Raw genomic sequence first — 72089 nt, 5'->3', positions numbered from 1 at the left:
ATTGTTCCTCGTCACAGCAATGTGTGCGAGCTAAAAAAAACAACTGTACAGTCGTCAATACCTTTCTTTTTATAGAATTCCTGCAGTGTTGAAACAGGCCCTTCGACCCAACAAGTCCATACCAACCTTCCCAACTCATTTCCCTATTATTTGCCCCTGACTATTGCACATAACCTAGAAATCCCTGACCAATCCACCGAACCTACACAGTTTGTGGTAGGAAACTGGAGCACCTATTAGAAGCTCACACAGACAAGGGGAGAATGTGCAAACTCCACACAGACAGTCAGCCAAGGCTGGAATCGACCCCAAGTCGCTGGTGCTGTGAGGCAGCAGTGCTAACCACTGTGCTACCCTTTGGATGGTCCCTAACCAGAATTCACTGGAATCTACTCACTGCCTAAAGCAAAGGGAATTCAGCCAAATCCAAACTCTCCCAGGATGAAATCCCATTGTTAGCAGCTTGTGTGAGTACAATATCTTCAGAAGCAGAATAAACTTTTTGGACAATCTCACAATTTTTCCTTTGTCTTGAGTTCCAATAATATTTGAACCAAGTTCTTTCAAGTTAAAATTGCAGAAATTTTGTGTGTGTGTCAGCATTTTTAGAAAGAGAAATATTGATTAAATAATTGCAATAACCAAACACTTTTCCGTTCATCTTTCCATCATAGTTTGAGTACCATTGCTCTGGATCATAAACATGTTGTTTTAGCAGATTAAAAAACTAGCCTGACTTGTTCCTAAAACTGACCCTGACCCAGTCTGAGACCGATATGATCGGCCATATCACCAACCTGGTTACATTTAATATTTTTTGTTAGCAGTGGAGGAGTGGGAGTAGAAAAGGAAACAGTGACCCAAAAATCCGGGGAACTATAGACCGCTGAGCCTAATGTCAGTGGTGGGTAAGTTGTTGGAGGGGATTCTGAGGGACACAATTTACATACATTTGGGAAGGCAAGGACTGATCGGAGTAGGCAACGTAACTTTCTGCATGGGAAATCATGTCTCATTAATTTGCTTGAGTTTTTTGAAGAGGTGACAAAGAAGATTGATGAAGGCAGTTTGGTCGACATTGTCTATATGGACTTTAGCAAGGTGTTCATTTAAAGAACAAAGACCAAAGAAAAAGTACAGCCCAGGAACAGGCCCTTCGCCCTCCAAGCCTGAACCAATCCAAATGTACTGTCTAAACCTGTCGGTCAATTCCTAAGCATCTATCTTCCTCTGCTCCCCACCTACTCATGCATCTGTCCAGACGCATCTTAAATGAATCGCCCGTGCCTGCCTCTACCACCTCTGCTAGCAACGCGTTCCAAATGCCCACCACCCTCTGTGTGAAGTACTTACCCCGTGTATCCCCCTTAAACTTTCCACCTCTCACTTTGAAAGCACAACCTCTCGTTATTGAATCCTTCAACCTGGGAAAAAGCTTGTCTCTATCCCCACTGGCTATACCCTTCATGATTTTGCAAACCTTAATCAGGTCCTCCCTCAATCTCCTTTTATCTAGTGAAAATAAACCTAACCTACTCAGCCTGTCTTTAGAGCAAGTATTTCATTCTGATTGGTAGACACATTAGTAAGTTTCAGTCTCATCAGATACAGAAGAAGCTAGTCACAAATGGCTTGAAGGAAGAGAGATATTTTTCAGCCTGGAGGCTTGTGAGCAGCAGTGTGCTGCAAGAATCAGTACTGAGTTCACTGCATTTCATCATTTATGTCAAGGATTTAGATGTGAATATAGGGGCCATAGTTAGTAAGTATACAGATGACATCAGAAAGGTGGTGTGGTAGATTATCTCAGAGTACAACAAGACCGCAATTAGATGGGACAAATAGGCAAGGAGTAACAGATAAAGTTTAATTTAGATAAATATGAAGCGTTGCATTTTGGGAAGGCAAATCAGGGCAGACATTATATACTTCGTGGTCAGGTCCTGGGGCATGTTGAGAAACAAAGGGGCATAGGGCTGCAGGTGCATTGTTCCTTGAAAGTGGAGTCGCAGGTAGACAGTGTGGTGGAGAACACATTTGGCACATTTGCCTTAATCAGTCAGAGCATTTTGTATAGGAGTTGTGGTGGTATGTTGTATCTGTACAGGATTTTGGTGAGGCCACTTTAAGAATACTGCGTACAACTCGATTTTCTGCAGAAATGACTTACACGGATGTTCCAGGACTGGAAGTTTGAGCTTTAGGGAGAGGTTGATTAGATTGAGTTGTTTCCCCCTGGAGTGTCAGAGGCTGAAGGGTGACATTATAGAGGTTTATAAAACCATCAGGGGCATGGATATTCTGAACAGCCACGTTCTGCTCTCCAGGATAGGGGAGTCCAGAACAAGAGGGCATAGGTTGGAGGTGAGGGGGATTGATTCAGAAGGGACCTGAAGATAAATGTTTCACACAGAGAGTGGTGTGTGTACAGAAAGTGCTGTCAGAGGAAATGGTGAAGGCGGTTACAATCGCACATTTAAAAAGTATCTGAAAGAGGAGGGATATTTACCAAATGCTGGCAAATGGAACTGGATCAGATTTGATATCTGATCGGAGTGAACAGATTGGACTAACGGGTCTGCTTTTGTTCTGCATGACTCTCTGGTTCTATAAGAGGGATGATGAAAAATTCTGTAAGGTCATTTCACGTCGTACTTCTCTTCTCTGGAAGTTTATCGTGACTCTATGTTTACACTGATTGATAGCTGCATTAGTTAAACATTTGACAAAGAAGTGAGTCACGGATAATGGGACACAGGCAGGAAAGTGGGGCTGAGACCACAACCTAATCAGCCACAATCTTACTGCCTGGTGGAGAAGGCTCAAAGTATCTAATGACCCACTCCTGCTCCTCAGTCCCATGTTCCTGTGTTCCATTCAGCCCCTCATACCTGCTAGACAGGAACAGTTGGAGGCCACTTACTCCTATAACCAGGTGCACAGAAACAGAAGAGACCATTCAGTCCCTCAAGACTGTCACACACGCTTTGAGGTGATTTGGGAAATGTAATTGGAAAATCCAGGCTGGGTATGAAAGAGGCCCCTCATCTCTCTTTAGAAAGCTTCCCCTATCTGCAGCTTGTGCTCCATTTGTTGGTCATGTTGTAGATTCACTGTGAATGCAGCCCACATACCTCACCCAGAAATGGCTCACAAAATCATCTGGTCTCCCTGACTGCAATATGCAATACTAGAACATTCATAAAAATAACACCCACTAACTTTCCAATAACAGAATGTGAGAACATCAGAAACAGGGGCATGTCGTTCACTCCCCAAACCTGCCTTGCCCTTCACTAAGATCATGGCTGATCTGCTCCTGCCCTCAAATCCTCTTTCATACCCAATTCTTCATCGCCCTCAACTCTCTGACAGGTCAATATCCATCTATTTCCTCTTCAAATACTTTCAGTCATCTCTCTCTCCGAACACTCTTGAGAAGAGAAATCCTGACATTCAATACCAACTGTTTGAAGAAAACACTTGCTGCTCCTATAGCATGGCTTATTGATGCGAACAACAGAGGTTGAGACAAGGGTTCAGGTAAAAATGACTGGCCCTGATATCAAGGCAATGGTTGACTTCTGTTGACATCAAGGAGCTGGTCTTAATGGGAATCAGAGTAAACTCTCCAGTGTTTGGTGTCAAACATGGCACAAAGGAAGATGTTCATCATTCCGTCCTGGTTCACCTCTGTGCGAGATATTCAGGATAGTTTCCTCTTCACAAACATCGTTCGCTGCTTCATCAATGTCTCCCCACTCTCACCATAAGAACAGAAGTGGGGATGGTCATTGAAGATTCCACAATATTCAGAACGTTTTGTCCCCCGTCAGTTCCTGAACTGGTCTGCGTCCATGTGCAGCAAGACCAAGGCTCCATTCAGGCTTGTGCTGTTAAAGTATCAGTAACATTCATGTAACAGCACTGCCTGACACTGCGCATTGCTACAGTAAATTAAGAGTTCATTCAGCACCTAACGCTGGTTTCACAGGAATATGGGGATGCCATTCAGCCCATTGACATTATTGGAGAAGAACAGAGATAGCCCATTCAGTGCCTCCAGCCTATTACGCAGGAAGAGAAGGAGTCTAGTGTGATGGACCACACCAGAGCCTCTCGACAATATTTGACGGCAATAGCCTAGACTTTTATGTTTTCTTATTTTTAAGGAAATGTAAAGTTTCTGTTCCAGATGCAATGTGACCTGTCAAACTACTCGATCTTAAGCAAAATACCATCTATTTCAACACGAAAGAAGAAATAACACCACAGAAAGAGGAACTAATGAACTGTTCCAATCCAGGAAAATCCCATAAACACAGCTCTTGGCAAAAAGAAATATTCAGACACAGAATGTCACAAATATTTCTCCAATCCAGGAATTAAAAACAGCATCAAGAGAAAATTCAGAGAGAGTAGCAACCAGGAGACATCCACTGAAACTTCCAACTCTGTGGAGACCACAATAGTTTCTGTCGTTACTGAGAAACCAAAACCCAGTGATACTAATCTGTGAGAGCGGGCCACACCCATTCAGGCTGCATTAAAATTAACCTAAGGCCTCGCTAGCTGTTATTCAAGTGGTCTTAACTAGCCAGCTTGGTAACAATCGTTCAATCTCTCTCATAAAAGAAACCCGGACAAAATAACCTCTTAAACCTGCAGCACCATCATACTTGTCAGTACATCGAGCTGTCAAACTAGGTGTAACCCAGTCAGGCCTTTGGCCCTGTCCAATTGGACGAGGAAGAAGCCAGTCCGTCCCTTGAGTCACTTATACAGGAACAGTAGGAGGCCATTCCCACCTCAATGCGCTTACACGGGGCCAGAATGAGGTAATTCATGCTGATTCCTGATGAATGTCTTATGCCCAATAAGTCGATTCTCCTGCTTCATGGATGCTGCTTGACCTGCTGTGCTTTTCCAGCAATCGACTCTCTACTCTGATCTCCAGCAACAGCAGTCTTAAGTGTCTACTAAATGATGCTCTAACATAATGAACAAGTGGAGCAGAAGCTGCACAGACAGACTGTTCCACGTTGTTCCTCCTGGCTCCGTTGCTCATGATACACACGTGGGACTTTAACGTGGTTTTCCAATGGTGAGCAGGGAAGCCATATGTCTTGTGTGAAGTCTCAAGAAGGCATCTTTCATCTCTGAGAAGACAGTCTGGTGTTCTGTATGTAGGGTGGAAGCTGATGGGAATGGATAACTGTTTCAGATGGAAGGTATTGTAGCTGCTGTTGGGGATTGTGAATAACCTGACGTTCAGTACAGGGTTCACACGCAGACTGCACAATAACGTGGGGAGAGTTAAGTTAGGCCTTCCAAATAGTTTGGAAGGCCACGTTATATTGATGAATGGATGCTCTAATTTCAAATAATGCTCATCTTGTTCATGTTGATCTTGTCTAGTGCACGTCCTGTTCAGTGTAACCTGTATGCCTTACTCTGTCCAAGTCTATTTCCACCCCATGATCTGTCTGGCCATGCTTACTGTGATCTGCCTCCACTGCTCATAAATAAGGTGTTTCCCTGTACTGAGATACACGTGACAATGAATCAAACCAATCAATCCTGTGTAAAGTATGGAATTTCTCCCTGTCAATGTCTCTTTTGGAAATAAGTGATCGCTGCCACTCCTCGTGTTTCAGCATCACCATTTCTTTATCTCCCACCGCTCCACAGATTAAACACACATAATCACTCTATCCTCATGTTATCATCACCCGTGTCTGTGGTAAGGAGGTCATTCTTTACAAAGGAGAGCAAATCTGTAGAGAGTGTCCAAATGGTCTCTCAGCGAGGCTCTACAACAGCAGGAAGATGGCTTGACTTATGTACTCGAATCATCTTACAATGAAGCACAGCATACCATTGACTGCACCCATTACTTACACAGGGTTTGATTCAGACCGGTCAGCATTAAATTGTGATTGGGAGATCATGCTTGCCAAATTTTGTAGAATCCTTTGGTGAAGTGACCAAAAATGTTGATGAGGGCAGAGGGTAAACGTAGTCTCTCTGGATTTCAGTAAGCTCTTTGAAAAGGTTCCACATGGCAGGCTGCTCTGGAAGGTTCCATCACATAGAATACTGGGGGATCTGGCCAATTGGATACACAATTTGCTTGTTGATAGGAAGCAGAGGGTTTTGTGGAAGGTTGCTTGCCAGACTGGAGGCTGGGTCCATTGCTGTTTGTTATCTATGATTTGGTTGAGAATGTACAAGACAATGATTAGTAAGTTTGCAGATGACACTAAAATAATTGGGAGCATGATCAGTGAGGAAGTTTATCAGAAATTGCATCAGGACCTTAATCAGGTGGGCAAGTGGGCTGAGAAATGGCAAATGGAATTTAATATAGATGTGTGAGGTCTTGCAGTTTGGAATCTCAAATCAAGGTAGGAGTTTCATGGTGAATGGGAGGGTCTTAAGGGGTGTAGTGGGCAGAGAGACCTTGGAATTCAGGTGCACGGTTCCCTGAGAGTGGAGTCACAGGTAGGCAGGGCAGTGAAGAAGGCTTTGGCACACTGGCCTTCGTCAGGCAGGACATTGAGTATAGAAGTTGGGAATTTATGTTGCAGTTACACAGGACTTTGGTAAGGCCGCACTTGGAGTATTGCGTTCAGTTTTGTTAACTTGTTATAGGGAGGATGTTATTAAATTAGAAAGAGTGCAGAAGAAATTTACAAAGACATTGCCAAGACCCAATGGTCTGAGTTATAGGGAGAGGTTGGACAAGCTAGGACCTTTTCTTTAGAGTGTAGGACACTGAGGGGGGACCTTATAGAGCTGTATAAGATCATGAGGGATATGGATAGGGTTAATGCTCTCAGTCTTTTCCAAAGTTTAGAGAATCGAGGACGAGAGGGGATCAGTTTAAGGTTAAAGGGAAAGGAATAAAAGAGAACCTGAGGGACCACTTATTTACATAAATGGCTGGTACGTGTGTGAGCTGCCAGAAGATGTGGCTGACGGGGGTGTATTAACAACATTTTAAAAGCATTTGGATAAATATGGGGATAGGAAAGGACTAGAAGGATATGGGCCAACTGCAGGGAAATGGGGTTAGTGTGAATGGACATTTACAAGGTGCAGTCGAACCCCTTTGTTAATTAAAACCCAAACACCCAGAAAAGCTCGCCTCACATCATAATCTGTTAACATATGAGTGACACTGATCTCCTACATTCCACTACTTAAACAAAAATTAACAAGTTCGTTTCTTAACTTTAATAGTGAACACTAAACAAAACCTATTCGCAAATACAAGCCCCTCTTGTCTTAGCTACTTACTATCTGACTCCAACTCTGTAAAAAATATGCTGTTCCAACAAACCACATATTAAACGTTGCAATCTCAAGACCACACAGTCTCTATCTTCCCCTCTGTGTTCACTCTTTCAGCTGCTGATCTCCCTGGGTCATGTTTTTTTTTAATGCAAGTATGTTTTACATGAACATGTGTCTTTGATAGAGAGTGTTTGAGATGGCCCGTTAGCACTCCTGCTGTACAGCAGTTAATCTATTTTCAAAATGCTGGGTTTATTTACTTCCCATGATACAGTAATTCTCATAATTGGATTGATTTCCAGATGTACGAACAATAATATTCAAATTCCATTGGCTTCTGGTATTCTGAGCATTATTTAAAGTCTTTGATTACGTTTGAATTACTGTCAAAACAGCAACCAAAACTCAGGTTTCCATTTCCCAGCTAATTGTTACATTTGGAACAGTCTGACCTTTACTTGGCATTTGTGGCTCTACTTTCGATTCAGCAAAACCCGTTATGTCTTAAAGTGAACACACATTGATTAGATTCCAGGCAGTAACAAACCCCGGGCTATCTGTTATTCTGTTTACTAACCTTCTTGAACCCCTCGATTAGATTCCAGGCTGTAACTCACTCTGGGCTATCTGTTATTCTGTATATAACCCACCCTGAACCCCTCCATTACATTGCAGGCTGTAACTCAGTACGAGGTATCTGTTATTCTGCATATAAACCACCTTGAACCCCTCAATTAGGTTCCAGGCTGTAACACACCCCAGAATATCTGTTATTCTGTATATAAACCACCCTGAACCCCTCAATTAGATAGCAGGCTGTAACTCACTCCGGGGTGTCTGCTGTTCTGTATATAAACGACCCTGAACCCCACGATTAGAGTCCAGGCTGTAACTCATTTTGGGCTATCTGTTTTTCTGTATATAACCCACCCTGAACACCTCGATTCGATTCCAGGCTGTAAGTCACTGTGGGCTATCTGGTATTCTGTATATAAACCACCCTGAACCCCTCGATTCGATTCCAGGCTGTAACTCACTCCGGGCTATCTGCTATTCTGTATATAACCCACCCTGAACACCTCGTTTCGATTCCAGGCAGTAACTTCCTGTCAGGGTTGAAAGGGAAGGATGGTAGTTATAGGGAATGCTGACTGACTAATGAAATTGAGGGTTTAGTTCAGAAAAAGAAGGAAGCATGTGTCAGGTATAGACACGATAGATCGAGTGAATCCTTAGAATAGTATAAAGGAAGTTGGAGTACACTTAAGAGGGAAATAAGGAAGACAAAACGCGGACCTGAAATAGCTTTTGCAAATTGAATTAAGGAGAATCCAAATTGTTTTTCCAAATATATTAAGGACAAAGGGTAATTTGGGAGAGAATAGGACCCCTCAAAGATCAGCAAGGCGGCCTTTGTGTGGAGCCATAGAAATTGGGGGAGATATTAAATGAATATTTTGCATCCGTATTTACTGTGGAAAAGGATATGGAAGATATAGACTGCAGGGATATCGATGGTGACATCTTGCAAAATGTTGCAGATATACAGAGGAGGAAGTGCTGGATGTCTTGAAATGGTTAAAGGTGGATAAATCCCCAGCACCTGATCAGGTGTACCTGAGAACTCTGTGGGAAGCTAGAGAAGTGATTGCTGGGCTTCTTGCTGAGATATTTGTATAATCGATAGTCACAGGTGAGATTCTGGAAGACTGGAGGTTGGCAAACGTGGTGCCAACATTTAAGATGATCGGTAAAGACAAGCCAGGGAACTATAGACCGGTGAGCCTAACCTCGGCGGTGGACAAGTTGTTGGAGGGAATCCTGAGGGACAGGATGTACATGAAGTTGGAAAGGCAAGAACTGATTCGGAATAGTCAACATCGCTTTGTGCGTGGGAAATCATGTTTCAAAAACTTCATTGAGTTTTTTGAAGAAGTAACAAAGAAGATTGATGAGGGCAGAGCAGTAGATGTGATCCATATGAACTTCAGTAAGGCGTTCGACAAGGTTCCCCATGGGAGACTGATTAGCAGGTTAGATCTCATGGAATACAGGGAGAAGTAGCCATTTAGATACAGAACTGGCTCAAAGTTAGAAGACAGAGGGTAGTTGTTGAGGGTTGTTTTTCAGACTGGAGGCCTGTGACCAGTGGAGTGCCACAATGATCAGTGTTGGGCCCTCTACTTTTTGTCATTTATATAATTGATTTGAATGCGAGCATAAGAGGTACAGTTAGTAAGTTTGCAGATGACACTAGGAGAAAGTGAGGTCTGCAGATGCTGGAGATCAAAGTTGAAACTTGATTGCTGGAACAGCACAGCAGGTCAGGCGGCCCTTTCCTGAAGAAGGGCCTGTGCCCGAAACGTCGAATGTCCTGTTCCCTGGATGCTGCCTGACCTGCTGTGCTGTTCCAGCAATAAAGTTTCAACTGCAGATGACACTAAAATTGCAGGCGTAGTGGACAGCGAAGAAGAATTCCTCAGATTACAACAGGATCTGGACCAGATGGGCCAATGGGCTGAGAAGTGATAGATGGAGTTTAATTCAGATAAATGCGAGGTGCTGCATTTTGGGAAAGCAAATCTTAGCAGGACTTCTACATTTAATAGTAAGTTCCTAGGGTGTGTTGCTGAACAAAGAGACCTTGGAGCGCAGGTTCATTCTTCCTTGAAAGTGGAGTCGCGGGTAGATAGGATAGTGAAGAAGGCGTTTGGTATGCTTTCCTTTATTTGTCAGAGTACCGAGTACAGGAGGTGGGAGGTCATGTTGCCGCTAGACAGGACATTGGTTAGGTCACTCTTGGAATATTGCGTACAACTCTGTTCTCCTTCCTATCGGAAAGATGTTGTGAACCTTGAAAGGATTCAGAAAAGATTTACAAGGATGTTGCAAGGGTTGGAGAATTTGAGGTACAGGGAGAGGCTGAACAGTCTGGGGCTGTTTTCCCTGGAGTGTCGGAGGCTGATGGGGAACTTATCGAGGTTTACCCTGGGCTAAGGGAGTCCAGAACTAGAGGGCATAGGTTTAGTTTGAGAGGGGAAAGATATGAAAGAGACCTAAGGGACAACTTTTTCACGTAGAAGGTGGTGCGTATATGGAGTGAGCTACCAGAGGAAGTGGTGGAAGCTGGTACAATTGCAACATTTAAGAGGAATTTGGATGAGTATATAAATAGGAAGGGTTTGGATGGACATGGGCCAGGTGCTGTCAGGTGGAACTAGATTGGGTTGGGATATCTGGTCGGCATGGACGGGTTGGACCAAAGGGTCTGTTTCCATTCTGTACATCTCTATGATTCTATGACTCTGTAACTCACTTCGGGCTACCTATTATTCTGCATATAAACCACCCTGAAACCCTCGATTAGATTCCAGTCTGTAACTCAGTCTGGGGTATCTGTTATTGTACACATAATCGTCCCGAATCCTCTCGATAAAATTCCAATCTGTAACTGACTTCCAAATTTAAGGGACTCTGTACATTAGCCACTTCAATCGTTTGATTAGATTCCAGTCTGTATCGCACTCCTGGGTATCTGTTAGTCTGTATATTAACCATCCAATCCAAACCCTGTTAAAATTGTCCACAGTGTTCAGGGATGTGTATGTGAGGCGCATTAGTCAGGGGTAAATGTGGGAAAATGGGTCTGGATGGCTCATTCTTCTGAGGGTCAGTGTGGTCTTGTTGGGCTGAAGGGCTTGTTTCCTCACTGTCGGGATTATATGAATCACCCGGAACCCTCTCGATTACATTCCAACGTGTTACTCAATTCCATGTATGTGTGACTCGCATGTTTCAAAAACACCCCAAAACCTTCAATTCTATTCCACTTGATGAAGGTTAATTTAGATAAACATGAGGTGCTGCATTTTGGGAAAGCAAATTTGAGCAGGACTTATACCTTAATGGTCACGTCCGAGAGAGAGTTGTTGAACAAAGAGACTTTGAAGTGCAGTTTCGTAGCTGCCTGAAAGTAGAGTGGCAGGGGGATAAGATAATGAAGGCACCGTTTGGTATGCTTTCCTTTATTGGTCAGAGTTTTGAGTATAGGCATTGAGAGGTCATGTTGTGGCTGGACTGGACATGGGTTAAGCCACTGTTGGAATATGGCATGCAATTCTGGTCTCCTTCCTATCGGAAGGATGTTGTGAAACTTGGAAGGGTTCAGAAAAGATTTACAAAGAGGATGCCAGGGTTAGAGGATTTGAGCTACAGGGAGAGGCCGAATAGGCTAGGGTTGTTTTCCCTGGAGCATCAGAGGCTGAGGGGTGACCTTATCGAGGTTTATAAAATCATGACGGGCCTGGATAGGATAAATAGTCTATTTCCTTGGGGTGGGGATTCCAGAACGAGAGGGCATAGGTTTAGTGTGAGAGGTAATATGAAAGAGATCTAAGGGGCAACTTGTTCATTCAGAGGGTGGTACGTGAATGGAATGAACTGTCAGAGGAAGTGGTGGAGGCTGGTACAATTGCAACATTTAAAATGCAGCTCGATGGGTATATGAATGGGAAGATTTGGAAGGAGATGTGCCAAATGCTTGAAAAAGAACTAGAGTACGTTAGGATATCTGGTCGGCATGGGCAGGTTGGACCAAAGGGTCTGTTTCCATGCTGTACATCTCTATGACTGTATGACTCCGCGATTTTGTGACTCACTACTTGTTATCTGTTATTCTGTATGTAAACCACCTCAAACCTCTCGATTAGATTCCACTCTGTCCCTCACTCCTGGGTATCTCTTATATTGTATGTAAACCCTAAATCCTTCAATTAGATTCCAGTCTGGAACTCACTCCTGGGGATCTGCTATTGGATCTGTGAAGTGATCCTTGTTGGATGTTAGACTGAAGACAAGATAAACTAAATGGTCAAGTGTTACATTGGGAGCAAGAACACAGAAAGCTGCTGGTTCATTTCCGTCCTGTTACATATCTCCAAGTTTCAGATTGGGGCTGAATTTCAGTCACAATGGGGAAAGTCTCAAAAGCTGTTTGCTGTCCTGCATGAATGCATCACCATAACATGAATTCCCTTGCAAGATAGGAAATGGAGACAACTCCTGGAAGGTGTCTTTATCTGTGTGTGTGTGATTCGATGTGTCTGTGCATGTCTGTTTGTGTGTGATTCTGTGTGCGTGTTCAATGTTTCATATATTTTCGAACTGTATTGATGTTGCCGGTCTCTCTTGCTTTTCCTTATTTATAAACTCAATGTCATGGTTTTGTTGATATAAAATGGTGGCTGTGGACAAATCTAAAATGTCTGCCTGACTGATTTGTGTCAGGAATACTTTCAGCAAGGGACAGGGGGCAATGTGTCAAAAGCCATTTCCATTCATTTATGCTAGCAGAGATAGGAAATGGAGACAGCTCTTTGAAGGTGATTAAAATGCAAATCCCAGAACCTGTTTACAGTGAATGCGGAGAGTCAATTTGACATTCCAGTAAGGTCTGTCTCACTTTCCAAGCTCCTAATATATGAGAGAAACATAATATACAAAACCTGATAGAGCTCAGCCACTGAATTGTAGATTTGCAGCGTTGGATCAGAATGCTGCCTGGCTAGGCCTCATCCCAAATTGAAGGGTTTCTCAAATCCCACACTGACCTTATGTGGGTTCAAATTGTGTGTTGTCTACAAATAAAAGAAAATAATGCACCTGCAATTGAACAAAACTCTTACTGGAACTTTGTGCATTTGTTGGTTTAAGTATCTTTCAACGGGATTGAAGATAAATGAGACAGTGAGAGATAGGTAGCACTGTAACCAGAATGGCAGTGCAGTATACATGGTATATTAATACTTTCACTGAAAGGGGAAAACAGAGGAGGATAGTCCTCAAACTAGGAGAGTTGCGAGTCAGTAAAGTTGTGTAGTTTGTGACTGCATTATGTTTATGCGAGTCAAGATTTGAAACCAGTTGGCCAGTAGTACACTTCGTGATTCACTCCCAATTACAAGTTATTTCACATAAAAAGGTTTACATATCCCTCGATTAGATTGCAGGCTGTAACTCACTCCGGGCTATCTGTTATTCTGTATCTAAAATTCCCTGAACCCCTCGATTAGATTCCAGGCTGTAACTAACACCAGGGTATATGTTATTCTGTACATAAACCATCCTAAAATCCTCGATTAGGTTCCAACCTGTAACACATTTCAGGCTATCTGTTATTCTATAAATAAACCACCCTGAACACCTCGATTGGATTCCAGGCTGTAACTCACTGCGGGCTAACTGTTATTCTGTATATAAACCACCCTGAACCCCTTGATTAGATTCCAGATTGTAACTCACTCCGGGGTATCTGGTATTCTGTATATTAACCACCCTGAACCCATTGATTTGATTTCACTTCCTGACATGTTAAGCTCAGGTTCCCAACACAATCTAATCTCAATAATGATCAATGTATCACTGGTCCTCCTATCTGCTGGCACTACCATCATGTTAACTTTCTGATGTTTATGTACATGATTACCTGTAGCAGCGAGTCGCAGGTAGACAGAGTGGTGCAGAACACATTTGGCACATTTGCCTTAATCAGTCAGAGCATTGAGTATAGGAGTTGTGGTGGCATGTTGCCTCTGTACAGGATGTTGGTGAGGACACTTCAAGAATACTGCGTACAACTCGGTTTTCTGCAGAAATGACTTACACGTATGTTCCAGGACTGGAGGCTTGAGCTATAGGGAGAGGCTGATTACGTTGAAGTGTTTCCCCCTGGAGTGTCAGAGGTTGAGAGGCAACATTATAGAGGTTTATAAAATCATCAGGGGCATGGATATTCTGAACAGCCATGTTCTGCTCCCAAGCATAGGGGAGTCCAGAACAAGACAGCATAGTTTTAAGGGGAGAGGGCAAATGATTGAGAAGGGACCTGAAGGTAAATATTTCACACAGAGAGTGGTGTGTGTACAGAAAGTGCAGTCAGAGGAAGTGGTCAAGGCGGGTACAATCACAGGAGGAATATTGGCCAAATGCTGGCAAATGGGACTAAATCAGATTTGATATCTGATCGGAGTGAACAGATTGGACTAATGGGTCTGTTTCCATTCTGCATGACTCTCTGATTCTATAAGAGGGATGACGAATAATTCTGAAAGGACTTTTCAAGTCGGAATTCTCTTCAGTGGAAAGTTATCGTGTCTCTATGTTCACATTGATTGAAAGCTGCGTTAGTTAAATATTTGACAAAGAAGTGAGTCATGCAGTATGGGACGCAGACAGGAAAGTGGGGCTGAGACCACAACCTGATCAGCTACAATTTTAGTGCCTGGTGGAGAAGGCTCAAAGTATCTAACGACACACTCCTGCTCCTCAGTCCCATGTTCCTGTGTTCAATTCAGCCACTCAAACCTGGTAGACAGGAGCAGTTGGAGGCTACTTACTCCTATAACCTGTTGCATAGAAACACAGGAGACCATTCAGCACCTCAGTACTGTCCCACACGGTTTGAAGTGAATTGGAAAATGTAATTGGAAAACCCATGCTGGGTACGAAAGAGGCCCCTCATCTCTCTTCACAGACCTTCCCCTCTCTGCAACTTGTGCTTCATTTGTTGGTCATGTTGTACACCCAGATTCTGTGTGAATACAGCCCCTATACCTCACTCAGGGATGGCTCACAAAATCCTGTGGTCTCCCTGTCTGCAACATTCAATAACAGAACATGCATGAAAATAACACCCAGTAACTTTCTAATAACAGAATGTGAGAACATCAGAAACAGGGGCATGTTGTTCACCCCCCAAGCCTGTCTTGCCCTTCTTTAAGATCATGACTGATCTGCTCTTCGTCTCAAATCCTCTTTCATATCCAAATCTTCATAGCCCTCAACCCTCTGACAGGTCACTTTCCATCTACCTCCTTTTCAAATACGTTCAGTCATCCAGCTCCCCGAACACCCTTGACGAGAGAAATCCTGACATTCAATACTACCTGTTTGAAAAAAAAAAAACACTTGCTGCTCCTATATCATGGCCTATTGATGTGAACAAAAGAGGTTGTCACAAGGATTCAGATAAAAATGACTGGCCCCGATATCAAGGCAGTGGTTGACTTCTATTGCCATAAAGGAGCTTAACAAAACTGAACTTAATGGGAATCAGAGTAACCTCTCCAGTGTTTGGGGTCAAACATGGCACAAAGGAAGATGTTCATCATCTCAGTCCTGGGTCACCTCTGTGCGAGATCTTCAGGGTAGCTTTCCCTTCACAAACATCTTCAGCTGCTTCATCAATGTCTCCCTGCCCGCACCCTCCCCGCCATAAGATCAGAAGTGGGGATAGTCGCTGAAGATTCCACAATGTTCAGAACATTTTGTCCCCCCGTCAGCTCCTGAACTGGTCTTTTTCCGTGTGTAGCAGGGCCCAGGCTCCATTGAGACTTGTGCTGTTAAAGTGTCCGTAACATTCATGTAACAGCACTGCCTGACACTGCACATTGCCACAGTAAAACAAGAGTTCATTCAGCACCTCACGCTGGTTTCACAGGAATATGAGGAAGTCGTTCAGCCCATTGACACTATTTGAGAAGAACAATGACAGCCCATCCAGTGCCTCCAGCCTATTACTCAGGAAGAGAGGGAGTCTAGTGTGATGGGCCACACCAGAGACCCTCGAAAATATTGAAGGCGGTAGCGTAGATTCTAATGTTTTCTTAATTTAAAGGAAATGTAAGGTGTCTGTTCCAGATGCAATGTGACTGGTCAAATTACTCTGTGTGAAGCAAAACACCATCTACTTAAACACGAAGGAGAAAATGAAACCAAAGAAAGAGGACTTGTTATTAACTTGTTCTATTGGACAAGTTAACAGAATAATAGATCTAGAAACTATTACTAATGAACTGTTCCAATCCAGGAAAATCCCATAAACACAGCCCTTGGCAAAAATAAATATTGCGACACGGATTGTCACAAACATTTCTCCAATCTAGGAATTAAAAACAGCATCAAGAGAAATTTCAGAGGGTAGCAACCAGGAAACATTCACTGAAGCTTCCAACTCTGTGGAGACCACAACAGTTCCTGATGTTGCCGAGAAACCAAAACCTAGAGATCCTAATCTGTGAGAGCTGGTCACACCCATTCAGGCTGCATTAACATAAACCCAAGGCCTCCCTAGCAGTTACTCAAGTGGTCTTAATTAGCCAGCTTTGTAACGATCGTTCAATCTCTCTCTTAAAAGAAACCAGGACAAAATAACCTCTTAAAGCGTTGTCACACTAGTCAGTACAATGAGCTGTCAAACAGGAACCAGGGGTAACCAGTCAGGCCCTTGGCCCTGTCCAATCGGACGAGGTTGAAGCCAATCACTCCCTTGAGTCACTTACACAGGAACAGCAGGAGGCCAATCCCACCTCAATGCACTTGCACGGGGGAAGAATGAGGTAATTTTTGCTGATTCCTGTTGAATGTCTTATGCCCAAAACGTCGATTCTCCTGGTCCTCCGATGCTGCCTGACCCGCTGTGCTTTTCCAGCGATTGATGCTCTACTCTGTTCTCCAGCATCGGCAGTCTGAAGTATCTCCTAATTCATGCTCTAACATGATGAACAAGTGGGGCAGAGGCTGCACAGACAGACTGTTCCACGTTGTTCCTCTTGGCTCTGTTGCTTATGATACACATGTGGGACTTTAACGTGGTTTTCTAGTGGTGAGCAGGGAAGCCATATGTCTTGTGTGAAGTCTCAAGAAGGCATCTTCCATCTCCAAGAAGACAGCCTAGTGTTCTCTATGCAGGGCGGAAGCTGGTGCGAATGGCTACCTGTTTCAGATGGAAGGTATTGTGGCTGCTGTTGGGGATTGTGAGCAACCTGACGTTCAGTGCAGGGTTCACTCGCCGACTGCACAATAACATGGGGATAGTTAATTTAGGCATATAAACTATTAGGAAAGTCACGTTAGACTGATGAATGGACTGTCTAAGTTCAAATAATGGTGATCTTGTTCATGTTGATCTTGTCTAGTGCATGCCCTGTGCAGTGTAACCCGTATGCCTTACCCTGTCCAAGTCTATTTCCACCCTATGATCTGTCTTACTATGATCTTCTTCCACTGCTCATAAACAAAGTGTTTCCCTGTACTGAGATACACGTGACAATAAATCAAACCAATCAATCCTGGGTAAAGTATGGAATTTCTCTCCCTCTTAATGTCTGTTTTGGAAAAAAGAGATCGCTGCCACTCCTCGTCTTTCAGCATTACCATTTCTTCGTCTCTCACAGCTCTACAGATTAAACACTCAGTTTATTCACTCTATCCTCATGTTACCATCACTGGTGTCTGTGGTAAGCGAATCATTCCTTACAAAGGGCATCAAATCTTTACAGAGTGACCCAAATGCTCTCTCAGCAAGGCTCTACAACAGCAGGAAGATGGCTTTACTTATGTACTCGAATCATCTTACAATGAAGCACAGCATACCATTGACTGCACCTATTACGTACACGGGTTTGATTCAGAGCAGTCAGCATAGACTTGTGAGTGGGAGATCATGCTTCCCAAATTTCTTAGAGTCCTTTGATGAAGTTACCAGGCCGTTTGATGAGGGCAGTGTGATAGATATAGTCTCTATGGATTTCAGTAAGGCCTTTGATAAGGTTCCACATAGCAGGCTGCTCAGGAAGGTTACATCTCGTAGAATGCGGGGGGATTTGGCAAATTGGATACACAGTTGGCTTGATGGTAGGAAGCAGAGGGTTGAGTGGAAGGATGTTTGTCAGACGGGAGGCTTGGTACATTGCAGATTGTAATCTATGATTTGGTTGAGAATGTACAAGGTATGATTAGTAAGTTTGCAGATGACACTAAAGTAATTGGGAGCATGATCAGTGAGGAAGTTTATCAGAAATTGCAGCAGGACCTTAACATGGTGGGCAGGTGGGCCGAGAAATGGCAAATGGAATTTAATATAGAAGCGTGAGGTCTTGCATTTTGGAAACTCAAATCAAGGCAGGAGTTTCATGGTGAATGGGAGGGTCTTAAGGGGTGCAGTGGGCAGAGAGACCTTGGTGTTCAGGTGCACGGTTCTCTAAGAGTGGAGTCACAGGTAGACAGGGCAGTGAAGAAGGCTTTTGGTACATTAGCCTTCATCAGGCAGGATATTGAGTATAGAAGTTGGGAACTTATGTTGCAGTTACACAGGACTTTGGTAAGACCGCACTTGGAGTATTGGGTTCACTTTTGTCACCTTGTTATGGGGGGGATGTTATTAAATTAGAAAGAGTGCAGAAGAAATTTACAAAGACGTTGCCAGGTCCCAATGGTCTGAGTTATGGGGAGAGGTTTGACAAGCTAGGACCTTTTCTTTAGCGTGTAAGATACTGAGGGAGTCCTTATAGAGCTGTATAAAATCACAAGGGGTATGGATAGGGTTAATGCTCTCAGTCTTTTTCCAAAGTGTAGAGAATCGAGGATTAGAGGGGATCAGTTTAAGGTTAAATGTGAAGGAATAAAAGGGAACCTGAGGGGCCACTACTTTATAGAGAGGTCTGATACCTGGATGAGTTGCCAGCAGATGTGGTTGAGGGGGGTACATTAACAACATTTCAAAAACATTTGGATAAATATGTGGATTGGAATGGACTGGAAGCATATGGGCCAACTGCAGGGTAATGGGGTTAGCGTAGATGGACATTTACAAGGTGGACTCGAACCCATCTGTTAATTAAACCCAAACACCCAGAAAAGCTCGCCTCACCTTGTAATCTGTTAAAATATGAACGACACAGATCTCCTACTTTCCACTATTTAAACAAAAATTATCAAGTTAGTGTTTCAACTTTAATAGTGAACACGAAACAACAACTATTCACAAATACAAGCTTCTCTTTTCTTAGCGACTTACTATCTGACTCCAAATCTGTAAAAAATATGCTGTTCCAACAACCCACATATGAAACATTAAAATCTCAAGACCATACAGTCTCTATCTTCCCTGCTGTGTTCACTCTTTCAGCTGCTGATCTCTCTGGGTCATTTTTTTTATTGCAAGTAGGTTAACATGAACATGCGTCTTTGATGGAGAGTGTTTGAGATGGCCAGTTAGCACCCCTGCTTTACAGCAGTTGCTCTACTGTTGGATGGCAGCAGCTCTCCCTCCAGTGTTCAAAATGCTGTGTTTATATACTCCCCATGATATAATAATTCTCATAATTTGATTGCTGTCCAGGTGTCCAAACAATAATATTCAAATTCTGTTGGTTTCTGTTATCCTGAGCGTTATTTCAACTCATTGGTTGCATTTGAATGGCTATCAAAACAGCAACCAAAACTCAGGTATCCATTTCTCAGCTAATGGTGACATGTGGAACAGTGTGACCTTTAGCTGGCATCTGTGGTTTTAATTTCTATTCAACAAATCCCGATCTGTCTTAAAGTGCCCTTCATGGTTTTAGCTTCATAACATCTTCCCGCTTCAGAAAATAAAATGAACCAGCAGAATGAAAAGATGGCTACATTTCTTTTCCTCTAATTCTTAATCCCAATTATATGAAATACAAAAGTATTAATCTCAGTTATATCATTCATATTAGTTCTGCACACCAATACAACACTGGAATAAGGTAAATCTTATCTACACTGCTTTCCTTTAAATCCGCAAAAACACATTTGCTCACACATTGTAGGAGCCACAGCATGTACATTTTGTGAGTTTAAAGTCGGTAAGGTAAGACTCCAGTTAAATAGTCTCATATTCTGGTCTTTAAATATTCCAAAAAATGCGAGAGATTTGTCGTTGTCCACAACCATCTCAGACAATTTGTTTTTCATTTACACATTAAAATATTGTCAGGCCAGTGTGAAACATAATCATTCTTGTTCAATAATGGAGACTTTATATTTTTTTTCTGGTGGATATTGAGTTTTTTCGACAAGTAGCCAATTAGCCATTCAATTCCATCATCCTCTTTCTGTATCAATACATCTCCGACCCCTATATCCCGAGCATCAAACACAGTTTTCAAAAGGTTTCAGAATATTTGGTGCAGCTAAAGCTGGTGTGGTGATTAACCCTGCTTTAACATTCTCAAATGCCTCCTGGCATTGTTCTGTCTACCACACTTCTGTGTTTTTCTTTAATAAATCCATCAGTGGTGCCAATACGCTGCTGAAGTTTGTAACAAACTTCCGATAGAATCCACTCAGTTCCAAAAATCGAAGTACTTCTTTCTTCGAGGATGTTCGTGGAAATTCCTCAAAGCCCTTCGTTTGTATGTTCCATGGGATCAACCTTCCATGGCCAATGTAATGTCCCAAAAACGTTAGCTCTGCCTTCGCGAATTCTGTTTTCTTTAAGTTTATTACCAAGTTTGCTTCTTTTAATCATTCAACATGCTCTGTCAACTGTAACATGTGAGCTTTCAATCACTTGCTAAAGATCACTACATCATACAGATAAGCTGCACAATTTGTTCATATGGCCACAACTCTGTTTCTGAGTCTTAAATGTGGCTGGTGCATTATTCATCCATATGAAATACTCGATAAAGTTTATTGTCATCTCTGGTATTTTTACTAGATAGTTTAACTGACTCCACATTTTTTTTTAGTTTGAAAGGGGCCACTAAACCTGGCTTTGAAGAGATTTCTTCCCACTGGTGGCAATACTAATTCGTCATCCCCACGGGAAATCTTCAAAGTTTCAGTGTTTTTATCTGCCACCTGCTTCCCTATATGCTGTGCCCTTCAGATACTGTTTAGCAAACTTACCTACTCCATCTACTCTCTCCTTCACCTCATACACATAATCCAGGTGTGAGATTTCCGACTTCGGTCCTGTCAATTTATATTTAATTAATTTCAAAGGAGCTCTCACTTCATGCACGAATATTAACTCAAAGGAAGTAAAGTGAGTCAATTTATTTGGGGCATCTACAATGGCAAACAATTTAATGGGGCACCTTTATCCCAATCATTTGGCCAACCCTGACAGTACGCTGTTAACATAGTCTTCAGCGTCTGATACTAACTTTCCAAGGCTCCCTGGGATTCAGAATGGGACGCCCTTGATTTGAAGTGCTGTATGCCTAAGCCATCCATGACTTCCTTAAACAGCTGAGCGGTAAAATGAGACCCTTGGTCTGACTGAATCTCTCTGGGCAGTCCACAGTGTGTAAAGAAAGCGACCAACTCCTCCACCTCCCTTTTTGCCTTGACACTCCAATAATGGAATTGCCTCCGGAAATCTGGTAGACACATCCATTATGGTCAGCAAATATTGGTTTCTACTTTTACTTTAGAAAGGGGAGCTACACAATTAATCATAACCCACGTGCAAGGTTCTTCAAATGCAGGAATTGGCAAGAAAGGTGCTGGTGTTATTACTGCCCGTTACGTACCTACCATTTGGTATGTATGTCACGTACAACAAAAATTAACAGCGTCCTTGTGCATTCCAGCCCACGAGAAATGCTTCTGTACCTTAGCCTGAGTCTTCTGTACACCTAAGTGACCGCCTGCAGTTAATTTATGAGCTACCCGGAACACTGTACGTTACTGCTAACACAATCTGGTGCACTTCGGCCCAGTTCCCTTCTGCAGTAACCTATCGGGGTCTCCATTTTAATTTTATGATTCCATCTTTAAGTTAATGACGTTCAACAATATATTCTGATTCCTTTTCTGTGTGTGTGTGCAGGTGTATGTGCGTGTGAATGTGTGTGTGTATCTCTGTTGTAAGTCCATTAGCCTTTCTGGACTAAACACCTCTGCCTGATCCTCTGCCTGTTCAGGTTTTCCTGCACCGTTACATCAAACAAGGTGTCAGTTCACTGAGCATCAACCCATTTGTCTTTTTCGTTCGTTTTTCCTTCCTGCTGTAACTTATGACAGTGGGATCTTGTTACTACACAGTCTGGAAAAATTCTTGGGTAATTTTCTTTTAACTCACCAATACCCTAGTCTTCCTTTGGCTTCTCCACCACAATGGGTGCGTCTCCCACCTCGCCTCCTGCTAAATCGTTCCCAAGAACAAACTGTATTCCTGGAACTGACACTCTGTTACTCACTGTCACTGTTACTTCCCTAATCTTGATTTGGCATTCTATCCTGATGTTACACAAGGGACTGCTTAATTTCTCTCCCCATTCCATAAGTTAACACGCTCTTGATTAACATGGCAGAAAGACTGAAAAAAAATTTCATCTCTTACTATTAGAAGGTGAGAGAAAGTGAGGGCTGCAGATGCTGGAGGTGAGAGTTGAAAAGTGTGGGGCTGGAAAAGCACAGCCTCCGAGGGGCAGGAGCGTTGACGTTTCAGGCATAAATGCTTCATCAGTAAAGTGGGAGGTAAGGGAGGGGGATTGAGGTTGAGAATTAAATGGGAGGGTTGGGTGGAGCTGGGTGGCAGGGAGCTTGGAAGGCGACAGGTAAATGCAAGTGGGGTGTGATGGTGGTAGGTCGGAGAGGAGGGTGATATGACACCTATCGGTGATAGGACAGCTGGAACCCTCAAACTGTATAGCATCAACGTTGACTTCACCAAATTCCAAATGTCCCCTCCACCATCTTCTCCCAGATCCAACCGTTCAACCTTGCACTGCACTCTTGGACTGCCCCAACTAGCTATCTTCCTTTCCACCTATCGACTCCATCCTACCCTCCGACATATCACTATCACTCCCACCTACATCTTCTTATTGTCTTCCCAGTGACCGTCTCACCAGCTCAGCTACTACCCTCGTATTTATCTTTCAGCCCCCTTGTCCCCCCACCATGTTCCTAACGATGGGTTTCTGCCTGATATTCGATTGTCCTGCTGTTTGGATGCTGCCTGACCTGTTGTGCTTTTCCGGAGCCTCACTTCTCAACTATTAGAGACTGACCAGATCCCATATCTCACAAAATTATAACTACTTGTCCTTCTCCCCCTGTTCTTTCTGAGTAAACTTTATCTACAGAGGTGAATTCTTTAGAGAGATCAGGCACTGCCTCCATACCCAGCCCTTGCCTAGGCTGTGTAATTTCCTGCAGCTCCTCGGCTCCACTTGGTGTCTCCTTTACCAGTTTCACTAATGCCACTTGGCTTAGCCTCTTCTACTGCATCTTTCCCCAAAGTGTCTTCCTTGAACGCCCAGCACGGTGTGTCCCAGCTTACTGCAGTGAAAACAACTTTTTCCCTGTGCCCTTCTTGAACTACCAGCACTATAATTTTATGTGTTCCACTCTCTTATAGTGAGAGCACCTGAGGCATTTCACCACCTTTCAACCCCCTTCGGCTTCTTTCTTCACCTGTGGTAAACTATTGTGAGCCACTGTTCGCTTTGTAATGTGTGATCGTCCCTTCTCCCAATGTCTATCCCTCACAGTATGAAATTCCTGCCAGAAGCTAAATTTCATCACATGCCACAATACATATTTACCTGCCTCAAATCTCACTTCTTGAACTTTCAATTCATTCACATGAATTCTTACTATCTCCGGAAGTAAGTCTTTTAACTTCTCCAGCAGAATAATCTCCCTTCAATCCTCACAGCTCTTATCCATTTTTAAGGCCAGCACCCACCTATCAAAATGACTGTGGTTAATTCTTTCAAACTCAATATAAGTCTGACCTGGTCCCGTCGCTATTTTTCTGAACTTCTGTCTATATGCTTCTAGTACCAATTCATAACCAATCAAAATAGCCAATTTGACATCTTGATAATCTCTTTATCCCTCATCTGACAGCGCTGCACATACCTCACAAGCTGTGCCCACCAGCTTAGTCTGAACTACATTACCCACAAGTTCACTGGACACATCATCTGCCGAGCCATTTTTTTCAAATGAAATAAAAAAGGTTTTTACATTTTTCTCACCGAAATATGGCAAGTTACTAACTTAGTTGTATACATCCCTGCATTCTCCCTTCATTTCCATCCTGTTAATTTAACTTTCTTGTCTAATTCCCAAATTCTGAATTTCAAATCCCCTCTCTCTTTCTTTTTCCTCTCTTTCTCTTTCGTCTCTCTCTGTTTCCATCCCTTTATTTATCTTCTAACTCCAGTTGCCACATTTGCAATTTAAGTTTTCATAACTCTACTGCAGTTGCCTATTTCTCTGATACATCAAAGTGCTTGACCAACTCCATTACAATTTCAACTTCTCTTTTATCCCTGGTTAAACACAATTCCAACCTATTTGCTAATTCTAAAAAATGTCCTCCTTCTGTCTTTCTAAACTTTTTGGAAAATTTGGGAACCTCTTTAGTAATGTTAAAAGCCATTTCCCTCACTTTTCATTTAACCAACCACAAGTAACAAAATTAAACGAATTTTCCCACTGGTCTTATTTGAAGATCAAAGTCATTAATTGCAACGAGTTGGAATTTGCTGGGGCCTGTTGCATCTCAAATCTGGTCAAGTCGGTCCAAGTGCCACATGGCAAGGCCCCAAACTGTTATGACATCAATATCGAACTGCTCTGTTAATAAAACCACACACCTAGAAAGGTTCACCTCACATCATAATCTGATAAAACGTGAGCGACAGAGAACTCCTAAATTCCACTAATAAACAAAAAATAACAATTTATATGTGTGCAAGTTAGCTCGCTGACTTTGAAGTTTCGTCACCATAACTAGGTGACATCATCAGTGAGAGTATCTGCTGAAGTGCTGGTGGTATGTCCCGCTTCTCTATTTATAGGTCTTGGTTTCTTAAAGTGGGTGATGTCATTTTCGGTTATTTTAACAAGACAATGTAGACAGGATCTAAAGTGATGCGTTTATTGATGGACTTCTGTTTAGAATACCATTCCTCTAAGAAGGACCTTGCGTGTCTTAGTATGTGTGTGTGCTTTGTCCCAGTCTTAGTATGTGTGTGTGCTTTGTCTGTATGTATGGAACATAGTGATAGTGCGTCATGTCTTTTGGTGGCTAGTTGGTGTTCGTGTATCCTCGTAACATGACAACAGGATAGTTTCAATGATGGAAAAATGATATACACTGCTTAATCAATGTGTATGTGCAGATAAGTCGCATTTTTCATATGTGCACAATACATTGTAAATGAACAACAGAGACACAGTTAATGAAAAAATTATGCATATGATGTATAAAATTGATAAAACATTAAAACATGATTTGATCCTCTCAACATTCCCTCCTTTTCTGGGATTCCCAACTCTTATCTCTCATTCTTACCAGGATGTGTGCTCCAAATTCTTGATTTTGGTGTCCCAACTTATTTCAGTTAATCCCCTTTCTACTGGGACGTCAATATGTTGGCCTGCTGGTTCTTTCCAAAGCTAGTGTCAGTCACCTTATTGGAGATAAATATTCTGTCATCATACTCAGCATTTGAACGTATTACTCTGTTGTACATGCACTGTACAAAGGACTACAGCACACAGGCATTGCTAAAACATTGGAGGATGTTCATCTACTTCTTTCAATAATGTAGTTTTCTCATTTTCCACATCTCCATATCTATATCCTCTCTCTCGTTCTCCCTTTGTATCTAGTTAAGAAATCCACTAATTATTCTTAGTGTCCCATCTCCCAAAACCCCTTCTTTCAGTTTATATCTAACGCTCTCTTCAACATGTAATGTGGTTATAATTAAGCAATGTAACTTCAAAGGCATGCGGGCGTCACAGGCCAGAGTTAATTGGAAGGGGAGCTGAGCAGGAAAGACCATGGAGCAGCAACGGGAGGATTCTGTGGGGATAATTCGGAAGATAATACCAGAAATGCAACCCCAATTTGCATACTCATTGGAGAACAAGGCAGCCATGAGTGATAAGGCATCAAACCAAAAGAGAAAATATACAATGTAGTGAAGGTGGTTAGGAATCCAGAGAATTCATTGGCTCTGAAACTACATAACGCTGACATCACTGACACTACAGAGCTCTTAATCATGGTCAGGAAAAGAAACAGAGGAAAAACATTCACTTTAAACACAGAAGATGGTATTTCTCAAGGAAAAAGATTCAGGTGAATTAAACATTTGCATTAAGATCAATTAAATTCTGTGCAAGACCCGGGGAGAGAGACCCTCAGCAGAATGAAAGTATGAAAATGGAAGTATTTCCACATCAGAAACCAAGTTAGGTCACTGAGTGCAGGGCTGATGGGTGAATTGGTCTCAGTGAGAATTGGGAACAGGCAGCAGAATTGCATTGCAGATATTGCAGCTCGAAACTGCGAATTTATGTAGTGCTGTAGACCACAGCAGTAGGAGAAGCAGACCTGCATTCAACCACAACCTGTAACTTTTTGCCAGGGTAACACCTCAGTCTGTCATTACCATCAACACCATTTATGGCTCAGTGACGAGTGCAAGTGAACTTTTCAGAGTCAGAATCACATGAACTTTAACCTGATGCTAACTCATTAAAGCTACCGTACTTGACCAACAGATCTGATCGAAGCACTGCAGTCCTGTCACATTCAGTCATAAATGATGATGGACGATTAAACAATTGACTGGAGGACAGGGCTCCACAAACATCCCCATCCTAATTAATGGAACAGATCTGCACATCAGTGTAAAAGAGAAGGATGTTTTATCTGCACCATCCTCTGCCAGAAGTGTTGAGTCGATGATACACCTCACCCTCATCATGATGCCCACAGAATCACAGATGCCAGTCTTCAACCAATTTGATTCGCTGCACGTGACATGAAGAAACAGCTGAACACAGCAGATATCATAAAGGCAATGGGCCCTGACCCAATTCCTGCAATAGGACTGAAGACTTGTGCTGTACAACAAGCCGTGTCACTGGGGAAGCTGTTTCATTTCAGCTCCAACTCTGACATCTCCCTGGCAATGTGCAAAATTACTCAGCTAAGTCCAGTCCCCTAAAACGGGAATAATTACAATCTGACCAATTACCACCTTCTCAGTCCCATCATGACAGTCAAATTGGTGGGAGTTCTTTTTGGCAGAGCTGTCAAGCACCACAGAAATAACCTGCTCAGTGTGGTTTTTGACAGGTCCCCATGTGGAGATGGTGCTGTTGTGGAAATGTCATTGGATTACTAATCGAGACCAGGCTAATGATCTGGCAGCGGCTGGAAGTTAAATACAATTAATAAAATATCGAGATCTAAAATCTGGGGTCAGTAACAGTGACCTTGGAGCCAATATCGATTGTAAACAGAATTTCCTTCTCCAATGTACTTTTAGGAAGTGAATCTCCCATGATTTCCTGGGCTAGCCTAAAAGTGACTCCAAAGACGCTAACATGTGATAAACATTTCAATGGTCTCTGAAATTGCCAAGCAAGGGCACTCATTTGTATCAAACTCCTCCGAGGTCCGAAAGGATGAAACCGGACAGAACACCCGGCCTCAGCATCAGTGTCGGAAAAGGGAATGGGAACACAGTCCTGTCGACCCTGCAGAGACCTCCTTCCTAACATCTGAGAGCTTGTGACAGCATTTACAGAGCTTTCCCACAGACTGCACAGAAACATCAGGAATGGAAAACACATTTAGCCTCCCCATTCTAGTTCATGGAAAAAATCTCCTCAATGCACTTATCCCACACGATATACATATCCGTTAATGTGAGTAACCTTGGGAAGCTACAAAATAGGAAATGCAGTAGTACGTTTGGTCCATCGAGTTTGCTAACAAATTCAATATAATGATGGTTGGCCCTTCATTTCCACACCGTACTCCTGCTCTCCCACCATCCCTTTACTGTCTCTAAATCCTTATTTATAATCAGTGTCCCGGTTTCCAGGTTCCGCAGTCAGTGAGAGCAGACGTTTATTATCATCTCAATGCAGAGTGACTGCCTGTACCTTATACTGTGACCCCTTGTTTTAGAAGTCTCAGCCAGGGGAATTATCATCTCTGCTTCCAATCTGTCTCACCCTGTCAGAGTTTTGTATATTTCACTTGGATCTCCACTTATTTTCCTAAACCCCATGGAATACAGGCCCAGTCACCCCAAACTCTGCTCCCACAACAAGCCCGTCATCCCAAAGATCAGTCTGGTGATCCTTCACTGCTCTCCATCAATGTCAGGTTTGTCCTTTATTAGGTAAGGAGACCAAACCTGCACACAACACTGCACAATGTTCGTGATGATATCTCACCAAGGCCCTGCACAGCTGCAGTAAGTTGCCTTTTCTCCTGGAATAACATCCCCCTGAAATGAAGGTCAACACACCATTTATCTTCCTCACTGCTTTCTGTTTCTGCAATATTACTTTCAGCGACTGGTGTACAAGGAGATGCATATCATTTTCAGTGTTGCAGCTCCCCACTTGGTGGGTCTGTGTACACTGGGCAGCGTGCCAATGCCATGCCCAGTATTGACTTCTGGTTGCAGAACTCACTGCGCTGCATGGGTCTCAGAGGTTTATGCAGAAGGAAAGAACAAAAAGGAGCATACGTCCCTTTGTAGATCAACATGTTTCAACCAATCCCTTTGAAATGGTAGGCTGCCAATTTATCATTTCCATCAAAGGGCACACCGTCACCTCTATCCACATTGTTCTCCATCTGTCACGTATTTACCCATTCACTCCACTTGTCGTAGTCTTCTCGGTGTTTTTTTTACATCCTCCTCACCCACTCACAATCCCACATCCGTTAGTGCTGTCAGCAGGCTGGGATGTATTGTATCTGATTCCAGCAACCAAATGTTTAAAGGGCATTGTGAACAGCTGGGCCACAAGCACCGATCCCTGCGACACCTCAGCAACCATCCTCTGTTAATTTATATTTATTTATTTTGTGAATCTCGGAGTCACTGCTGGGCCAGCATTTATTACTTGTATCTATTTGCCCTTGAGAAGGTGGTGGTGAGCTGCTTTGTTGAACGCTGCAGTCCACCTGCTGCTGTTGACCTCCAATGCCATTAGGGAGGAAATTCCGGGATTCTGACCCAGTGACTGTTAAGGAGCGGTGATAAATTTCCAAGTCAGGATAGTCAATGGCTTGGAGGGAACCTGAAGATGATGGCATTCCCATATATCTGTAGCCCTTGTCCTTCTAGATAGACATGGTCGTGAGTTGGGAAGGTGGTATCTGAGGATCTTTGGTGAATCATTTCATTGCAGCATATAGATAGTAAAACACTGCTGCTGCTGCTGCTGAACGTTGATGGTGGAGCATTGTGGATGAAGGGACAGTCAAACTGGCTGCTTTGTCCTGGATGGTATAAAGCTTCTTGAGTGTTGTTGGGGCTGCACTCATCCAGGCCAATTGGGAGTCTCCTATTACACTTCTGACTTATGCATTATAGACGATGGACAGACTTTTGGAAGTCAGGATGTGAGTTACTCGCCGCAGTATTCCGAGCTTCGGACCTGCTCTTGTAGTTACTGTGTTCATGTGGCGAGACCAGTGAGTTTCTGAGCAATGATTACCCACCAGGAATCTGATACTGGGGGATTCTGTGATAGTAAAGCCATTGAATGCCAAGGGGCAGGTTAGATTGTATTTTATAGGTGATGGTCCTGGTCTGGTATTCGTGTGGGCTGAATATTACTTGCCACTTGTCAGATTGGATACTCTCCAGATCTTGTCGCATTTGAACATGGACTACTTCAGTTTCTGAGGAGCCACAAATGTTGCAGAACATTGTACAATCATTGGCAAACATCCCCACTTCTGACCTTAAAATAGAAGGAAGGTCATTGATGAAGCAGATCTGAAGAAGTTTTAGGTCACTGCTCGAGGGACTCTTACAGATTTGGAGCTGAGTTGACTGACCTTCATCAACCATGACCATCTTCCTACGTGTCAGGTATGAATCTAACCAGCAGGGATTTTGCCCTTGATACCCATTGATTCCAGTGTTGCGAAGGCCCCTTGATACCACACAGGGTCGAATGCAGCCTTGATTTCAAGCGCTGTCACTCTCACCCTACCTCTGCAATTCAGCTCTTTTGTCCATGTTTGAACCACGGTAATGAATTCAGGAGCTGAGTGGCCCTGGTGGAGTCCACACTGGGCGTCTTTGACCAGGGTATTGCTGAGCAGGTGTTGCTTAAACGCACTGAGACCTTCCATCACTTTACTGATGATCGAGAGTAGACTGATGAAATGGTATTTGGCTAGATTGGAATTGTTCTGCTTTTTATATACAGGAGACACTTGGGGTAATTTTCCACATAATGAGGAATTGCCATTGTTGTAACTGTATTGAAACAGTTTGGCTAGGGGAGTGGCAAGCTATGGAGCACACGTTTTCAGTAGTATTGCCAGAATGTTGTCAGATTATGGACCCTATGGAGTATCCAGTATCGCCAAATGTTTCTGGATATCGCGTGGACTGAATCAAATTGGGTGATGACTGGTAACTGAATTGCTGAAGACCACTGGAGGAGGCTGAAATGGATCATCCACTCAGCACTTCTGACTGAAGGTTGTTGTGAATGCATCAGCCTTATCTTATACACTGAAGTGCTGGGCTCTTCCATCATGGATGAAGGGGTTATATGTGGAATCTCTTCCTCCAGTGAATTGTTTAATTGTCCCCAACGTTTCTCGACTGGATGTGGAAGGACTGTCGTGCTTGGATCTGAACCGTTGCTTATGGGATCACTTAGCTCTGTCTATCACTTACTGCTTATGCTGTTTGGCGCACAAGCAGTCCAACTTGGTGGCTTCACCAGGCTGACACCTCATTGTCAGGTATGCCTGGTGCTGCTCCTGCCATCCTGCACACTCCATTGAACCAATGTTGATCCTCTGGATTGATGGTAATTGTTGCGAGGGGGATATGCCGGGCCATGAAGTTGTGTGGGTGTACAATTCCACTGCTATTGATGACCCACAACACCTTATGGACATCCAGATTTGAGCTGCTTGATCTGTTTGAAGTCTGCTCTATTCAGCACCGTGATAGTCCCACCCAAAATGGTGGATGTTATTCTCAATATGCAGGTGTGATTTTGTCTCCACAATGACTATGCGGTGGTCACTTTTTCCGATACTGTCTTGGACAGATACTTCTGCAACTGGCAGATTAGTAAGGCTGTGGTCAAGTATGTATTTTCCTCTTGTTGGTTCCTTCACCACCCGCCGCCAGTTATATCCTTTAGGAACTGGCCAGCTCGATCAGTAATACTGTAGCTGAGATACTGTTGGTAGTGAACATTGAAATCCCCCACCCAGAGTACATCTTGCGTGCGTGCAACCCTCAGTGCTTCCTCCAGGTGTTGATCAGCATGGAGGAGTACTGATTCATCAGTTGAGAGAGGCTGGTACATGGTAATCAGCAGGAGGTTTCCTTTCCCATGTGCAAATTAATCCCATGAGACTACATGGGATACGTAGTCACTGTTGAGGACTCCAAAAACAATTCCCTCCCAACTGTATCCCACTGTACCGCCACTTCTGCTGTGTGCGTCCTGCTGATGAGACAGGAGATATCTGGGGAAGGTAATGGGGAGTCTGGGACATAGTCATACTCACCGAATCATACCTTTCAGAAAATGTCAGGCTATTACTTGACGAGTCTATTTATTCCTATTCACTGTTTCCTGCCAGATGTCCCATTCTAGGAACATGTCCATATATTAGCCCAAATCCACTCAGATTTGATTTTGCAAATTGGGCTTGGAGCTTTACCAACATTTTTCTAAAAATCAAAATGTTTTACATCCATTGCTTCTCTTTCATTTGTCTCCCAGTTAGTTTCTCAAACATAATTCCCATTTCAAAAATCCATGTTAGTGTTGTCTATGACCATTACTTTCAGCCAGATTAATTTCTGCTAAACCATTTACTGACTATGTTTATTGTTCCATGTACTCTATCATTTTCCCACACCAGACTCGGTTTTCCTTGTATTGTTATAAAGTTTTGTGAAGACAGAACTGAAGTAGTGGCTTCATAGTTCTGCTCTTTCCCTGTTCCCCATTCCCCATTCTCTGGTCTCAAACTGAAAGGAAACTGCATTTGTTTTCTCATATTTCTCACATTGATATAATTTAACAAGCTATTACAGTTCACTCTTATAACCCTTATGAATATAACTCTTCAGAGATCCATCAATTCCTGCTCAATAATTGACCTTCCACACCATACACTCACAGGGGCATAGACTCTGTGCCAACAGAAATACAGCACGATCTACACTAGTTCCACTTTCCTACACCAAACCATTAGCCTGGAATGTTATGACACTTCCAATTGCTCGTCCAAGTACTTTTTAACGATTGTGAGGTGATCATTCCCCTCTCAGGAAGTAATCCCAGAACCCCACACCTCGAGGTGAAAAATGTTCAAATCTTCTCTGAACCTCAAACTCTTCACTATAAAAGTGTGCTCCTTTGTTCTTGATCCTCTCATTAAAAGGAACAGCTGCTGTCTATCCACCCTGTCCGTGTCGCTTATAATCTTATCCTTCTGAATCACATCCCCCTCAGCTTTCTCTGCTCCAATGTAAACAACCCGAGATTACCCAGCCTCTCTCCACAGCTGATATGCTCCATCCCAGGGAACATCCTAGTGAATCACCTCTGCACCCTCTCGAGTACAATCACATCCTTCCTGGAATGTGGTTCCCGGAGCTACATACAGTCTTCCATTTTGGCCGAACCAAAGCCCTGTATTGCTCTTATAATCTACACCCTGATTAGGAAACACAACACCCAAGGTCCAATTCTTAACTAGTCCATTACCCTGTCCAGGAGAAAGTGAGGAATGCAGATGCTGGAGATGACAACTTAAAAAATGTGTTGGTGGAAAAGCGCAGCAGGTCAGGCAGCATCAAAGGAGCAGCAGAATCAACGTTTTGGGCATAAGCCTTCTCCAGGAATCTGCCCGAAACATCGATTCTCCTGCTCCTTTGATGCTGCCTGACCTGCTGTGCTTTTCCAGCAACACATTTTTAAGCATTAACCTGTCCAGTCACATTCAGGGATGTGTGGAGAAGCATAATCTGAGTTTCCCAGTGTGCTGCCATTCATTGAGTCCTCCCCTGCCTGGTTCCATCTCCCAAAGTGCATCACCTCATATTTATCAGGGTTACATTCCATCTGCCATTGATGTGCCCATCTGACCATTCCATCTGCATCTTCCTGTAACTTAAGGCCTTCCTCCTCACTTCAAACATCCAGGCCTTCCTCCTCACTGTCAAACATACACTTACTTATCACACCTTCCCCACTCTCCACCTAGCCCCCTCCACATTCAGATCTATATTTTGTTATGAATACCACAAACAATAAGGGACACAACACTGATTCCCTGTGGTACACCAGGGGACACTGGTCTCCAGTCACACAAACAGCCTTCTCTCACCACACTGTCTCCTGCTACTAAGACAATTTTCGTTGTAACTTGTCAAGTTATCCACCGTATTGTGAGATTTTACTTTATTTTTCAGTTTCCCAGGTGGAAAGTTGTCAACGGTCTTCCTACAAAACTAAATAATCGACCTCCTCAAACTAAGTCAATCAAATCAATTGTTTGTGACTTCCTCCTGATAAAGTCATGATGATTATCCCTGATCAAACCTTACAACTCTGATTGGAGTTCGATTTTCTCCGTCCCTATTTTATCCAGTAGTTTCCTTACTCATACTCGCTCGTCTATAGTTCCCTGGTCTATCTCTCCCACCCTTACAGTGAAGTGGAATTGTATTAGCAGTTCTCCAGTTCTCCGGCACCTCCCCTATGGTCAGATTCTAATTAAAATATTCAGTCAGGGTCTTTCCTCCTTTGACCCCAACAGCTGCCTGTAATACAACTCATTCAGACATGGAGATTGGTCCAAATTTCTACAGAACGAAACCTCAAATCCCTGCTCGTATTTTACATCAATCTGTACAAGAGCTTCCCAGTCCATCTTCTTGAATTCTGTACCTGCCTCCTCCTTCTCCCAAGTAAAATAGATGTGAAGGTCTCATGTAATAATCCATCAATGTTCTCCAGCTTGACACACAGATTGCCCCTTTGGTTTCGAATGGACACTTGCTGTTTACTGATTATTCTGTTCTACTTGTCCGTGTAGAATATCGTGGGATTCTCCCTTATCTCGCCTAGTTGTACATCTTCATGTCTCTCTGTTATTCAGTCCTTTCCATGTTTCTAAGAGTCACTACAATCACCTCTCATTATTTGAAACTCGAGATAACAGGCTGAGATTCCCCATCAGACAATCTTGCCATTTTACGAATTAATCTGGATAATACCTTTTGCAGTTCCTCTGTAGTCAAGATATTCTTTCTTAGATTGGGATTCCGAACGATACACAATATTCTACGTTTAGTCTCACCAACGCTCGATGCAACTGGTGCACGACATCCTCTATATTCCAATTACATTCACATGAATGTAAATCTAATTTTTACTTTCCCATTTGCATATGTTCTTCCCAATACCTCTCGCTTTAATTTTTCTTATGAACTTGCTGTGTGAGTTCTTTAAAAAAAAACTCAGGAATATCCAACTATACGTTATCCAATGGTTCATCATTGCCTATGTCCACAAGAATCATCTTCAAACCATTCCAAAACTATGTTTGCCACTTCTGGTTTTCCATTCATCGCTACATTCTCACACTCCCCAGTTATGTTATTACCTTCTAAATATCTAGTAGCATGTTCTTTGTAATCGAGTCCAACAGATACCTAACTGCAGATGACAAGATAACTGGTCTGTAGTTCACCATTCTCCAAATTCATCCTTTCTTGAACTGTTGGATAATATTTATAACCATTGCCTTATCCAGATTGGCTAAATGCCTTTCGGGAATGTGTCGGAAAATAAAGTGAAAATCCGCGATGCAATCAACATGTCTATTGCTGCTTCCTCTGAAATTCGTGTATGATGTGCATCTAGTCTGTCAGATTTGTAAATACTCGATCAAGCTTTCTTTTCAAAGATGACCTCAACATTGATAAGAATGATCTTAGACTTTACTTGCACAAGTCCCATGGTCACTTGGTATTTCTGGAAGAATTCCTGGATATTGTTCCATGAAGATAGACACAAAGAAACTGCTTCTTTTCCCTGCGATTTCTCTGTTCTCTGCAATAAATTATCCTGAACACACAGCAAATGTTCCACATTTGATCTTGTTTTTAGTTTTTTTTTCACACATTGATAGACGCTTTTTAGCAATCTTCATGTTTTTCTTTCATTTGCACGCTTTTTCTCATTCTGATTGTCTTCTCAGTTTCTTGGTCATCCTTTGCTGGGTCCTACATTTCTCTGAATCCACTGGCTTATTGCAACACTTGGCATTTTTCTAAGCTGCCTCCTTTCATCTAATAGGAAGATGAAGTTGGGGTTGAAAGTGATAGTCGGAGAAGAAGGAGGATGGACCAGATTGACAGGGAGGAAGGTGGACACATAGGAACGTTCAAAAGTGCGGTGCTGATTTGGAGGTTTGGAGTAGGATAAAGTGGGATTAGGGGAAATGGGGAAATGGGGAAATCCACTATGATCCCCTGTGGTTGGAGGGTCCCAAGGCAGAAGAGGAGGCTTTCTTCCTCCAGGCTTCTGCTGGCTTGGGATTGGCGATGGAGCAGGCCCAGGACCCTCATGTCCTTGGCAGAGTGGGAAGGGGAATTGAAGTGCTCAGCCACAAAGTGATGGATTTGTTCAATGTGGTTGTCCCAGAGGTGTTCTCTGAAATGATCCACAAGTTGACCTACTGCTTCGCCAATGTAGAGAAAACCACATTGGGTTTAATGGATGCAGTAGATAGGGCGTTCTGTCTCCCTTCGTCGCCTATCACTTTCAACCCCACCTTCATCTACCTATCGCAATCCAAGTTACCTCCCTCCTGTCTCACTCCCTTCCCATTTAACTCTCAGCGCCCTTGGCCAAGAAGATTCATTCCTGGTGAAGGGCTTATGCCCAAAACATCGATTTATCTACTCTTAGTATGCTGCCTGACTGTGCTTTTCCAGCACCATGCTCTTCGACTCTGATCTCCAGCATCTGTAGTTCCCACTTTCTCCTCACACCTTCATGGCTTGCATGACTCAGATTTATAACGGTTACTGCAAATAAAACAAAAATTGTCTTGTACTCAAACAGCATAAAAAAAATACATTGTGGTCACTGTTCCCAAAAGGTCCTTTACAGCAAAATTTTCAATTAGCTCTTCTGATCACTCAACACCAATTCCTAAATAACCTGATCTCGAGCTCAGTGCTCGACATAATGTTAATGTAAACCATCTCGCACGTGGTCACGAAATTCATTTTTCCCAGCATTAGCATTCAATTGGGTTAACATAGTTTAGTTATAATTTAAACAGTACATTATTACTGAAGTACCCACAAATGTGCACATCTAACTTCCTGTTTTATAAATGTCCAGCATTTGTATTGCAGCTTTCACTTTGATATATAACTCCCATCAATGTTTGCTCCTCCTTGCTGTTTTTGCGCTCCACCTTACTAGAGTCTGTGGAATCTGAGCGACTTGGACTCTGGGGAGATTAATGGTAGACATCTGTCACATCATTTATGATCTTCTCCAATTTTAACTTCTCCAGATCTCCCGTTATGCTGATGGAGTAGAGAAGGACAATGATCTTCCAACAATGCTCTGTATTCGCCCAGAGAGCTGAGGCAGCTCTAACCTGGGTGGGAACTTTACAGCAGGCTGGTAAAGTGTTGCTGCTACTATACAGCGTCTTAGTGAGATCACATCTGGAGTAGTGTGTACAGATTCAATGTCTTCAATGAAGAAAGGATGATGTTATATTGGAAGCAGCTCAGAGATGGTTCCCTCAACTGATTCCTGCAATGAGGGTGCTCGCTTGTAACGAAAGGATGATCAGGTTGACACAGTAGTCACTGGAGTTTACAAAAGTTAAAGATGATCTTATTTGAACATAGCTGACAGAAGGAGTTAACAAGTGAAGTGAATTACACAGATAATGGAGGAATCCATTCCGTTCTCCAGCCTGTTACACAGGAACAACAGGAGGATATTCAGTCCTTCGAACCTGTTATACCAAAACAGAACGAGGCTATTCAACCCCTCTACATTTGCAGAAGGAGGCCAATCACTCCCTCGGTCTCATCTCCGGGATATATGAGGAGACCGTTCAGTATATCCACCTGTTATGGAGAAGTATGAGAAGATCCATCAGCCCCTAAAACTGTTACACAGGAACAGGAAGATTCCATAATCTCCTAATCCTCTAAAGCATCAACAGGAGGAGGCTATTCTGGCCTTGGAGATGTCAACATGGGGACACCAGAAAGACGTCAGCCCATCGATATTGTACACCAGCAGGATGATGCGTCCATTCAGCCACACGTGGCTCTTATTCAGCAATTGGAGCAGATCTCTTAAAGCCTTATGCCCATGAAACAGGAATTCAAAGAAAATGTAAAGGTTTTCAAAAGCGAAGAGCTTGCAATAATGGTATGCATTATGGAGTAAAGTGTAACAATAAACTATTGTAATTTAAGGCAAATTTTTAGAGTCCAGCGTTCAGGACATTCGCAAACTCAAACCACAATTCATCAGAGTCAACATGGTTTTACGAAGGCTAAACCGTGTTTGAGTTGTTTGCTTGAGTTATTTGAAGATGTTACAAAAAGTTGATTAGTGGGAATCCTGGAGATGGAACATATCTGGTCTTCCTAAAGGCATCGGATATGTCGCTTCTCCAAAGAGTAAATGGTAAGATCAGACAACATGTGTTTAGGAGTAATTTATTAGCTCGGATGGAGGATTGCTTATCCAACAAAATGTAGTCAGATGGAATAAATGTGTCATTTTCTTTTGATCAGTTTGTGCCATTGATTTTGGTTCTCATGCCTTAACCATGTGCAATCGATGGTATTACTGTACTCGGTTGACGGGAGAGAAAATACAATGCCACATTTTCAGATGACACTAACATCGATGGGAAATTACTTCGGAATGATGATGCAAGAGATTTTAAAACATATGGATAGGTTGGGTGAATGGGCCAACTTTTAGCAAGGAAAATTAAAGTGAATAAATATGGGGCTATTCAAGTTGGCCAGTATAATAGAAAGATAAATTATTATCTAAATGGAGAAAAAGTTCAAAGTGCTTAGGTGCAGAGGGATCTGGGTGCCTGCTTGCATATCATAGAAAACCTGCCTGCGGGTACTGCAAGTAATGAGAAATGCAAGCATAACTTCAGTGTTTATATATAAAAGGATATAGTAGAAAGGTAGGGAGTGTTGGTGTAACTATGCAAGGCATTAGTGAGGCTGCAACTGGAGTACAGTTTGGGTGTCCTGCAGAATGAGGTATTTCCATTGGAGGCAATTCAAAAGAGCTTCATTAGATTGATTCCATATTTGAAGTATATGTCTTATGAAGAGTAATTGAGCAGTTTCGGCCTATACTCTCGAGTTGAAAAGAACGAAAGAAGATCTCATTGAGGTCTGTAACATGCTAAAAGTAATTGAAAATATAGACATGGAGTGGATTTTTTTTCATGTGGCGCAATCTACAACAAGAGACTAGAATTTTATGATGGAGAGATGGCAGGAAAGTGGAACAGAGGCGGCGTTGACATCAGCCTCATCAAGGGGTTGGATATCTCACAGATGCTCCTTGTTTTTATTCAACTCTTCGACTGTGTTGCCCAGGAATGGTGAAGGACTGGGTATCATACAGGAAGCAGACAATCAGGATAAATCATTTAGAGAGAATGTAGCCAGTAGGGTCACACAGTGACCAGCGCTGGATTCTCAACTATCTACAGTCTATATTAATGATCAGGAGGATGGAACAGATATGCAGATGCTGAGTTTGGTGATGTCCATAAGACCATAAGACATAGGGGTGGAAGTAAGGCCATTCGGCCCATCGAGTCCACTCCGCCATTTAATCATGGCTGGTGGGCATTTCAACTCCAATTACCTGTATTCTCCCCGTAGCCCTTAATTCCTTGGGACATCAAGAATTTGTCAATCTCTGCCTTGAAGACATTTAGCGTCCTGGCCTCTCCTGCCCTCCGCGGCAATGAATTCCACAGGCCCACCACTCTCTGGCTGAAGAAATGTCTCCGCATTTCTGTTCTGAATTGACCCCCTCTACTGCAAAGGCTGTGCCCAAGGGTCCTCGTCTCCTCGCCTAATGGAAACAACTTCCTAGCATCCACCCTTTCCAAGCTACGTATTATCATGTAAGTTTCTATGAGATCTCCCCTTAACCTTCTAAACTCTAATGAATACAGTCCCAGGATCCTCAGCCATTCCTCGTACGTTAGACCTACCGTTCCAGGGATCATCCGTGTGAATCTCCGATGGACACGCTCCAGTGCCAGTATGTCCTTCCTGAGGTGTGGGGCCCAAAACTGGACACAGTACTCCAAATGGGGCCTAACCAGAGCTTTATAAAGTCTCAGTAGCACATCGCTGCTTTTATATTCCAACCCTTACGTGACAAATAACAACATTGCATTCGCTTTCTTAATCACGGACTCAACCTGCATGTTTACCTTTAGAGAATCCTCGACTAGCACTCCCAGATCCCTTTGTACTTTGGCTTGATGAATTTTCTCACCATTTCGAAAGTAGTCCATGCTTGCATTCATTTTTCCAAAGTGCAAGACCTCGCAATTGCTCACATTGAATTCCATCAGCCATTTCGTGGACCACTCTCCCAAACTGCCTAGATCCTTCTACAGCCTCCCCACCTCCTCAGTACTACCTGCCTGTCCACCTAACTTCGTATCATCGGCAAACTTCGCTAGAATGCCCCCAGTCCCTTCATCCAGATCATTAATATATAACGTGAACAGCTGCGGCCCCAACACTGAACCCTGCGGGACACCGCTTTTCACCGCTGCCATTTCGAAAAAGAACCTTTTATCCCAACTCTCTGCCTTCTGTCAGACAGCCATCCTCAATCCATACCAGTAGCCTCACCTCGAACACCATTGGCCCTCACCTTATCAAAGGTCTTTTGGAAGTCTAGATAGACCACATCCACTGGGTTTCCCTGGTCTAACCTACTTGTCACCTCTTCAAATAATTGTTATGTCGCTGTGATAAGCAAGAGATTAAATTATCAAGAGAGGGTGGAGAGTCTGCAAATAGATTCAGAGAGGTAAAGACAATAGATAATAGTTTGGCAGGTGGAATTAAACATGATATAACCTGTAATTCCATTTACAGGAATAATGGAAGGCAGTATGTTACTGAAATGGAGAGGGATTACAGGACTTAATGATACTGTGTACTGGGGGGTTCACTCAGATCCGTTCAGACATGGGAGGTTTTGATCCATCCCTGATCGTCAGCTCCCAGACACTCCAAGGGACCGTCTTGCTCTCCGTACACATGGAATACTTTGATGTGGTTGATTGGTGGTGGGGATGGTGTTTTGACACATGCATCAAGGGGACGGCCTTTATCCAAGACATATTCATTTCTTTCTACGTGGAGACCAGGTGACGATGGTAATGGCTGACTGCTTCTGAATGAAGAGGTCGTGACTGCTGCCAGGACAGTGGCTATTCACCAACATGATGTACTGTGCCTGGGTACACTGTAACATGAATAGCAAGAGAGCTCCTTCAGTTCCTCTACCTCTCCCCATTAACATGGATACTCTGCAGATGCCATGTACACCATCGGGAATCCCACTATACTGGATACACCCGGCAGCTCCCTGCTGTGGGAGAAACAATCTATATACCTCATCAACCATATATATCCTCATGTCACCGAATGGTGACATTGATGTTGAGACACTGGGAAATGATGGATATGTCACCTGCCTGGAAAGTTCTGGATCATAGAAGCTGAATGAAACAGTGACCCTAACAGCCACTGGCAGCACCACCCTCCCCCGGGTGTGAACCTGCAGGTCGTGTTGAAGGAGGTGACACCGCTCTGTGACCAGCTCCTTGTTCAGTCAGTGCCCCTCACACTCTGCTCCTGGGTTAAGTGAAGCTTGGGAAGCTGTTCCTGGATAACCCGATGTGGATACAGCAGATCCCTTACCCCACACACACTCACTCTGTGGTTTCAGAGCTTCCCCTCTCTGCAGCCTCTGCTCCATTTGTTGTTCGTGTTACACACCCATATACTGTAACTACAGTCCACATGCTCCATCCAGTGTTGGGTCACCAAATCCTCAGGTCTCCCTGAATGTCTGAGGCAGCTCACAGCACAACCTCCAGCAAACCATCCCCAGCCCCTCCACTAAATTTTCAATTACAGGAGCCAGTCAGAAACCCCTCGGTACAAGTGTTGTGGACCAGACCAGATCCCCCCAGAATGGTTTAAAAAGGCCGCTTAGACCCAAACCTTTCCTTATTTTGAATATAGATGTGAAGTGTGCCTTACAGATATGTTGTGATTGGTCAAACCACTCGACATTAAGCAAAATATAATCTATTCAAATGCTTTAGTTAAAATACAATCAAAGAAAAGAACATTTTGGGATAGCTTATATGTTGGAACACTTACACAAACAATAAGATCTCACACATTCTTCTCAATCTCTCACAGCAACCAAACTTTGATTTCTGAACTTAATCATCATCATCAACCATTTCAGCTTCTAATCTTGCCATTGTTTCTCTCTGCTCTTCCACACGAGTTCTCACGACTGCAGGAAGTGAATTATTGAACTTCTCCAAAATAAGAATCTCTTTAAGAGGGTCATAGGTTTGCTCTGTTTTTAATACCCTTACCCACCTTTCAAAATTACTTTGTTTGATCCTTTCAAACTCAATGTGCGTTTAAGCAGCTACCCTTTTTTTAGATTCCTGAAACACTGTCTGTCGGCTTCTGGCCCAAGCTCATATGCACTTCAGATGGCTTTCTTCACCACCCCATACTGGCCAGATACCTCTTCCGATAGGGATGCAAATACTTATCAGCTTTGTTTGGATCAACTAAATCCACATGGCTACTGGCCACTGCATTCGTTTAGCCACTTTCTCAAATGAAATTCAAAAGGCTTCCCCATCCTTCTCATCAAATTTAGAGAATGCCTGGATGTATTTAAACAGAATCCCATCAGGCCATTGGCTACTATAGGGTTACTCAACCTCACTAACCTCCTCATCCCGCCGACCGTCTACCTTCATCACCGCCTTCTATGTCAACTTTCCTCTCTAATTGCTAACTGTTTAAGTTGAAACTCTCTGCTTTTCTTCTCTCCTTTTCTCTCTTCCTTCTTCATTTCCTTTTCTTTTGTTTCTAGTTTTCATCATAATTCAAACTGTTTCAATTCCTTCTCATGTTCAAAGTGCCTCATTTGAAATTGAATTCACGCCATTTCCAAAGAGTCTGATGGCGGTTCCACCAAATGTAATTGCCGAGCTACAGCTGTAATTATCTCTCATTTTCGCACAGACGAACGCAACCCCAACACCAGCTTGTCTGTCAATTCCTACAGCTTTGCCTTCATTACCTTTTGTAAAAACCCAACTTCACTTCTTCCACACCCAGAGAACTCTTAGTGACTGAAAGAATTTTTATACACAAAAATACTGCTTAAACCAACTGAATTCAACATCCGGAACCAAAGACATGAACAACTACCATACACAACCTTTAAACCTAATAGCCTCCTGGTGCATACTCTCCAGTGTCTGCATGAGCTTATTCAGGATTGTCTGGTTTCCTCCCACAACTCAAATATGTGCATGTCAGGTGAATTGGTCATGCGAAATTGTTCGTAGTTTTCAGGGACGTGTGGGTTAGTTGCCTTGGGGTAAATGTGTAATAATAGGGTAGAGGAATGGGTCTCGGTAGGTTACTCCTCGGAGGGTCGGTGTGGACTTGTTGGGTCGAATAGCCTGTTTGCACAATGTAGGGATTGTAATTCTAAACTCAATTTGGTATTATCGATTTAGAACTAGACAAGAGTCCCTAGTTTGCTATAGACCAACCAGACTGCCTCACACTAGTTTAAGAGGGTAGCTTGGATGCCAAACCTTTCTTATTTTAAAAGTAAATGGGAAGTGGGTGTTACAGATGTGATTCTACTCGTCAAACCACTCACCATTATGCAAAACACAATATATTTAAACACTCTAATGAAAATCCATAAAAATGAAGAGGAATTTAGAATAACTTAACTATTGGAAACCTTAACTGGATGGTGGATACAGTACCTTCTACTAATGAACTGTTCCAATTTATTAACATCACAGATCGGCACTGTGGGTGGCATGGTGGCACAATGGTTAGCACTGTTGACTCCCAGCGCCAGAGACCCACGTTCAATTCCCACCTCAGGTGGCTGACTGTGTGGAATTTGCACATTCTCCCCGTGTCCGCGTGGGGTTCCTCTGGGTGCTCCGGTGTCCTCCCACAGTCCTTAAATGTGCAGTTTAGGTGAATTGGCCATGCTAAATTGCCCGTAGTGTTAGGTGAAGGGGTAAATGTAGGGGAATGGGTCTAGGTGGGTAGCTGTTCAGCGGGTCGGTGTGGACTTGTTGAGCCGAAGGGCCTGTTTCCACACTGTAAGTAATCCAATCCATTCAGACATGCATTCTTGCACACAGTTCTCCAATCCAGGAGGAAACAGTATCAAGTGAGGTTTCAGAGAGAATAGCATAGAGGGATAATTTACTAAAACTCCCAACCCTTCTAGGACCCGCCGCACTTGGCAACTTTTACATCTACAAGAAAAAATCTGGAAAACCTGTCTGTGCGAGCTGGGCCATTGTTACTATTATTTATTAAAACACTAAAAGCCTCATAAGTTGTTTACTTCAGCCGTTTTCAGTAGGCAGTTTGGCCTTTAAGATCGCTTTCTACAAAAAAAAGGAGAAAATAACTTTTTAACAAAAAAGTGACAGTATTGTCACACAATTTAGATGCCTGGCCCTTTACTGAAGGGGCTTCCTCGTGTTACTGATAGCAAGATCACTTGAGAGGGGCAAACACAGGTACAGACCAAGTTACAGGAATGTGTCTCATGACTTCTGAAAAACGCCTGTTCATGGATTATCACATCGGACATACTGGGAAGGGAACAACAGCATGACACATTTCATTATTTCTGAGTTACACAATTCCAGCACTCGATACACTAGGGAACCAAAACCCAAGGCCAGGGAAAGATACAGAGGGACAGACAGATTCACAGTAAAGACAGAAACAGACAGTTAATTAACTGAGAAGATGTTGTAGAATTATGTGGAAAAAGACAGGGCAGTGGGAGTAACTGGAGAAGTGAGACCTTCGAGAGTAAAATTACAAGAATGAGAACATTGAATAAAGGCATTGTCAGATCAGCTGAAATGGTTTGTTACATCAAATTCTCAATCTGCTTGACAGAACACCACAAACAACATAAACTGGGACAAGATGACAGCCCAGCATGGAGAGCTGTGCAAACCATGCTCGTGTGTTGCTCAGTAAACTGCACGATCTGCCCAGCATAAAGAGTATTGCAAACTTTACTACCATACGCTAACTATACTCGCATCAGATTACTGCCTACAATGGGAAGGTTTGCTCTCTCTGCGTGTGGGTTTGTGTGTGTTCATCAGAGACTGAGAGAGAGTGTGTGTGTGTGCGCGCTATACGCGTGGTTGAATGCGAAACTCATTGTTTGAGAAGGAACGCACATGGAGGAAACTATTTTAAATACGAACAACTGGTAGGCTTTTTGTTAATCAACAGAAAGGGAACGAGAGACGTTTCATGGACAGATACAGTAAAGTGTTTGATAATGTTTAAATAAAGTCATTGCCAGACATAACAGCAATATACATCGGCATACATGAATCCATGAATGACAGATGGATGGGAGTTTGGTGTGAGGTCGCATCAGGATTGAAGCCGGGAGCGTCAGCAGCAGATTATTGGCTTCATTAAGCCTGTACTTCATAGCTCAAGGTTGAAACGGGTGATGGAATAAGCCAGTGAGATATATTCTGGAGTGGTGAGTATTTCATGTTAGAAATGTTCAGGGAATGGTGTCAAGATTCAGCTCATGGTCAAAGGGATGCCCACAGTTGGGACTTGTGTGCTTCAGCCGCAGATATTGGCCAGGGATGGGATGGAAACAGTGGAAGGAAGTGGAATTTGTAACCAGAACAGTACACAGTGATCTCCATGCTCTTAATATTTAAAGAACGAAGGCAATGATACAATGCATTATGGTTCTCCGCTGAAACTGAGTAGGTCAACATTGAGACCCGTGAATAACACTGCCAGAGCAGAGAGGGAAACAATAATTGAACACCTTCATTAATGTAGTTAGTAGTTGTCTGTAGCGTGAATATCTGGATTCAGAGTTACAACAGGAATAATAATAGTGACAAGAAGTGTAGACTATATAAAAGAATAATAATACAGTCATAATTGTTTTATAGAAAAGAAAATCTGGACAGTGACGCTTACCAGGAACACCAACGATAGCCAGGAAGGGATAATAAAAGTATTGAATAATGAGAAGAGCGTAATAGATCCGCAATGATAATGACAACCAATCAAATGCAGAAAGATACCAAACATAATCGGATAAGCTCCTGTATATTGTTGGAATATTCCAGTCTAAGATTCTCAGATTCTGATCCATTGTTGAAACATTCCAGTCTAATGTTCGCATTTTCTGATCCATTGTTAGAACATTCCAGTCTCATGTTCTCAGATTCTGATCTCTCCTCCCCTTTTCTCTGGATCTGCTGATCCCTGTCAGTGCTGTCGGTGATATTCCCGCTCATGTTATGGGATAACACATTGAACGGCGCCCATTTATCATTAAAAGATGGAAACCCTCCACTGGGATAATTAGAATCCATGGAGACTGGCATTAATCGCAGTCACTGAACAAATAGGCTCAGTTAACCAGTTACATGCATCACTTTTCATAACACTATAAAAGGGAACATTTACTGGGTTTGGATGGAATGGATGAGGGTTGCTGAGGGATGGACCATAAATCTTTCAATGTTTTTAATCTTTTTTTCCTTGTGTATGAGAGTATTAACAGAACACTGCACGGGTCTATATATGTTCCACTTTGTTTATGAAAGGAGGTAGTTATAAAATAACAGATCGGCTGCATAAAAATAAATCTGGATCAGTGGTGCTGGAAGAGCACAGCAGTTCAGGCAGCATCCAACGAGCAGCGAAATTGACGTTTTGGGCAAAAGCCCTACATCAGGCATTCCTGATCCAGAATCTGGTTTCCAGCATCTGCAGTCATTGTTTTAAAAGAAAAAGTCGGGTGGACAAGTTTCTAGATACCTTAACACAAAGTACGGTACTTAATGACCAGTGTGAGGCTACTCCTGGTTTTAATGCCCTGTTATCAAATCCTTTCATAACCTTGAGACAGAGCATTGAGACTGCTGCTCAGGAACAGGCCGAAGCAATACTGTCCCTATGGACCTATTACAGAGGGATAAGAGAAGATCATTCAGCCCATATTAGCCTGTTGCTACTTGAAATATGGAAAGCTGGAATATTGGCACATGTTGCCAACAGAATCATTCAAAACAAAGAGATGTATCGCTGCAGCTGTATGAGGTGTTACTGAGAGGGCACCTGGAGTACATTTTGTTGTCTGTGTTTCTGTAACTGAGAAGGGATGGACCTCCGTCAGATACAGTTTAACCACTGCTCGTAATCCACGGGTTGCTGTGTCATTTAATGTCTCGGGTCTGTTACACAGGGACAGGAGGAGGCCATGAAGCCTCTCGAATGTGTTATAGAAGAACAGGAGGAGGCCATTAAGCTTCTTGAGTCTATTACAGAGGGACAGGAGGAGCCTATTCAGCCTCTCAAGCCTGTTACAAAGGGGCAGGAGGAGGCCATTCAGCCTCTCAAGCCTGTTACAAAGGGGCAGGAGGAGGCCATTCAGCCTCTCAAGCCTGTTACAGAGGGGCAGGAGGAGGCCATTCAGCCTCTCAAGCCTGTTACAGAGGGACAGGAAGTGTCTATTTAACTTTCAGGTCTGTTACGCATAAATATTAGTTTTACGCTAGTTGTGGAATGGGAAAGACCTGATGTAAATTTCTAACTTTGAATAAAGCCAATTTTGAAAGTGTTAGGCGAGCCCTGTGAAAGGCTGGTTGGGATATCCTATTCACAGGTAAAGGGACTGTTGGAAAATGCATAGACATCAAAACTTGGATTCAGAGAGTCCAGAACCAACGTGTTCCTTTTTGTGAGATGGGCAAAGCTGGTTGGTGCAGGGAGTGCTGGATGGCTAGATATATTGATGCTCTGGTCAAGGTAAGGAAGGAGGCATATGTCACGGAAACAGAGCTGAGATCAAGTAAATCCCGAGAGGTGTATAAGGGCAGAAAGTGCATAGTCAATGGGGAAATCGGGCCAGAAAAATGTGGACATGAGATGGCTTCAGAAATAGGGTTAACGAGACATTGAAGAAATTCTACAAATCCTTTAATGGCAAGACATTAACTGGGGAGAGAATAGGTCCCCTTATAGATCAGTAAGGCTACCTATGTGTGGAACCACATGAGATGGGAGGGATACGAAGCAAGTATTTCTCTACTGTATTTAATGTGGAGGGGGTTACAAGAGCGAGAGAATGAAAAAATATATCGTGATATCTTGAAAAGTATCTATATTACAAGGAGATGTAGGGCATTTTAAAACATACGAAGGTGAGCAAATTCCTGGGACTGATGAGTTGTATCCCAGAAGTTTGTGGGAGGCTAGGAAATAGATTGCTCAGCCTTTTGCTGATATGTTTGTTCATTGATTTCCACAAGTGAGGTGTCAAAAGACTGGAGGGCTGCTAACATAGTGTCATTATTTAAGAAAGTAAGGAGAAACCAGGTAACTTTAGATTGGTGAGCCTGACGTCAATGGTGACTAAATTGTTGGAGTAGATTTTGAGGAAAAGGATGTATGTGCATTTGGAAAGACAAGGACTGAAGAGGGGTTTGTACATTGGAGTTCACGTCTCACTGACTGTGTGGAATTTTTTGAGGAAGCGATGAAGATGATTGATGAAGGCAGGACAGTGGATGTTGTCTTTATTGAATTCAGTAAGAAAACCAAAATGTTCTACATGGTAGACTGGTTAACAAGGTTCGGCTGCCTGGAATCCAGGGCGAGCTCGCCTGTTAGATCCAAAATTTTCTTGAATATTGGAGACAGGGCGTGACAGTGGACATTTCTTCTTTAAACTTGGAGACCTGTGACCAGTGGCGTGCCGCAAAGATCAATAGTGGGTCCACTGCCTTTTGTCACATATACAACTCATGCATTTTAGTATATGAAGTATGGTCAGTAAGTTTGTAGATAATACCAAATTTGGTGGTGCAGTCGACAGTGAAGAATGATCTCTCAGACTATAATGGGACTTTGCTGAGGTGGACCGAGGAGTGGCAGATGGAATTTATTTTACTTAAATGTGAGGTGTTGCATTTTGGCAAGACAAATCAAGGCAAGACATGGAGGTAGGGTCCTGTTGAAAGCTGCCAATCAAGGAGAACTCCATAGAAATTATCGAATCCCTACAGTGAGGAAACAGCCTATTCGGCCCATCGAGGCCACACCGACCCACTAAAAAGTATCCCTTTGGACAAACCCCTACCCTAACCCTCTGAGCCTGCATTTCCCATGGCTAATCCACCTCGCCTACACATCCCTGGGTACTTTACGCAATTTAGCATGGCCAATCTACCCTTATCTGTATATCTTTACACTGTCGGAGGAAAACATTACATCCGGAGGAAACTCATGCAGACACGGGGAGAATGTGCAAACCCCACAAAGGCAGTCATTCAAGGATGGAATTAAACCCAGATCGCTGCGCTCTGAAGCAGCAATGCTAGTCACTGAGCTGCTGTGTCACCTTGTGGTGCAGGCTCTCCGTTCCTTGAAAGTGTCGTCACAGGTAGACAGCGCAGTGAAGAAGGCACTTGGTGACCTGCCCTTTATTGATGCGTGCTTTGTGTCTAAACATTTTCACGACGTGTTGCATCTGTACAGGACATTGGTTTTCCACTTTTGTAATATTGCCTTTAATTCTGGTCTCCCTGCTGTCGGGAGGATGTTGTCAAACTTGAAAGGGTGCAGAAGAGACTTAAAATAATGTTCAGGTATTGGATGGTTAGAGTTACAGGGAGAGTTTGAATAGGCTGGGGCTATTTTCAAGTGTTGAGGCTGAGGGGTGACGTTAAAGAGTTTTATGAAATCATGAGGGGCATAGATAAGGTTAACAGTCAACGTCTTTTACCCAGGATAGGCGAGTCCAAAATTAGAAGACAAAGGTTTAAGGTGAGAGGGGAAAGATGTAAAAAGGAACATGAGGGACAACATTTTCACACAGAGACTGCTGTGTGTATGGATGGAACAGCCAAAAGAGGTGGTGGAGGCAGGTACAGTTACACCACTTAAAAGGCATTTGGGTGGACAGATGCTTTGGAAGTGTTTAGAGGGAGATGGGACAAGTGCTGGCAAGGGGAACGAGATTTATTAAGGATATTTGGTAGGTATGGGCGATCAGACCGAAAGGTATTTTTCCGTGCTGTACATCTCTGAAACTCTATTGCCTCTTGAGTGTATAACACAGGAACAGGAGGAGGCTATTCAGCTTCTGAATTCTGTCAGGCAACTTGTTTGTTCAATTGCTGAGAGTAAAATACAAAAATACATCATTCAGATTTTGATGGTGTTTTACAAAAACAGGAGAAAGGCTTTTAGTCAAGAGAAGCTGTAAGGAATGTGAAGAGGTCATTCAGGCTCTCGACCCCATTCCATAGGAGCAGCAGGTGAGCACAGAGCTATTGGAGCCTGTCAGTCAGTAGCAGGAGGAGGACATCTACTTTCGCAAACCTTGGATCAGGAAGCAGTCACTCAACTGCCCAAGATTGGGACACATAACAGGCCGCAGTCATTCAACTGCTTGAGACTGTGACACAGGGACAGGATGCAGTCACTCAGAGCTCGAAACTGAAACACAGGGAAATCTGGAGGTTAGTGAGGCCCCGGCATCCTGTTATGCAAGGACAGCAGGAGGTGACTCACTCCCCACCAGTATGGGACACTGGGAGAGAAGGGGAGTTTGCTTGGAACAAATAGAAATATATGAATAGGTTGCATTAGTGGTCCATTCAATCCTGCCCCAACATTCACTAAGACCACAGGTAATCTGATTGTGATTCCCTTATTCAATTTTTCGGAGACTCCCCTCTCTGCAGCCTCTGCTCCGTTTCTTGGTCATGTTGCAGACTCAGATGCTGCAACAACACTCACCATGACTCATCCAGAAGGATGGGTCTAACAGGATAAGTCAGGATTTGAGGGGTCCAATCACAAGAATGAAAACACAAAATAAAGGTATTGTCAGATGTTTCGTACTCTCACATTCGCAATCCAACTCGCATAACCAGCCCATCCATGACATATTCACGATGGAGCACTGTGTAGATCCGGCTCGTGTCCAGCTGTATGCAACCCAGCTATGTGCAGAGTGAAACTCTGTGCAGCCTACACCAATACTTGATCTATAATCCTGGGCTAAATGTCCAGCGTGGGGAGCTGTGCAGTCCGCACTGGTTCATTCATATATAAACCCAGGTTGTTGCATTTTTCGGTAACACTGTATTAGATCACTGCCCAGTGTAGTGAAAAATGTAACCAATGCAGGAAGTGACAGAATGTGCAGCTCCCATCCATTTACAGCTCCATATCTGCACTGTACCTTGACAAGGGGTGCTGCGAATGTGAAAATCAATGTGAGGAAGAGATATAAATGGAAACAGTTGAAATACCAATAGTTCTGATTAAGGCGCATATCACTCTAGTATTTAAAGTTGAAATAACTGAGATAATATCCAATGAGGTTTTGTGAACGGTGCAAAGAAGTAAGAGGGGGATGGTGATGTTATAGTGGTTGCACTATAAACCAGCAAATAATCAATGGGAATTAGAGGAACAAATATTCAGGGAGACTGGCGAGACTTGCAGGAGCAATAGGGTTGTCATAAAAGGTGATTTTAATTTTCCTAACATAGACTGGGACTTCCAGATGGTTAAGAACTTAGATGGAACGTAATTTGTTAAGTGTGTTCAGGAAAGCTTCCACAAGCAATATAGAGAGATTCCTATTGGGGAAGGGACAAACTCGACCTACTGTTGGGAAATAAGGTCGGAGAGGTGTCGGAGGTAAAGTGGGCAAGCATTTTGGGAACAGTGGCTAGAGCTGTATTCGTTTTAAAATAGTAATGGTAGGGACAAAATTGGTCCACAGAATCAAGTTCTAAATTGGGGCAAGGTGTATTTTGTTGGAGTTAGACAGGGGATTGCAGGGGATGTGTGGAGTAGTTTGTTTCGAGGTAAAACGATCCCGGGCAAGTGGAAGGGCTTCAAAAGTAAGATAGCTCGAGTTCAAGGTCGATATGTTCCTGTGAGGATGAATGGAAAGTGAGGCTGGAAGAGAGAACCCTGGATAACAATAAATATTGAGGCTCTGACCAGAAAAAAAGGAGGCGTGGCTCAGGTACAGGCAGCTGGGAACAAGGAAATCCCTGGAGGTACACAGGGGATACAGGAGTTTAGTGAAGAAGGAAATCAGCAAGGCGAAAAGGGTGTATGAGATAGCCTTGGCTGAGCAGATTAATATGAACCCAAATTCAGTATAAGAAAGAAAAAGAACAACTAGAGAGAGAATAGGACGCCTTACAATCCAAAATGGGCACGCATGTGTAAAACCTCAACAGATGGGTGAGGTCCTCAATTTCCCCTCTGTGTTTATCATGAAGAAAGACATGAAGCCCTGTGACCTTTGGGAGGTTAGTTGTGATATCTCGGTACAGTCCATATCACAGTAGAGGTGCTGATGGACATATTAGAATGCAGAAAGTCAGATAAATCTCTTGGTCCTGACCAGATATATCTAAGAGCAATACAGGTAGCGAGAGAAGACAGGCCAGGGGCCAAGGACCCGGAAGACTGGGCGAGAACAAACCTGCCCTTATTCAAGAAGGGTTGCAAAGAAAAGCCTGGGAAAGATAGCCCAGTAAGCTTCATATCTGTTTTCGGTAAACCACTTGAGAAGGTTCTGAGGCAAAGGATATGCATGCATTTGGAAAAACAGAGTTTGACTTGGAGCAGTCAGCATAGTTTTGTGCGTGGCAGATCATGCCTTAGAATTTTTGTTAGAGTTTTTGAGGAAGTGACCATAAAGGTTGACAAGGGCAGGGTGGTGGACATAGTCTATATGGATTTCAGTAAGGCCTTTGATAAGGTTCCACATGATAGGTCGCTCTGGAAGGTTAGATCGGATGGACTCCAATGTAAACTGGCAAATTGACGACACAATTGGCTTGACGTTATGAAGCAAATGGCTATGGTGGAGGTATGCTTGTCGGACTGGAGGCCTGTGACTAGTGGAGTCCCTCAGTGGTCGGTCCCGGGCCCATTGCTGTTCGTTATCTTATACCAATGATTTGGACCAGAGTGCACAACGCAAGGTTAGTAAGTTTGCAGATGACTCTAAATTAGGAGGCATCATTTACAAGGAGTAACATTATCAGAAATTGCAGCATTAACTTGGTCAGCTGAGGAGGTAGGCTCAGAAATAGCAATTTGAGTTTAATACAGATAAGTGTGAAGTCTTGCATTTTGGAAAGTCAAATCCAGATAGGAGTTTAATGATGAATGAGAGGGTCTTAAGGAGTGTAATGGAACAAAAGGACGTTGGAGATCAGGTGCACGGTTATCTGAAATTTGAGTCACAGATACACAGGACAATGAAGAAGGCTGTTGGCACACTGGTATTCATCAGCACATTGCGTATAAAAGTTTGGACGTTATGTTGCAGTTGTACAGGATGTTGGTAAGGCTGCAGTTGGAGTATTGAGTTCAGTTTTGTTCATCTTGCTCGAGAAAGGATATTATTGAACGAGAAAGAGTGTGGAACAAGTTTACAAAGATGTTTCCTGGGCTAAAGGCTCTAAGATATAGGCAAAGGTTGGACAGGTTAGAACTTATTTCTTTACAGCGTAGGAAACTGAGAAGGTTCTTATAGAAGTGTAACTCTTATAAAATCATGAGGGGCGTACATGGGGTGAATACTTCAATTGTCTTCCTAAGGTTGGGGAATCGAAGACGAGAGGACATCCATTAATGTTTGGAAAGGAAAACAAAGTATATAAAAAGGAACCTGAGGGGCAACTTTTTTACACAGAGTATGGTATGCCTACAGACTGAGCTGCCAGTGGAAGTTATTGAGGTGGGTACAATAACAACATTGAAAAGGCATTTGGACAAATATACAGATAGGGTAGGATTAGAGGGATACAGAGCACGGGTAGGGAAATGGAGTGAGTGTGGATGGACATTTTATTTGGCATGGACCAGCTGGGCCAAATGGCCAGTCATTCTGGTAGTCTCGTGCAGTATGACTATAAATGAGTGTGTTATGGAGTGGATGCAGAGTGGGGGAGACTGAGAAAAAAATGTCATTGAAGAATATGTGCACAGGTTCAGAATGCTGAAATGAAGATATTTCGATAGTATCATGCAACACGGGTCAGTATTAAGAAGAATTATGAGTGAAAGGGATATTGCTGTGAGTTCAGGCGATGGAGACTTTTGGATGAGCATTTGTTCTGCAGCTTTGTAACTGGGAGTGAGGACAGCAGAGTCTTCACCTCACTGGGCTGAATCTAACAAAAATCTGTCTCAGTGACATTTTCTTTGAGTGTGACATTGGGGTTGTATGCACAAGGCTGAGCTAGATTCCTGATGCTATCTTACCAAACTCATTTCATTAACTACCCATCCCACTCCATGGTGTCCCTCTCATACAATGCCAGACCGATTCTCCCACCCATCATGACTGGAGGTGCTCAAAATCGCCCGGATGCCCCTGGATATTCCATGACCCCTGACACTGGGGCCATCATTAAAATGCCAAGGGGCACACAGTTGAGCTTTCTCAGTTGGAGATGTCCTGCACAGTTTACCCCGAGCATACCAGATAAGGGGAAATTACATCACGGTTTGTCGACAGAGGCACGGAGGTCCTGGAGGATGGGCTAGTACAGAGGGGGACCATTCTCTTCCCAGAGGCATCACACCACCAGACACACCGAACATGGTCTGAGCTCACCACCCACCTCAGTGCAGTATCTGCAGTCTGAAGAAATGTCCAGCAAAACAGGACAAGCTTCAATAACCTTCCCCACACTGTTAGGATAAGGGTCACCATATTCTCTCTGCTCCCTCACACTCACTGTATGTCTGTTATAGCAAGGTCAGGTCTCATGGAATACAGGGAGAATTAGCCATTTGGATACAGAACTGGGTCAAAGGTAGAAGACAGAGGGTGGTGGTGGATGGTTGTTTTTTAGACTGGAGGCCTCTGACCATTGGAGTGCCACAAGGATCGGTGCTGAATTCACTACTTTTTGTCATTGACATAAATGACTTGGATGCGAGCATAAGTGGTACAGTTAGTAAGTTTGCAGATGACACCAAAATGGGAGGTACAGTAAACAGCGAAGAGGTCCCCTCAGATTGCAACAGGATCTTGACAAGATGGGCCAATGGGCTGAGAAATGGCAGATGGAGTTTAATTCAGATAAATGCGAGGTGCTGCATTTTGGGAAAGCAAATCATAGCAGGACTTATACACTTAATGGCAAGGTCCCATGGAGTTTTGCTGAACAAAGAGACCTTGGAGTGCAGGTTCATAGCTCCTTGAATGTGCAGTCGCAAGTAGATACGATAGTGAAGATGGCGTTTGGTATGCTTTCCTTTATTGGTCAGAGTATTGAGTACAGGAGTTGGGAGGTCATGTTGCAGCTGTACAGGATATTGGTTAGGCCACTGTTGGGATATTGCGTGCAATGCTGCTCTCCTTCCTATCGGAAAAATGTTGAGAAACTTGAAAGGGTTCCGAAAAGATTTATAAGGATTGGAGGATTTGACCTATAGAGAGAGGCTGAATCAGCTGGGGCTGTTTTCGCTGGAGCTTCGGAAGCTGAGGGATGACATTATAGAGGTTTTCAAATGTATAAGGGGCATGGATAGGGTATGTAGGGAAAGTCTTTTCCCTGGGGTCAGGGAGTCCAGAAGTGGAGGGCATAATTTTAAGGTGAGGGGGTAAGATATAAAAGAGACCGACAGAGCAACTATTTCACACAGAGGGTGGTGTGTATGTAATGAGCTGCCAGGTGAAGTGGGGGAGGCTAGTATAAGTGCAACATTTAAGAGGCATTTGGACGAGTTTATTGAATAGGAAAGGTTTGGAGAGTTATGGGCCGGGTGCTGGCAGGTGAGACTAGATTGTATTGGGATATGTGGTCAGCATGGACGGGTTGGCCCGAAGGGTCTGTTTCCATGCTGTACATCTCTATGACTCTATTATATTAATCGCTGTTTTTTGGTGCACCATACTGGTGAGAAATTCCAAAGGGATATTCTCCATGATGAGCTTACAAAGACCCAACACATCCTGGGAGTTTCAGACATCCAACACAACAGAATATTATGTCCTAGCATAGAAAGTAAGGAAATATTTTTTTCCCATGTGCATCTGCGTAAGATACTCTGGGCAGGCGCAGGAAAAGAGAAACCGTGTCCATTCCAATTCGATCCCCAAGACCCACTGTACCACACCTAACACAGAGCTCCAATATATACGAAGCCTGCAGCAGGACCACATGCAATGAGTAAGAGTGCCTGTAGTCATTTAGGACATGCTGAAGATAATCCCACATTGAATTTTGAGAGAAAATCTGGTGTCAGATAGACCCTATGAAGAATTTGCAACTGCATGGAATGGGACCTATTACAGATCAAAATCCTTCGAGCATTTTCACAAATATCCTCCCATGTCTCCAAAGAGATCTAAACCCCCTACTCTCTCGCAGACGTCACGAAGCTGCACTGTCTTGTCTGAGGGGACACTCTCCAACAAATGATAAACGGTGCTGACAAAGAGTGTATTCTTAGCAATAAACACCCGCATCTCTGTATGGGATCTGTAAGAGTCTATTAAAAGTATATGTTTTTAAAATCAAATCTCTAATCTGGAAAAAAAGCCGAAGAAATCTCTACTAGATAATCCATACTTACGAGTTCGTTGATCAAATGATATCATTGTTTCTACCTCAAGTAACACGTGGTGGCTCAGTGGTTTTCACTGCTGACCCTCCGCACCAGGGTCACGGGTTTGGTTCCAGTCTTGGGTGACTGGCTGTGTGGAGTTAGTAAGTTCTCAACTGTGTCTGCGTAGGTTTCCTCCCACAGTCATAAACATTTGCATGTTAGATGAATTGGCCATTGCTAAATCTCTCATAGTGTTCCAGAATCTGTAAGTTCAGACATTAGTCAGGATAAATACAGAATGGTAGGAGAATAGGTCTGGTTAGGTTCGTCTTCAGAGGATTGAAGTTGACTTGTTGGGCCCAAGGGCTTGTATCCACACTGTAGGGATTCTACGAATTCTAAATCACCCAGGCAAGGTACCCCCCTCGCTGCCCACAGTTTAAACCTGGAATCCATTACCCCCGGTTGAAAACCAGGTATACCAATTAAAGGGGTAAGAAACATGGTTTTGGTTGTATTGCCCTCGATCTGACGCATAGTTCTTCAAGTTTTAACAGTATTGATAATCATTAGTTTTTGACAATACTCCATAAATGTTGTCATTTTATCTAAGAGCAACAGACTAATAAGGGTTCACTTTGTCTGAGAGGGCTCAATGTCTAGCTGTATTGACGCCAAGTCCTCAGCGGCCCAGGATGATAGAAAAAAGCTTAATTGATTGCTTTTAATCTGGGATATCTACCCCCCACAATCTGTGGGGCAGTTGCAATATTGTTAGCTTGATAAGAAATTGCTTATGGTGCCAAATAAAAGAGATAAACTAGCCATTCTGTTTCCTAAGAATCTGTCTGGGAAACATCAAAGAAAGCATTCGCACGGGGTCTAGGAAATGAGGAAGGACATTCATTTTAATAACAGCTATCTGATCTGGCCAGGATATTTGAAATGCCTCCAATCTTTGAAGGTCTTGTTTAATTTTGTCAACCAAATGGACACAGTTCACGTTAAATAAATGATCAAAGACAGATGTAGTAAATATACTAAAATAGGGAAACCACCCCAGTGACCATTTAAAAGGAAACCAGGATTTGTCCTCAGTATCAGGTATTTCCCTAAGATCTCCCATAGGCATGGCCTCCAACTTTGTAAAATTAATCTTATCACCCAGAAAGACAACAAGCAAATTAATGCATTGCATCACATGAACTACCGAAATTGCGGGATTTGACAAAAAAACATAAGACCCTCATCTGCATACAATGTAATCTGCATACAATGTGACTTCTATCCCACTTCTGGGGCAGATATGTTGGCATCCCTACGGGTGGCCTCCGCCAGTGGCTCAATCCCCAACGTAAACAACAATGATGAAAGTTGTCAACCTTTGCGGCTGCCTGGAGAAATATTAATATTACTGGTTGGCACACCATTAGTGAGAACAACAGCCAGAGGATCGCTGTAAATGACCCTCACCCACTTGATAAAAACTTTGCGTGTACAGAAGAGATCCGGCCACTCAACCGAATCAAATGCTGTCTCTCATCTAAAGAGATCAATAATCCCTGGACAGATTGTTGTTGACACTCATGGATCATATTGAGTAACCTCTTCACATTGTAGGAAGGTCTGCGGCCCTTTATATAGCCTGTTTGGTCCTCTTTGGCAACGGAAGGCAGCAAAGTTTCCAGCTTTCATGCACGGGTCTCAGACAGGATTTTGAAACCAACATTTAAATGTGAGATTGGCGTGTAAGAAGCACAATCCTCCAGGGTCTTCCTTTCTGCAGCATCAGAGAGATATGAGCCTCTCTTAAGGATCGAGGGAAGGGTTCGTGACTGTATGAGTGACAGAACATGTTAAACATCAGCCGTGACAATAGGTTTATAAATTATTTATACAATTCACGAGGAAATCTGCCAGGAACGTGCACCTTTGCATTCTGAAGCTGCTTCACACCCTCCTGCGCTGACAATGGTGCATTAAGGCACAACACATATTCAGGGGTTACTCCTGAAAAATGAAAAATGACTCCATCTTAATCCATCTATCCACATAATGCTCAGTCTGAAATAATTCGGAGAAAAATCTTGGACAGGAGGCATTAATCTTTTGGGAATTGAAGGTAAGGATCCCAATACCTTCCCTAATTGAGGTAGTGGCTTGAGAGGGGTTCTCGTTTTCCTGGCAAGATAGAATAAATACCTGCCTGTCTTATTTCATGTTCAAACAGCCTTTGTTTAGAAAAAGTAAGTTCCTTCTTGGCTGTATGTGTGAGCGTGGAATTCACCGTAGACCGAAGCGTTGTGATCCTCTGCAGCTTAGCCACTGAGGGACTATGACAGTATGGCCTCTCGGCTGCCCTCAGCTGTGCCGCAAACCAGCGTGCCTGCTCCCCCTTCTGCTGCATCCTAAGGGATAATTATTCCCTTGGCATAAGCCTTAGCAATTTCCAATAGAATCGATGGGTTACTGGTTGAATCTGAATTAATGGCTAAGAAATATCTGAATTCATTACAGAAATACTCAATGAACTAGCTAGTCTTAACAATGAAGGGATACATTCGCCAGTGTCTCGAATCTGTTATACTTCCCTAAATATTTATCTATAAGTATGGTCACAAATGGTAATATTCCCAATTGTGCAGGATGCCACCGAATCTAAAATTGTTGCAGGGATGGGGACGAAATCAAACCTGGTGTGGCATTTCTGCGGGTTAAAGTAGATATTAAAAATCCCATTTGTGAGGTAGATGTGCCTCCAGACATCCACCAGCTCTAGTTCAGCACACAAATCCACCAATTGGTTACATTATAATGAGGGTATTGAGGGACCTTCGGACATTCTGTCCACCGTGGGTTCCATAAGACAGTTGAAATCTCCTTCTCCAATAATGTGCCATGATGCAAGATAACTGAATTTGGAAAATGCATCTACCAGGATTTTAAGAGGGTGCGCCGGGGTGGGGGTGAGGGGTCTCAATTATTATTCAAAATATTGGATTATTTACCATAGTTCAAGGCTTGGGGGATTATGATCCTTCCGTGAGTATCAAAGACAATCTAGTAATTTAACTGGAAGATTCTTCTTATCCAGTATGGCTTCTCCCCCACTCCTAGTATGAAAAGATGAAAATAAAAACCCGTTCAAACCCGCCCTGCTATAACGTCAAATGTTCCTAGTCATCGAGGTGCATCTTCTTCAATTGGACAAAATCCACCCTCTCTTTTTTAAGACTAGAAAGTAAGTTTTTCCTCTTGACTGGGCAATGGCTCCCCTTAATGTTCCAGGTGCACCATTTAAGCATATCATTTTCCAGAACAGACTGTAGCAACATTTGAACTCGAGAGAGGAAGAACTCGAATTACTGATCATTAATAAACAAAGTCTCATAGAGCTAAAAAACTGCACAATCTAAAACTATTACAACTGACAAGCTCTCAAAACTTTCCAAAACTAAACATATAAAAAAAACAAAAAACTAAAAAAATCGATAGGGGAATTTAAAATTTCCACAAAGTTTTCGCTTTCTCTGCAGAGTCAGACGAGTTCATGGATCCATTAAATGCAATACGGAGAATCGTTGGTACCAGAGGGAATACTGATTCCCGAGTTCCCTTACTCTTCTCTTGAGAGGTGTTAGACTTGGAATCAGGTGAGCATTTTGGATAGAGCGATCACAATTCTGTTATGTTTACTTTAGTGATATCAAGGGATAGGTGTGTACCACTGGGCAAGAGTTACCGCTGGGGGAAAGGTAATCACAATGTGATTAGGCACGATTTCGGAAGCATAGAAGGGAGAAGGAAACTGAAGGGGATAGGCACATAAGAAATGTGGAGTTTATTCAAGGAAAAGCTACCGTGTGTCCTAGATAGGTATGTACCTGTCAGGCAGGGAGGAAGCTGTGGAGTGCGGGAGTGAAGGAAATGGAATCTCTGGTCAAGAGAAGAAGAATGTTTTTTTTAGGATGAGATGTGAAGGCTCAGTTAGGGCGCTTGAGGGTTACCAGCTAGTCAGGAAAGACTTAAAGGGAGAGCTCAGAAGAGCCAGGAGAAGACATGAGAAGTTGTTGGCGGATAGAATCAGGATAAACCCTAAGGCTTTCTGTAGGTATTTAAGAAATAAATGAATGACGAAAGTAAGATTCGGGCCAATCAAGGATAGTCGTGGAAAGTTGTGTGTGGAGTCAGAGGGGATAGGGGAAGCACTAAATGAATGTTTTTCAACAATATTTTCAACATTTTCTGGAAAATGACAATGTTGTTGAGGAGATTACTGAGATACAGGCTATTCGACTAGTTGGGATTGAGGTTCACAAGGAGGAGGTATTAGAAATTCTGCAGAGTGTGAAAGTCCGTAAGTCCCCTGGGCCGGATGGGATTTATCCTAGGATCCTCTGGGAAGCCAGGGAGGAGATTGCCGAGTCTTTGGCATTGATCTTTAAATCGTCATTGTCCACAGGAATAGTGCCAGAAGACTGGAGGATAGCAAATGTGGTTCCCCTGTTCAGGAAGGGGAGTAGAGACAACCCTGGTAATTATAGGCCAGTGAGCCTTACTTTAGTTGTTGATAAAGTGTTGGAAAAGATTATAAGAGATAGGATTTATAATCATCTAGGAAAGAATAAATTGATTAGGGATAGTCAGCACGGTTTTGTGAAGGGTAGGTAGTGCCTCACGAACCTTATTGAGTTCTTTGTGAAGGTGACCAAACAGGTAGATGAGAGTAGAGTAGGTGATGTGGTGTATATGGATTTCAGCAAAGCGTTCGATAAGGTTCCCCACTGTGGGCTATTATACAAAATGCGGAGTAATGGGATTGTGGGAGATATAGCAGTTCGGATCAGTAATTAGCTTGCTGAAAGAAGACAGAGGGTCGTGGTTAATGAGAAATATTTATCCTGGAGTCAAGTTAGTAGTGGGTCGGTGTTGCGTCCACTGCTGTTCGTCATTTTCATAAGCGACCTGGATGTGTGTAGAAGGATGGGTTAGTAAGTTTGCAGATGACACTAAAGTCGGTGGAGTTGTGGATAGTGAGGAAAGATGTTATAGGTTACAGAGAGACATAGATAAACTGCAGAGCTGGGCTTAGAGGTGGCAAATGGAGTTTATTGTGGACAAGTGTGTGGTGATTCACCTTGGTCGGAGTAAACGGAATGCAAAGTACTGGGCTAATGGTAAGATCCTTGGTAGTGTAGATGAGCAGAGAGATCCTGGTGTACAGGCGCACAGATGCTTGAAAGTTGCCACCCAGGTTGACAGGGTTGTTAAGAAGGCATACAGTGTTTTAGCTTTTATTAATAGAGGGATCAAGTTCAGGAAGCATGAAGTTATGCTACAGCTGTACAAAACTGTAGTGCAGACGCACTTGGAGTATTGTGTACAGTTCTGGTCACCGCACTATAAGAAGGATGTGGAAGCTTTGGAAAGGGTGCAGAGGAGATTTACTAGGATGTTGTCTGGTATGGAGGAAAGGCTGAGGGACTTGAGGTTGTTTACATTAGAGAGCAAAAGGTTGGGAGGTGACTTAATAGAGACATATAAGATAATCAGAGGGTTAGATAGGGTGAGCCTTTGTCCAAGAATGGTGACAGTGAAGATGAGGGGGCATAGCTTTAAATTGAGGGGTGATAGATATGGGACAGATGTCAGAGGTAGTTTCTTTACTCAGAGAGTATTAAGTGTATGGAATGCTTTGCGTGCAACGGTAGCAGATTCGCCAACTTTAAGTACTTTTAAGTCGTCATTGGACAAGCATATGGGCGTAAATGGAATAGTGTAGGTTAGATGGGTTTCAGATTGGTATGACAGGTTGGTGCAACATCGAGTTCCCAAGGGCCTGTACTGCCCTGTAATGTTCTATGTTCTATATCATCAAAAGATTTTTTCTGAATCACCGCCGCCGAAATGTTCCGAAAGGACATAATCCTGGAGCCCGTGAATTAAAGGCATTGGATCTTTCCGCTGGGTTCTGGAAGTTTCCATTAATCTTTGTTTATCCCCATAACTATGTAACCACACGCGGACAGGGCGAGAGCGCTGGTCTGAGCCTGTCCTGTGCACCGTAACCCGATGGACTGTCTCAGTCTTCACCCATCCCTCTTCAGTTTCGAAGTGAAGGAATCGCTGCAGCCAGTTCTCAAAACATCCTCACTGGCTGACCACCTGCTGTCTGGGCCAGCAGACCGATGATGTGAACATTCTTCATCCTACCCCTGTTCCCAAGGTCGTCATCATGTTCAATTAAGTTACGGACCTGTTTTTCAACGGTGAGCATCCTCTCTCATGAGGAATTTATCGCAGACTCGGTCATGCAGTTCGTCGCTTGACATCGTCCATTTTGTTTCCAAGGCTGTCAAGTTGCTGCTCGTGTTTTTGGAGCGCGTCTGAGAGTCGTTGTGGTTCTAGCCACGGCTGAACCCTTCTTCAATCATAGCTTCAATCATTTCACCTAACTTGGTGAACTCAGTGACCAAGGCCTGGTGAGGAACTGGGTCCATGGAACGAGCAGAGTGGGTTGCAGCTGCAGCCTCAGGCAGGCTCGATGCTTCTGATGGGAGCACCGTGTGTTGGGACTGAATCGATCCTTTCCCATGTTTTGTCATTTCCACTTGACAAACCGGGATCAGTAAAGATTCTATCACTCTTTTAGGGTTGAATTTTAAGTACGTTGCTGGGGTGGAGTGAGTTAGGGGACCACTTTGCCCGTGCTGTGATGCAGAGCCCAACAAAGCAATCCTTCCAGATCACCACTATCTTGGATTCCCCCTGAACATTTTATCAATATTATCATTTCGGTTTGCATTAAATTCCTGGATGTTCTGGAGCAGTGTGATTTTGTATCATTGTCTACATTTTACCCTACACTGCAAATTGCTGCCCATTCCTCGATAATCCTTGACACTGTTGTTACTTATGAACCTTCTGTCTGTGCCTCAAAAATATTCAATATCTCTTTCTCCAAAACTCTGCGGGAAAGTGAGTTCCAAATACTCTCACCACTGAGAAAACAAAAGTTAACTTCAACTGTGTGTGAGATCATTTTTGTCCCCTTACCTGAGAAAGGATATAATTAATTTGGAAGCAGTTCAGAGATGTTTCACTTAATGTATTCCAGGGATGAGGGTTTTATATTATGAAGGCTTTAACAGGTTACTCTTGGAATGAGAGGTGATCTTATTGAAACATACAAAACCGAGAGGAGAGTGGATCAGATTGATACCCACTGGGTGTTTGTATAGTCCAAACTTCTTGTCATTTTTTATAGAATCTCTACAGTGTGGAAGCAGGACATTCCGTCCATCATGTCCACATTGACCCTCAGAACTGTATCTCCCCCGGACCTGCCACCCTACTCTATCCATGTAACGCTGCATTTCCCATCACTAACCTATCTAACCTACACATCCCTGGGCACTATGGGAAATTTAGCATGGCTAATCCACTCTAAGCTGCATATCTTTGGACTGTGGGAGGAAACTGAAACACTGGTAGGAAACCCACACAGACATGGGGAGAATGTTCAAAATCCAAATTAAGGATTGCCAGAGGTTGGAATTGAACGCAGCTCCTTGGCGATGGGAGGTTGCAGTGCTAACCACAGATCCACTATGTGCATCCGATAGTTCTATTACTTACTTGTGGCTGACTTAAGAAATCTGCCTGACTTGGTCCTGTCACTGAACCTGACCCAGTCTGAGACCTTTATCATCGGCCATATCACCAACCTGATTACATTTAAAATTTGTTGTGAGCAGTGGAAGAGTGGGACTAGAAAAGGAAAGAGTGACACCCTCCATCCTCAGTCACAACTGGAGTGAGAAAAAAAATCACAAAGTGGTATTTCATTCCAGTGGGAATTCTCTTTCCCAGAATTTGGGATGGCCAGATATTTATATTATAACGAGGCTGGCTTTGTCTATAGGCAGGTGAATCAGAGATAATGGTGCATGGAGAGCAAAGTGCAATTGGTACCACAATGAGATGAGCCACGACCTTATTTACTGGTGAAGTAGTGTCAAAGGGCCGAATGGCCCCCTCGTGTTGCTCAGCCCTGTGTTCTGATGTTCCATTCAGCCCTTCGGACCTGCTGCACAGGGGCAGATCGAGGCCACTCCGACGGTTAGGTGCAGTTGCGGAAATGTATTTGGAAAATCCAGGCTGGGCCAGAAAGTGCCCCCACCACTCCCCCCACCCCCCCACCCCACCCCCAATCCCTGCTTCCAGGCTTCCCCTCTCTGTAAAGTCTGCTCCAGATGAGGAACATATTGCAGCCCCAGATACGCTGGGAATACAACCCCATACCCCCCATGCAAGGTTAAAACAACAAAACCTTTGCCCTCCTCGAATGCAACATTTTACAACACGATTTCCATGAAAATAACCCGTTACTTTCCAAACGCATAGCATGTGAAATTAATAAATAGGAACAGGAGTAGGTCAATCGGCCCCTCAAGCGAGCCTTGTCATTTAAAAAGTACATGCTTGATCTACTGCAGGGCTCAACTCCACTTTCTTGCCGACTCCTTGTATCCTTCCACACCTCTCTGGGTCAGGGAATTCCATACATTCACTACCTTCTGAGATAGGACATTGGTTTGCATCTCAGATTGAAATCGATGTTCCTTATTTGGTATCTATATCCTCGAGTTCGACACTTTGCCCAAGAATGGAACAACTTCTCAACATCTAATTTCTCAAGCCCCTGCTGTGTCTTGTATGGTTCAGCAGTATCACTCATCATTCATTTAAACCCAATGAATGATCGCATCAATTTTTTAAGAAATTCTCTATAACTAAACCCTTTCATCGCAGGAAAAGTCCTAATGTACCAACATAGTTACTTGCTGCACCAGCATGCTGACTTTATGTTTCACACGTAGGAACACTCCAAACCCTTTGTACTGCTTCTTTTCTGGAAGTCCTCTCCATTAAATAACAGCCTGCCTTTTGATTCTCAGTGTCATCCTCAAACTCGGATGTATATTGCACTCAGCTCCGTCCTTCAGGCTGTCAGCATACATTGTAAATAACCGATGCCATCAGACTGATATTTGTGGTACTCCAGCAGATACACATTTATCATAAATATCCATTAATCCTGATTCTTCGATTTCTGTGTTAACCAATTATCATCCCATGTTAATACAGTATCCGACGTCCTAGAGCTTCTGTTTTGTGTAAGAACTTTCATTTTGTAATACTTGTGGAAAATCTCTGGAAAGTTTTGCCTCTACCAGATCCCCTTTATCAAGTCCGTTGTTACATTTTCAGGCATCTCCAGGAGTACTTTGCATGAATTTAGAGGCAAAATATCATTTCCCGTTCACAGGCCCACACTGACACTGCGTAAAGCTTATCTAATCGTTCATGCTGGGCAAGTTTTCCAAACTGTACTAGTCCCATCTGCTTTCATTTGGCCCATATGCCTCTAAGTGTTTCCCAGTCATATATTTGTCCAAATAATGTTTAATGATGCAGCTGTACACGCCATCTACCACTCTTCCTCTGGCAGCTCATTCCATACCCACACCACACTCTGCGTAGAAACGTTGTCCCTTCGTCCTTTTTAAATATTCCCTCTTGCACCTTAAACACATTCTCTTATGCTTGAACGCCCCCAGCCCGTGGAAAAATCTTGGCTATTCACCCTATACATTCCTCTCATGATTTTATAAGCTTCTACAATGTCAGCCCGCAACCTTCTACATTCCGTCTGATACTAACTTCAAGAACAAGCATTTAAAGATAAGCATTGCAAATTTGAAGCGACATTAAACATCACAGGTAACCAATACTCAGCCCAATCTTCATACTGTTATTTGTTTTTCTCCATTTTACAATACTAAGGCGACATGAAACGCTTACTTATGCCAATAAGAAGTTAGTCATCTGAATTCCTTTGTTTAAAGGGGATGATGATCACCACAGTGAAAACGTATCTGTGGCCATATCTATATAATACCATATGGTCAACATTCTGCCTCCTGGTGGCCTCCCTGTGACTGTATGTGGTTGTGTCTTCTTTATCTTGCAGTCAATAGAGTGAACCCTTTTCCCCATTTACACCTTAATTTAAACCCCTTTTACAGAATCTTCTCATTGACCACTGCTAAAAGCCCGTTTATCTTTTGCCACACCCTCCTTTCCCTGCCACCCATCCCCCACTTCTGGCAAGGGATGAAAAGACCATTTTGCAATTGTATTCAGTTTTGAAGAAGTGTCACACTGGAAACGCTAACACTGTTTCTCTTTCTCTGCAGATGCTGACAGACCTGCTGAGTTTCACCAGAAATGAATAGGCACAGAAAAAAGTATCAATTAAACAAATAACTATGGATACTGGAAATAAGACTACAAAAGAAATGCTGGAGATACTGGTAGCTTTATAGAAGATTAACTGGACCTGAAACTTTAACTCTGCATTCACTCTAGAAAATGCTGCAACACCTTTAGGAATTTCTTCAGCAATTTCTGTTTTTGAACAATTTCCAATGACGTATGTCAAAGATGCCCAATCATCTCGTCCAACATGGAGCGCCGTATACTGGGAACTGAAAAATAACGCATGGTGCAGAAGTTTGTTGACTCTGAAATTGCATAAGGTTGGCATCACTGACACTACAGAGCTCTGAATCATGGTCAGGGAGAAAAACAGAGGGAAACACACTCACTTCAAATACAGAAGATGGCATTATGGAAAGGAGAAGGTTCAGATTAGTACCTTAAATGGATTGAGTTTATGCAACGAATTGGAGGCGAGGCACCAAAGAAAGACTCTAGCAGAATGAGAATATGAAAATTGAAGTATTTCCACATCAGAAATCAGAGTAGGTCACTGAGTACAGGGCTGATGGGTGAATGGGTATCGGTGTGAAATGGGGCACAGTCAGTAGAATTGAATTGTAAATAATGCAGCTAAAACTGGGTTATCATCTGATGCTGTAGAATCAACAGCAGAAGAAGCACAGTTGTATTCAATGACAATCTGTAACATTTTCCCGACGATACGTCATCAGTCTACCATTACCATCAAGCCGATCCATGGTTCAGTGACGAGTGTGTGCGAACATGCCAGGGTCGGAATCACGAGCACCTAAGCCTGATGACACCCATTAATGCGACGACACTTGACTGGTTACACTCCAAACAGCAGGGCTAACATCTGATACAGAGGGAGAAATGATACCAAGACTAACAAATCAGATCTAAGTTCTGTCAGCCTGTCAAATCCATGCATAAAAGTCGATGGACCATTTAACAACTTACTGGAAGAGATGACTCAACAAATAAACGCACCCTAAATAATGGAACAGCCCTGTACGTCAGTGTAAAAGATGCAGTATCTGCACCATCCTTAGCCAGAAGTGTTGAGTCGATTATCCACCTCACCCTCACCATGATGCCCACAGAATCATCGATGGCAGTCTTCAACCAATTCAATTCACTGCATGTGACATGAAAAAACAGCTGGACACTGTAGATACGACTAAGGCAGTGGGCCCTGACCCCATTCCTGCAATAGGACTGAAGACTTGTGCTGCACAACCAGCCGTGCCCCTGGGGAAACTGTTTCATTCCAGCTCCAACTCCGACATCTCCCTGGCAATGCGGAAAATTACTCAACTATATCCAATCCGCTAAAAGAAGGATTACTGCAACCTGACTCTTTACTAATCCTTCAGTGCCATCACGACAGTTAAATTGGTGGGAGTTCAAATTTGACAGAGCTGTCAAGCAGCACAGAAATAATCTGCTCAGTGTAGTTTCCGATAGGTCCCCATGTGGAGATGGTGCTGTTGTGGAAATGTCACTGGATTACTAACCCAGACCAGGCTAATGCTCTGGCAGCTGATGCAAATTCAAAACAATTAATAAAATATCAAGATCTAAAATCTGGTGTCAGTAATAGTGATCTTCTGTTCAATATCAGTGTAAACTTCGATTTCCTTCCCCAATATGCTTTCAGGAAGTGAATCTCCCGTGCTTTCCTGGTCTGGCCTAAAAGTGACTCCAGACACAGAGACATGTGATATATTCTTCAATGATCTCTGAATCGGCCAAACAAGACACTCAATTGTATCAAATGCACTGAGGTCTTAAATAATAAACCCCTTCTGAACACCAGGCACCAGTCTCGTTAGTAGAAAAGTGAATGGGAAACACAATCCTGTCGACCTGCAGAGACCTCTTTCCTAACAGTTGAGAGCTTGTGACAATATTTACAGGGCCTTCCCACACACTGCACAGAAACATTGTGACAGGAGCAGGTCATACAACACATTGAGCTTTCCCTGTGCTAGTTAATGGCTGAACATATCCTCAGTGCAGTTTTCCCCATACAATTGTCATACCCCTTAATATGTTTAAACATTGAGAAATATAAAATGAAAACTGCCTTAGTGCCTTCAGCCCATCAGTTTTGCTCCTCCGTTCTCCGAAAACACGTGTTGATTAAATACAATTTGGCTGCAATGTGATTCGTGAATCTTTTTTTCTATAAAGTGAATTCCCGTTCACTGTGACGCGATTCCTTGCCAGGAACCAGCTGAACAGCAAAACCCTATCTCAGGATCCTGTCTCTGAAAAATGTACAAACAATGTGGTCAGCTAAAACAGGAATGCAATGCGCACAGGAGGCCTTGAACTGAGCCTGAAACTGGAAATTGTAGACTACATTTAGAAAGAACTTTATTTCAAACTGTGGAGAGAATCTTGAGGAGAACCGGAATTCCCCATCGGCATCACGTGGTTATTCAGCCCCCACATGCTTTCAGGTGAACGGTACAGTGCTCCAGTGAGTGACTGTAGTGTGAAAGCGTTACATTTACGGCACTCTTCCATTACAACATGTGATTTAAAGATTTATTTAGACTGAACTAGTATGGTTGTTAGACCAAACTTAATTTTTGGTTTTTAATTATTTTTTGGGGGGTTTGCTCCTTACTCTCTTTTTTCCATAGACCCCATTATTAATATTGCACGATTTTCAACAACACAGTGTTGCACAGAAACACAGTTACTGTGTTATTGGAGAACAACCTGGACTGATAGCTGATCTGCGATCTTCACACCGTACTCCTGCTCTATCCCTATCCCTTTAATTTCCAGAAATCCTTATTTATATTCAGCGCCATGATTTCCACAGCCTGATCTGGGAGAGAGTACCCCTGGTTCACCAGTCTCAGAGTGCAGACAATTATTCTCATCTCAATGCAAAGCGGCCTGTCTGTACCTGATACTGTGGTCCCTTGCTTCAGACATCCGAGCCAGGGGAATTACCATCCCTGCTTCCAATCTGTCTCGCCCAATCAGAGTGTTATATATTTCACTGAGATCTCCACTCATTTTCCTAAACCGCATGGAATACAAGTCCAGACCCCCAAACACAGATCCCATAACAAGTCTGTCATCCCAGAGATCATTCTGGTCATCCTTTACTGCTCTCTCTCAATGTCAGGTTTGTCCTCGATTAGGAACAGAGACCAAAACTGCACACAATGCTGCACAATGTTCTAGATGGCGTCTCACCAAGACCCTGTACCGCTGCAGTAATAAACTCGCACCCCTGTACTCAAATCCCCCTGAACTGAAGGTGAATACAGCAGTCATCTTCCTCCCTACTTGCTGCTCCTGAATTATTGCTTTCAGTGACTGGTGGACAGGGAGATCAAGATTCCTTTCAATGTTACAGCTCCCCACTTGCTGGGTCTATATACACTGGTCAGCGTGCCAATGCCATTCCCAGTATTGTCACCTGGATTCAGAACTCACTGCCTTACATGGATTCGGAGGCTGCACAGAAATAAACAAAAATGCAGCTTAAGTTCCTTTATAGAGCAACATTTTTCAAACACTCCCTTTTCAAATGATAGGCTGCCATTCTTTTGTTCCCATCAAAGTACACAGCATCTCATCTCTCCCATTGCTCTCCATCCGCCACGTATTTGTCCAGTCATTTCACTTATCTCAGTCACCTTGGAGCTTTTTTACATCCTCCTCACCCACTCACAAGCTGACATTGTTTAGTGCTGTCAGCAAACTTGAGAATATTGCATTTGAGACACTCAACCAAATATATGATGTGTATTGGCAATAGCTGGCGCCCAAGCCACGATCCTTGCGATATACCCCTAGCCTTCCACTAAAAAAAATGTTGTTTTATTCCTTCTCACTGTTTCCTGCCAGCTCTGTCCTTCGAGAACCCTGACCATGTATTAGCCCCAGTCCCACAGGATTCGTATTTGCACAATAGGTGTGGGGCTTTATCAAAAATCTTTCTGAAATTCCACTCGGATTGCATTGATAGCTTCTACATAATTTTGCTTAAAGCCGCTTTCTCAAATATGATTCCCATTTCATGAATCACTGTTGACTTTGTCTATGCCCATTAATTTCAGTCTGATACTTTCTCTAAACTGTTTAGTTGATAATTTAATTCTATTCCCCTTTCTCACCAGAGTAAAGTTCCCTCGTATTATAGGAAGTTTTCTTTTTTGTTTTGCTTTCTTCCGTAAAGGCATAACTGAAGTATTTGCTCCATAGTTCTGCTATTTCCCGGTCCTCAATTATCTGGTATCAAACCGTAGGAAAGCTGCCCATTTATTTCCCTTAATTTTGACATTGACGTATTTTCAGAAAATATGATAAGTTCTGTCTTATAAACTTTGTTAAGATATTCTTCAGAAACCTATCAATTCCTATTTTAAGGTACTCAGTGATTGGACTTCCACAGCCATACAATCACAGAAGCAAAGACTCTGTACTATCAGAAATACAGCACGGTCTACATTAGACACACTTCGCGACACAATAACCATAGCCGTGAATCTTAAGGCATTTCAAGTGCACTGCCGGGTATTTTCTCATAGTTTTGAGGTTACCATGACAACTCGCCTCTCAAGAAATGCATTTCAGACCCCAACACACTCTGGGTGAAAAGCAATCCTCAAATCCTCACTAAACCGCAAACCCTTCACTTGAAAAGTGTGGCCCTTTGACTAAAAGGAACAGCTGCTGTCCATCCACACTGTCCATGCTCCTCGTAATCCTATCCTTCAGAATCACGTCTCCCTCAGCCTCTACTCCCCCAAACTAAACAACCCAAGCTTATCCAGCCTCTCTCCATAGCTGATATGCTCCATCTCAGGGAACATCCTGGTGAATCACCTTTGCACCCCCTCCAGTGCAGTCACATCCTTCCTGCAATGTGATTCTCAGAACTACACACAGTATTCCATCTTGGCCTCACCAAAGTTCCACATAGCTCTTATAATCTGTGCCTCAATGAATCAAGGTTATGTTTACAGTCCCCTATGCTTTCCCAAATTGTGTATTAACCTGTACATCACATTCAGGGATGTGTGGAGAAGCACCCTCTGACCTTCCTTGTGTGCTGCCATTCATTGAGACCTCCCCTGTCTGGTTCCTTCTTCCAAAGTGTATCACCTCATATTTATCAGGGTTACATTCCATCTGCCATTGATCTTCCTAGCTGACCATTCCATCTGTATCTTCCCGGAACTTAAGGCCTTCCTCCCCACTGCCAACCAACCGGCCATTCTGCGTATAAAACACAATCTTATTTCTCTCACTCCCCACCCCTCGTCCATATTCACAGCTACATCATTTATGAGTACCACAAATATTAAAGTTGAAAATCGCACAATATCAGGTTAGAGTCCAACAGGTTTTTTCGGAGGCACTAGCTTTCGAAGCGCTACTTCTTCATCAGGTGATTGTGCGCTTTGATGAAGAAGCAGAACTTTGAAAGCTAGTGCCGCCGAATAAACCTGTTGGACTATAATCTGGTGTTTGGGATTTTTAGCATTGTCCACCCAGTCCAACACCAGCACCTCCGAATCACAAATAATAAGGGACACATCACTGATCCCTGTGGTATACCATTGG

This window comes from Chiloscyllium plagiosum, unplaced genomic scaffold, assembly GCF_037043375.1.
Source record: "Chiloscyllium plagiosum isolate Xiang-an unplaced genomic scaffold, Cpla_swu_hap1 HiC_scaffold_40, whole genome shotgun sequence".
Lineage (NCBI taxonomy): Eukaryota > Metazoa > Chordata > Chondrichthyes > Orectolobiformes > Hemiscylliidae > Chiloscyllium > Chiloscyllium plagiosum.
Note: the sequence above shows the minus strand (reverse complement) of the source record.